Source organism: Cucurbita moschata, unplaced genomic scaffold (assembly GCF_002738365.1).
Source record: "Cucurbita moschata cultivar Rifu unplaced genomic scaffold, Cmos_1.0 Cmo_Scf00045, whole genome shotgun sequence".
Classification (NCBI taxonomy): Eukaryota; Viridiplantae; Streptophyta; class Magnoliopsida; order Cucurbitales; family Cucurbitaceae; genus Cucurbita; species Cucurbita moschata.
In genome coordinates this window covers 1,589,790-1,661,878 of record NW_019268561.1, presented here as the reverse complement: position 1 = coordinate 1,661,878, position 72,089 = coordinate 1,589,790, and the positions used below count along the sequence as shown (strand labels likewise).

The 72,089-nt window shown below is 36.0% G+C and overlaps 2 protein-coding genes, 1 long non-coding RNA gene and 2 other non-coding genes across 5 annotated transcripts; 1 reads left to right on the top strand and 4 right to left on the bottom strand.

Annotated features, from left to right (window-relative positions):
- Positions 1-2,758: 2,758 nt before the first annotated feature.
- On the bottom strand, positions 2,759-2,830 carry TRNAP-CGG. Its single transcript has one exon. It is a non-coding gene; the product is annotated as a tRNA-Pro (tRNA).
- A 13,603-nt stretch (positions 2,831-16,433) lies between these two features.
- Positions 16,434-16,505, bottom strand: TRNAP-UGG. The gene has a single exon. It is a non-coding gene; the product is annotated as a tRNA-Pro (tRNA).
- A 6,526-nt stretch (positions 16,506-23,031) lies between these two features.
- On the bottom strand, positions 23,032-25,437 carry LOC111434488 (abscisic acid 8'-hydroxylase 4-like). The gene is made up of 9 exons (XM_023071899.1): positions 25,119-25,437; positions 24,678-25,002; positions 24,453-24,602; positions 24,087-24,335; positions 23,916-24,005; positions 23,756-23,834; positions 23,546-23,652; positions 23,342-23,460; positions 23,032-23,148 (listed from the first exon to the last, which is right to left on the bottom strand). Exons 1-9 carry the CDS (start codon positions 25,319-25,321, stop codon positions 23,043-23,045), a joined length of 1,428 nt encoding a protein of 475 aa, XP_022927667.1. The 5' UTR covers positions 25,322-25,437; the 3' UTR covers positions 23,032-23,042.
- A 24,113-nt stretch (positions 25,438-49,550) lies between these two features.
- On the bottom strand, positions 49,551-51,159 carry LOC111434476 (caffeoyl-CoA O-methyltransferase). Its single transcript, XM_023071885.1, has 5 exons — positions 50,986-51,159; positions 50,812-50,891; positions 50,576-50,720; positions 50,160-50,291; positions 49,551-49,958 (listed from the first exon to the last, which is right to left on the bottom strand). The coding sequence occupies exons 1-5, from the start codon at positions 51,082-51,084 to the stop codon at positions 49,665-49,667; spliced, it is 750 nt and encodes a 249-aa protein (XP_022927653.1). The 5' UTR covers positions 51,085-51,159; the 3' UTR covers positions 49,551-49,664.
- A 10,854-nt stretch (positions 51,160-62,013) lies between these two features.
- Positions 62,014-63,771, top strand: LOC111434642. The gene is made up of 4 exons (XR_002708980.1): positions 62,014-62,180; positions 62,260-62,488; positions 62,559-62,637; positions 63,590-63,771. It is a non-coding gene; the product is annotated as an uncharacterized LOC111434642 (long non-coding RNA).
- Positions 63,772-72,089: the final 8,318 nt, after the last annotated feature.

Genomic DNA, 72,089 nt, shown 5'->3' with positions numbered 1-72,089 from the left:
TTAAAAATATGATTATTTTTAATTTTTTTTTTTTTAAGTTAAGGGTATTGAAAGACTAAATTAGTAAAAAAGAAATACTTTTAAACTTTCTATTTTAAAATATTCATAAATTTTGGTACGTTTCAATTATACTCTTCATCTAAAAAAATTATAAAATACACTAAAATTAGTTCTCAGTGAAAATCAGTACTATATTTTAAAAATATCCATAAAATTTTAAAAGTGACATTAACACAATTTACCTATCAATATATGTACGAAAACTGTCTATCAAAACCATAAATTATCTACCTATGTTTTAATTTTACTTTTGAAAAGTTCATCATGAACATTTTTTAAACGTATTTTTTATTTTTTTAAAAAAATTTAAAAGTATTTTTGAAGTAAAAAAAAAAATTAATGAATTCTACGAAAAATCGAAGTATTTTTTATTTTTTAAACAAAATATTAACTATTTTTAAATTTTTTTGATAGTTTAAAAATATTTTTAAATATATATTTATTTATTTTTTAAGTTTGAGGTATTATTGAAAGTAAATTTTTTTAAAGATAGAGTATAAAGCTGAAACGTATTTTTATTAATTTATTTAAAAAAAAGTATCTGTTATTTTTAAATTTTTGAAAAACTTTTAATATTATAACCATACTCGGCTCGACTCCAATTAAAGCCGCTAAGATTGGGACCAGCGGCTTTTGTTTAGATATTGGATTAAGTTTAATGATGTATTAATGGAAACCAATTAAGATTTAGAGGGTAATTAAGTCTTTTAGATAAGAAAATTCGGTGACTGTTATTAAATTATCATTTATTAACATATTAAAATGTATGTTAATACCCTAAATTAAAGGGTTTGGCAGAATTTAATGGATATTATATAAATACAATAATATGATCAATAACTTTTTTTAAATGGAAAATATCTTAATTATTAATTTTAATAATTTTTATATTTCTTTATTAAAATATATTTTTGTCTCTAAAATTTCAACTTTTGGATGTTTAAAACTAACGCTTTCGATCGTTGAGAGTTTATTTTGTTTATAATTGAGGTTCGAAAAGCAATATGTTTAATCCTTAGAGTTTGATATTCATTTTTAATTAGTCCATAAAGTTTTTAACTTAGTTTCTAAATGACGCGTGTCTGCCTTTGCACGTGTCAACCAAGTAAGTAGTTTTACTATTGGATTGATTGGATGACTTGGTTGTTGTACAAACAACGTCTGTCTGCTCTTGCACGTGTCATAATTATATGATTGTTCAACTTACCCTATACATGTTTGTGCTATAATGTTAGATATGATATAATACGAGTTGTGCTATGTTAGAAAATATGCAAAGAAATGGACCTAAGATGGAAAATAAGTAACCCACAATGTTATCGATGTTGGATGATGCATGAACCTCCATATGCATGCATGTATACTACATAATACGTTTAACCTATGCATTTGAGACATTAGTAAGCATGTAAGTTAATCGTGGAAGATACGACAAGTATTAAGTTTGCACGTTTCAAAGGAATATTACGCCATGAAAAGAATTGGGCATGACTTGCATCTTAAGTATATGTCACGCATTTTTATGTCACGTGCATCGAGATACTACTCATTTATGAGGAGTATAGATGCATACATTACGATATTTATGTTTTGCCATAATATTATGTGGGTTCCTTTTCCTTCGTGACTCTAGTAGTGGGAGTGTGCACTAGCTGAAGGGCAGACCCAGGAGGAAGTTATACGCTCGCCTGGTGGGTCCATACAAAAATTTCAAGGTGAAGAGAGAGTTTCGATTAAGTTGAAGTTAGATCAACTTCGAGATTAAAACAACAAGAACCAAAGATTGGTGCGAAAATACTATGGGCCTGTCAAAGTCATCCACAAGATTTGAAACACATCATATAAGATCCAATTGCTCCCATGGATGCGGACTTGCCATGTTATCCACATCAGTAACTTGAAATGTTCTATTCGACCAAGAAGACATCAAGCACCAGGAGGTGGTACGACCTCAATCAAAGAAGAAAAATTTCCAAGTCAAGAAAGTAGGAGAGACACTAACAAATAAGACGCAAAAAGTCAACAAGTTGAGAAGTGGTTTTCAGTAGTTCATAGTAGATTGGAAGAGAATCCTCAATACTGAGATCAGTTCGAAGCACGTCGAGAAACCTAAAGTCAACCTCATCCTACAACGCTGAATTTGTGAAGAGTCAGTTGACAGAGACATCAATCAATTGAGTGGGGGAAGATATCATGGTCATGCTTGTCATGGTCGCATGTTAGATGTCTCAACCATGCTTATCCAGGACGTGTTGTTCATGGCCGCATGCCTGCTCCAAACCCATTTTACTTGCTTTCATGTTAGATGGGTTTCACCATTATTTTTGTGTCAACATAGGGGTGTATGACCGGTCACCAAAATCATGTCTACACCCACGGGGACTAAAATGCTCCAAAATATACTCGAGGGGATGTGACTAGTTGCGGTTGTTGTTGCTTGTTCACTTTTAGCTTACAACATTTGTTTCTTTGAAATTGTTTTTCTGTTTCATTGCTCATGTTTTCTAAAATATTTTTCTTAAACGTGATTCGAGAATAACAATCATTGTTCGAGTTCCATGCTAGAGTGGCGTGGCTAGGAGTCTTGGGTGGAAGTGAATGTCACGGACCACATATGGACTTTGGACAGTGAGTTTCAAAAAAAATACATTTGAAATCCCAATATCTTACATGATTCAATTTGACATTGTGTTTTGGGGGGGCATTTCGAGAATCGAACTCGAGACCTCTCGCACCCGAAGCGAGAATCATACCACTAGACCAAATGCCCTTTCTTCAACACCAATTATTTTTAGCTCTTCTCTCGATATATTTTTTCCTCTCAAGTTCGAAATCTATCATTTCTATGAGTTGGGGCTAACAACGTCGAGGGAGAGAGAAAAATGGTAAGTTGTACCATTTAGGTCTCGAGCAAAATGAGAAGTTTTAGAGTGATTAAAGCATTTATTGAATGGAAAGGATAATGACAAAACTTCCAACCTTAACAGGAGTACTCTATCCAAATTAAATACAAGAGGAAGTTTACACGATTTTTATCATCCATTTTGAATGTTCTAATATACTCACAAAGGGAACAATGCTAATAAGCTCATTTTGGCAACTTGTTTTCTAACGGTGGAATTTTACAATTCACTTTCCTCCTTTGGAGGCCCAGCATCGAATGTTTCATTTTCCTTTCCAACTGATGTGGGATCTTACGATTCACTCCCTTCTAGAGGCCCAATGTCTTTGTTGGCATATCGTTCGATGTCTAGCTCTAATTCCATTTGTAATAGCCCAAGCCCACCACTAATAAATATTGTCTGCTTTAACCTGTTATGTATTATCGTCACCCTTATAGTTTTAAAACGCGTTTGTTAGAAGAGGTTTCCACACCTTATAAGAAATGTTTTGTTCTTCTCTCTAACCGATATGGTCTCACATCAAACCAAATAATTGAAATTAAATTTTGATTTAATTTATAAAGACGTGGTCATAGAGGAATTACTTAGTGAAAAATTAATCATTGAACTAAAAAAAAACCTTTAAATATAATTGGTTTATATATATATATATATATATATATATATATACATGAAGATATTCAAGATGGTCGATGTACTGTAAATACTTGGGAAAGCTTAAAACAAGAACTTTGCTCTCAATTCTTACTAAAGAATGTCAAGATAATCGCAAGGAGAAAGTTAAGGGAGTTAAGGCATATCGAAAATGTTGAAGACTATGTCAAGTGATTTTATGGGGTTATGTTAGATATTCATGACATGTTCGAGAAAGACAAGGTCTTTCAGTTTTGTTGAGGAGATGAAGTTGTGGGTGAATGCCAAACTTTATGAACAAAGAGTCCAAAACCTTTCAACAGCCTTTGCTATAGCCGTACGACTAACCTTTGCAACAATCAATCCCAAGACGAAAGACAGAACCAAGCTTCTATAAGTGTGGACAATAAAAATTACCGACCCAACTTTCCTAAGGGTGAGGGAGGTGACAAACTTGAAGACAAGGGAGGGGAAAGCTAGTCCCCAACAGAGACTCAATGGCAAAATCCTCATAGCCAAAATAGTCACCATCAAGGCTCCTTGTCCTGCTGTATGTGCAAGGTGGCCATTGAGAATTCGCATGCCACTGAAGGTGACACTATATACCTTCCAAGATTCCAAGAAAAACTTAGAGTGAACTCAAAAGTTGAGTAGGAGATGGTAGAATATAAATATCATAAATTGAGAATATTGAAACCCTCCCATGGAGGCACTAAAATACTTGTTCACTCTTTAGAAGAGAGTGGAAGAGGTAAAGGAACCAGTGAACGCAATCTTATGTATGTCGAGGCTTGGGTAAACCATAGAGCGGAAAGGAACACCATTGTTGACTCTAGAGCCACTCACAACTTGATGATAAAGATGAAGCAAAATGCTTGAACATCCTTTGGCATCATGACACTGGAAATATGAAGGCCGTCAATTTGGAAGTTCTACCTGTCTTAGGAGTTGCAAAGAGAACTCCGATGAAAATGGGGACTTGAACTAGGCAAACCGACTTTGTGATAGTCAAAATGGATGACTTCGACATCGTGTTAGAGATGGACTTCCTACTAGAACACAAAGTCATTTCCATGCCTCTAGCAAGATTCTACTTTCTCAACCGTAGTGTCGACATCATTTTCACACCTCTTGGTTGATGGGTGTAAGAATCTCACATTGGTTGGGGGAGGAGAACGAAACACCCTTTATAAGGATGTGTAAACCTTTCCCTAGTAGACGCGTTTTAAAGCTTTGAGGGGAAGCCCGAAAGGGAAAGTCCAAAGAGGACAATATCTACTAGCGGTGGGCTTGGGCCCTTACAAAGGGTGTTTGTCTGAATGATCGTCGGGTTAGACCCCATTATTACCCTCGTTAAGGGGAGCTCGAGTGATCCAACCCAAATAGAAACCTCGTGATCACTATAAGAACACAAGATACTCCTCCCTAGGTGCTCCCATGAATCTACTCACGTATCCAACTGAGTAAGCAAGGTCAGAACGTGTGTTTACCAGATAGCACAGGCTCCCGACAATTGTGCGGTAATGGGTGGCGTCAACTGCCGTCGTAGTTCCATTGATTGCCAGCAGATCGTGCCGCCTGAGAGAAAGTAAATCATCCTGCTGGTACTCTTACGATCATCAACGTCACTGGCAATGTCACTATCACTATAGCCGACCAGCTCAAGCTTCTCCTTTCCTTCCCTCTTCCTGCGCAGTATCTCACACCCCGAGCTTCTCCTTTCCTCTCTCTGCGTAATATCTCACACCTCAGCCTCTTGCAGTATCTCACACCCCGAGCTTCTCCTTTCCTCTCCCTGTGCAATATCTCACACCTCAGCCTCTGGGTCCAGCCACAAGATGCTCCTCCCTAAGTGCTTCCATGAATCTACTCACGTATCCAACTGAGTAAGCAAGGCCAGGGCGTGTGTTTACCAGATAGCGCAGGCTCCCGATAATGTTGCGGTAATAAGTGGCGTCGACTACTGTCGTAGTGTAGCAAGCCCAGTTGTGTCCAGCAGCTTCTTTGCGTACGCACTTTGGCAGATGGTGATGTCGGCAGTACTCTGTTGCACTTCGAGCCGAGGTAGTAGCTAAGCATGCCGAGATCGCTCATCTTGAAGTTCTTTGACATCTTCCTCTTGAATCTTCCGAGGACTTCTATGCTTCTTTGCATACGCACTTTGGCAGATGGTGATGTCGACAGTACTCTGTTGCACTTCGATGCCGAGGTAGTAGCTGAGCACACTGAGACCTGTGTGTTGTTAGGTCGACACTCTAACCACTTGAGCTATTCAACTTAACTGTTAATAAAGTTGGCTCCTCCGCAATGATATACGACTGGTGGATTAAGCCAGGCTCTGATACCACTTGTTGACTTCTGGCAATTGAGAGGAAAACGTCGACCGACTAAAAACCGGCAGAAGTTCTTTCGAAGAAAAAAAATAAGCCAAAAGGAAAGGAGAGAGAAACATTTGCTGAAGACGATGGTTATTTGATTCTATTTCACCTATCTAAATAACAAACCTATCCTAAATTTAGAAGTGGCAGGAAGACAAAGTTGGCCTGCAAAAAAAATACGCTCTTCCATTAGAAGTGAGTCTTAATTCATATATTAAAAAAAAAAAAAAAATAAAAAATAAAAAACAACTAATGAAATTTAAGAAAACGTGTGAATATATTTAAATAACAACCCTATCCTAAATTTTTAGCAGCACAGCGGACAAAGTTGGCCAGCAAAAAAGACACTCTTCCATTAAATGGGAGCGTTAATTCATATATTCAAAACTCGAAAACATTTATCTAACAAAACCCATTATCTGACCTTCTGCCTTCGGCCAGCAAAAAAATACGCTCTTCCATTAAACGGGAGTGTTAATTCAGATATTCAAAAGTAAAAAACAACTAAGAAATTTAAGGAAACATATGAATATTCCATTAAACGGGAGCGTTAATTCATATATTCAAAAGTAAAAAACAAAAGTAAAAAACAACTAAGAAATTTAAGGAAACATATGAATATTCCATTAAACGGGAGCGTTAATTCATATATTCAAAAGTAAAAAACAACTCGCTTTTATCTAACAAAAGTCAAAAATAAAAAACAACTAACAAAATTTAAGGAAACATGTGAATAAAACCATAGCTTTTATCTAACAAAACCCATTATCTGACCTTCTGCCTTTGACCAGCAAAAAATACGCTCTTCCATTAAACGGGAACATTAATTCCGATATTCAAAAGTCAAAAACAACTAACGGAATTTAAGGAAACATGTGAATATTTCATTAAACGGGAGCGTTAATTCATATATTCAAAAGTAAAAAACAACTAATGAAATGTAAGGAAACACGTGAATAAAACCATAGCTTTTATCTAACAAAATTCAAAAGTAAAAAACAACTCACTAAATTGAAGGAAACATGGGAATAAAATCATAGCTTTTATCTAACAAAACCCATTATCTGACCTTCTGCCTTTGACCAACAAAAAATATGCTCTTCCATACCAGCGAGACGATTTACTTCCTCTCAGGCGGTGGTCGGCTATAGTGATAGTGACATGGCCAGCGACGTTGATGATCGTAAGAGCACCAGCGAGACGATTTACTTCCTCTCAGGCGGCACGATCTGCTGGCAATCAACAAAACAAAAGATAGTTGCTTTGTCTTCCTGCGAAGCAGAATACATCGCCGCTTTGACAACTGCAACACAGGGGGTCTGGCTTGCGCGATTGATGGAAGAACTCATCGGAAGAGAAAGCAATCCACCAATGCTATATGTGGATAACAAAGCTATGATCTCCCTGATCAAAAATCCAGTTTTGCATGACCGGAGCAAGCACATAGAAATCAGATTCCACTACATTCGAGAATGTGCAGATTGAGGGCTCATCAAGATTGATTTCATTCGAATAGAGAAACAGGTTGAAGACATTTTCACCAAGTCCCTGACGCGAGGTTGGAGTGTGAGATACTGCGCAGGGAGAGAAAAGGAGAAGCTTGAGCTGGTCGGCTATAGTGATAATGACATGGCCGGTGACGTTGATAATCGTAAGAGCACTAGCAGGACGTTTACTTCCTCTCAGGCGGCACGATCTGCTGGCAATCAACAAAACAAAAAGGTAGTTGCTTTGTCTTCCTACGAAGCAGAATACATCGCTGCTTTGACAGCGGTAACACAAGGGGTCTGGCTTGCGCGACTGATGGAAGAGAAAGCAATCCACCAATGCTATATGTGGACAACAAAGCTACGATCTCCTTGATAAAAAATCCAGTTTTGCACGACCGGAGCAAGCACATAGAAATCAGATTCCACTACATCCGAGAATGTGCAGATCGAGGACTCATCAAGATTGATTTCATTCAAATAGAGAAACAGGTTGGAGACATTTTCACCAAGTCCCTGACGCGAGGCTGGGGTGTGAGATACTGCGCAGGGAGAGGAAAGGAGAAGCTTGAGCTGGTCGGCTATAGTGATAGTGACATGACTGGTGACGTTGATGATCGTAAGAGCATCAGCGGGATGATTTACTTCCTCTCAGGCGGCACGATCTGCTGGCAATCAACAAAACAAAAAGGTAGTTGCTTTGTCTTCCTACGAAGCAGAATACATCGCTGCTTTGACAGCGGTAACACAAGGGGTCTGGCTTGCGCGACTGATGGAAGAGAAAGCAATCCACCAATGCTATATGTGGACAACAAAGCTACGATCTCCTTGATAAAAAATCCAGTTTTGCACGACCGGAGCAAGCACATAGAAATCAGATTCCACTACATCCGAGAATGTGCAGATCGAGGACTCATCAAGATTGATTTCATTCAAATAGAGAAACAGGTTGGAGACATTTTCACCAAGTCCCTGACGCGAGGCTGGGGTGTGAGATACTGCGCAGGGAGAGGAAAGGAGAAGCTTGAGCTGGTCGGCTATAGTGATAGTGACATGACTGGTGACGTTGATGATCGTAAGAGCATCAGCGGGATGATTTACTTCCTCTCAGGCGGCACGATCTGCTGGCAATCAACAAAACAAAAGGTAGTTGCTTTGTCTTCCTGCGAAGCAGAATACATCGCCGCTTTGACAGCGGCAACACAGGGGGTCTGGCTTGCGCGACTGATGAAAGAACTCATCGGAAGAGAAAGCAATCCACCAATGCTATATGTGGACAACAAAGCTACGATCTCCCTGATAAAAAATCCAGTTTTGCACGACCGGAGCAAGCACATAGAAATCAGATTCCACTACATCCGAGAATGTGCAGATCGAGGACTCATCAAGATTGATTTCATTCAAATAGAGAAACAGGTTGGAGACATTTTCACCAAGTCCCTGACGCGAGGCTGGGGTGTGAGATACTGCGCAGGGAGAGGAAAGGAGAAGCTTGAGCTGGTCGGCTATAGTGATAGTGACATGACTGGTGACGTTGATGATCGTAAGAGCATCAGCGGGATGATTTACTTCCTCTCAGGCGGCACGATCTGCTGGCAATCAACAAAACAAAAGGTAGTTGCTTTGTCTTCCTGCGAAGCAGAATACATCGCCGCTTTGACAGCGGCAACACAGGGGGTCTGGCTTGCGCGACTGATGAAAGAACTCATCGGAAGAGAAAGCAATCCACCAATGCTATATGTGGACAACAAAGCTACGATCTCCCTGATAAAAAATCCAGTTTTGCACGACCGGAGCAAGCACATAGAAATCAGATTCCACTACATCCGAGAATGTGCAGATCGAGGGCTCATCAAGATTGATTTCATCCGAACAAAGAAACAAGTTGGAGACATTTTCACCAAGTCCCTGGCATGAGTAAAATTTGAAGAACTACGCTAAAAAATCGAAGTTCAAATAATAAGGTAGATATATCACTGCTTTTAGGAGGAGATTGTTAGATAAAAGCTATGGTTTTATTCACACGTTTCCTTAAATTTTGTTAGTTGTTTTTGACTTTTGAATATCTGAATTAACGCTCCCTTCAATGGAATAGCCTATTTTTTGCTGGCCAACTTTGGCAGAAATGTTTGTGCCATTGTTGTTAAATTTAGGATAGGTTTGTTATTTAAATATGTGAAACTCAATCAAATAACCCTCCATCGGATCTTCAACAAATATTTCTCACTCCTTTTCTTTTCTGTTATTTTTTTTCTTCGGTCGGTTTTTTCTCCGTCGACGTTTTCCTCTCAATTGCCAGAAGTCAACAAGTTTATCTCCACCAACCGAGATAAATCCCAAGATTTTTTTATGTTGCACCGAGAGAGCCTGCCACACACGGATGTCATTCGGTTCAACCTTAGCTAATTGAATTCTTCAAACACTAAATTACTTATTGACCGTTAGATTTATTAGACCCATAAAGACTCTTGTTAGTGATCATTCAAATGTTGGGGAGAAGACAGTAAGCCAACACCACCACTAGAGAAGGGAGATAGAAACAAATCTCTGAAGCAACACATGTTTATGCAAAAATAAAACAAACTTCTAAAGCAACACATGTTTATGCAAAAATAAAACAAACCTTTGAAGCAACACATGTTTACACAGAAATATCATCCAGGGATGAAAAGAAGGGCCAATTTAAAAGCATTGATCACAAAAAGTTCAAGGTGAGAAGAGAGTTTCGGTTAAGTTGAGGTCAAATCAACTTCGAGTTTAAAGCAACAAGAACCAAAGATTGAGGTGAAAATACTAAGGACTAGACAAAGTTATCCAAATAGGAACCAATTGCCCCTATGGGTGTAGACTAGCCCTGTTATCCACATCAGTAGCTTGAAATGTTGTTATCCCGACCAAGAAGACATCAAGCACAAAAAGGTGGTATGACCTCATGCAAGAAGAAGAATTTCCAACCAAGGAAGTAGGAGAGACATCAACAGAGAAGACGCAAATCAATTCAGAAGTGGTTTTCAAAAATTCCTAGTAGATTGAAAGAGACTCCTCAATACTGAGATCAGTTGGAAACGCGTCGAGAGACCTAAAGTCAACCTCATTCGAAAACGCTGAGTTGGGAGAGGATGTCACATTCATTCTAGGGTGTATGAACGGAAAATCATGTCTACACTCGCCAGTGTTACAATGACCCAAAATATACTATTGGGGGATGTGACTAGTTGTGAATTCTTGGTACAAGGTTTTAAAAATGCAATTTAATGTGGTATATTAGATGATGCAATTTAATGTAGTTGCAAGGGCATTTCAAGAATTGAACTCAAGACCTCTCACACCCATAACACACTCAAACCACTAGACCAAATGTCCTTGTATGGATATATCATTTTTAGTGGCTAATCCATGTATTTTCTAAGCCTCAAGATCTGAAATTTGTGCTTCAGAACCTATTATTTTGTAATATTGACATAGATCTTGTATAAGAGATGATTAAAACATAGGGGGCATTCCAAGAATTGAACTCGGGACCTCTCACACCCTAAGCAAGAATCATACCACTAGACCAAATGCCCATGTTTTATTCTAAATAAAAATTTGAACCTAACAAGGTTTCGTTTTATTCAAAATGACCACTAGGCTCATGTGGCACCTTGTTTTCTAAGGGTGGCTAGTAATATGAAAGAGACATTCTAAGGATCGAACTCAAGACCACTTGCACCCAAATCAAGAATCATATCACTAGACTAAATACCTTGGTTGTGGACTATATATTCAGTTATTCATTGAATGTATCATTATTATTTCATTTATTTTCTTTGGGCTTCATAGAAATTGTTAATATAATCCACTGTACTTATTGAGCATTAATCATTAAAGAAATAAGACGTTAATGAAATCCATGCAAGGGAAAAGATTAAAAGTGTGTTTATCTTTGGGTAAAAACATGTAAGGATGGGTGAAAATGTTCCTTTTATCTTCACTTTGCATTGTTTTGCAACATGTTTTAAAAAGAAATTAAACCAAATCTATGTTTTTTTCATGCACAAAGATGTTTGTGAGAACAACATTAGTGATAATCCAAGGCGTGTTCGTTTTCTAAAGTTTGGGAGGTGAACAATGTTTTACATTCAAAAGGACACATACGAGAACTTACAACTGAAAGAACTTGCTTTCTAAGGGGTGTTACCTAAACCAAAGTACTTTCTTTTATGTATTTAATTTTTGAAGGAAATTAATTTTTTATTAAAAAAACAAGCTTCAAAGCTACATTCAAATGTGAAGCAAAGCCAAGCCGGTAAGAAGTATATTGACTAAGAACTAAAACTTCATTGAAGACGAGAGAAACTTTAAATTATTAGACGAGAGAAACTCGTGTCATCGATAACAATGGCCTTTAGAGCGTCTTTTTCATACCCCACCAAATTGCTCCTTATTAAAAGTTTTTGGGTGTGCTTGTTGGCCTCATCTTCACCCTTATAACAAACAAAATCTCTCTTTTCGATCTAAAGAATCTATCTTTCTAGGCTACAGTTCTTTACATAAAGGGTATAAGGATCGATTCTCGTCGTGTCTATATTTCTAGAGACGTCATATTTGATGAGAATCTTTTTCCGTTCAAGAGAGTTCTACCCAGTTCTTCCCGAACCTTGCAGCCAACACAAAATGCCCCTAATTTGTGCACCTTGCATTTGGGTAACAATAATAGTAATTTGGAGAATAATCATATACATATATCTGTGCCTACTAACTCTTTGGATGCAGAAAATCTAGTGCCCACATTAGCTTCGGGATTGCCGCCACAATCCTCTACGTCGCTACCGTGCGAATCAGTATCGGTTGTTTCTCCAATGATTGGGGGTCTCGGATCCTCCGCCTGCAGATGATATTGCACAATGCCTGGTCGGATCCTCGACCGCTGGTCGACCGATTACTGTAGCACTGGTTGCTCCCCTCGCAACGGCTGGCACGACTGTCCCCTCAGTTGTGGATTCTCAACATCCTGGTTATCTTTGCAAGCTAGATAAGTCACTTTATGGTCTCAAACAAGCTCTGTGTATCTGGTTTTCTCACCTTAGCTCCAAACTATTACAGCTGGATTTTACACCTTCAAAGGCTGATGTCTCTCTTTTCATTTTTAACAAGACGGGTATTTAGGTGTATATCCTCATCTATGTTGATGACATTATTATCATCGGCTCATCTTCTATGGCTACTGAGAAACTTCATACGCAATTTCAGGATGATTTTGCCATCAAGGATCTAGACACTTTGAGTTATTTTCTTGGGATTGAGGTTCGCCATACTTCCAATGACTTGTTCTGACACAACATAAACACATTCAAGATTTATTGTCCAGAACCAATATGCTCACCTCGAGAGGTGTGCCCACACCTATGCTTTCTAGTGAGAAGTTGTTATTGGATGGTGGTGAAAAGCTCTCGCCTGAGGATACTACTTGCTTTTGGAGTATCATTGGTGCTCTCCAATATTTGTCTCTGACACGTTCTGATATATCATTCTGTCAACAGAGTGTGCCAGTCCCGACTTCTGTACATTGAGCGGCGGTCAAACGAATTTCCCGTTATCTACATGACACTATTGATATCGGCTTGTGTTAGTGTCTTACAAAGTCCAGCACTGATTTGATTAGTACCTTCTCGGATACTGATTGGGTCAGAAATCATGATGACCATCGAAGCACTAGAGGCTATGCAATCTTTTTTGGTGGCAACCTTATCTCCTGGAGTTCAAGGAAACAATCGACAGTTTCTCGTTCTAGTACGCAGGCCGAATACAAGGCGGTTGCTGATGCTACTGCTGACTTAATCTGGATCCAAGTCCTCTTGCATGAACTCGGGATCTCGCAAGCGCGAGCACCTAGCCTGTGGTGTGACAAAATTGGTGTCACCTTTTTGTCCACCAACCCAATCTTTCATCGACGAACGAAGCATGTTGATGTTGATTATCACTTTTTTCGTGAACAAGTATCGACTCGTCAGCTTGATGTGCGGCTCATATCTTTTAAGGATCAACTCGTCGATATCATGACAAAGCCACTGCCAGCTCCTTCTTTTAGCATTTTTCGGCACAATCTAAACTTAGTTGTACATGTCTAGATTGGGGGTGTTAAACCTAGAATAGATCATATCTATACGTAGTAGGATAATCTATTGATTTCCTAGTTTGTTACCATCGAACAAGGAGAATCTAGTGATTTACTGGTTTTTTACCATGAATCAAGGCCCACCACCTAGTTTCATTTATTTTAGAACTATTTTGATTTATTTTGGTTATTAACTCTCACTTAGTCCATAACTCTTTTGATTAATATTCTTGTTTATTTGGTTCATGTATGAAAATTAGTATTGTTATTCTAGCATTGTTCCGAGATGTGGAGTCATCATTGTTATTTTGTATTTACGTAGAGACAATGGGAGGAACTTTTGTTGAGATTTTGTAGTGTGAGAGTGTGAGATATACTTTGTAAACACTTTGGTTATAGTGATTGGCTACCACCCGCTGGATGTATGAAAATTTCTTCTCTCCAAACCACGTAAATCTTTGTGTCTCTCTGCTTTCACTTTGTAAACACTTTGGTTAAAGTGATTGGCTACCACCCATGGATGTATGGAAATTTCTTCTCTCCAAACTATGTAAACATTTATGTCTCCTTGTTTAATTTATGTTTCGGAGTGTGTGAATGCAATCGATCTTGCTTTTGCTTCAACTATAACAATTGAGCATCATAACATTTTTGGTTGTGGCATTCGGGTACAACAATTGCTATCATAGTATTTAGGTTGTGACATTACGGCACAACAAGTGGTATTAGAGTGCCAAGTTTGAGGTATTTGGGGTATTCTGAATACTTAACATCATTGACCACAAAACGTGCTCACACTCACCATCAATTATTGAAAATAAGCTTCTCATTGCAAACTTCCTTGGTTGTTCTTGGAAATCATATTTTCAAGATTTGTGATAATCTCCCTCCATTCGAATTTTGCTGGCTTTGGTTGCTTGCACAACTTGGTATGAAGAATTGTTTTCGTGTTTGGTGATTTGGAAGAAGAAATATATATAACACAGCCAGTTGGTTTTCAAGTAGTTGGATAACAACATTTGATATGTAGATTGAAGAAATCTTTGTATAATGTAGGTATGTCCTTAACTGAGATTTCTTAATTTGATTTTCCTTGGTGTTTTGGATGCAAATAGTTATCGTATCACTTTGGAAGGAGGAAATTTGAAAGTAGCTTGTGGAGCTTTGGTGGTAATTAGACAGTCTAGAAGAGGTAGCATATACTACTTCAATGGAACCATGATAATGGGGCATGCTGCTGTGGAAAGTTCGAAAGAACAAGATATATCGAAACTATGACACATGTGACTCGGGTATGCTGGTGATTTGGGTAATCGCTGATCCACTACTAGGTTATCCGACACAATAACTGGTGAACAAGATTTGTTTTATGTCGTAGCCGAGTTCACCTGCCCCAAATGGATGTCATACGACTCAACCTTAGCTAGTTGAATTCTACTAACAACTAAATTACTTGATGACAGTTGGGTTTATTAGACCCACAAAGATTCTTTTAGAGAAGAGCTGGTTGGAAGCGTCAGCCACAAAAGTTTTAAGATGAAGAGAAACATTCGATTAAGTCGATGAAGAGACACCTACATTGAAGACACAAAAATTTAATGAACTGTCCATGACTTGTTGCCTATGGCCACATGCCTGCTCCATACCCATTTTACTTGCTTTCATGTTAGATGGGCCTTTACCATTATTGTTGTGTCAGGTGTATGACTTGTCACCAAAATCAAGTCTATACCCGTCAAGGCTAAAGTGCCCCAAAATACACTATAGGGAATGCCGACTGGTTGTGAATTCTTCATACTCGCGTTATATGTTAACAAAGTCATTGTCGTTGCTTAAACATTGCTATCTTTAAATTTACTTCTTCAACAATACACAGTCCCCCCCTCCCCCCCCCGAGGCTCGGGGCTATTGTATTTTTTCTCGGCTGACTGAATAGCATTGGGAGAGGACATGCGGGCAGCACGTTGAAATACTAATATCTCACAGCTTCATTGATATTATAATTGTTGTGGGAGGGCCATTTCAAGAATCGAACTCGAGACCTCTCGCACCCAAAGCGAGAATCATACTACTAAACCAAATACCTTGTAGTAGAACTAGGATTGTGTTCCTTACCTGACTTGCATCTTCCCACATAGGATTGTGTCCTATGTAAAACTAGCATTGCAAATTGCAAAGATAATGACAAGGCTTTACCTACTTGACGGTCATCGCCATCAACATGTTGATGGTATTGGGAGAGAGAAGACACCCGTATATGAAATTCTAATATCTTGCAGCTTCATTGATATAGTTGTGGGGGCATTCGAAAATCGAACTCGAGACCTCTCGCACCCGAAGCGAGAATCATATCACTAGATCAAATGCCCTTGTAGTACAACTAAGATTGTGTTCCTTACCTGACTTGCATCTTCCCACATAGGATTGTGACCTATGTAAAACTAGGATTGCAAAGATAACAGTGATGACAAGGCTTTACCTACTCGACGGTCATCGCCATCAACATGTTGATGGTATTGGGAGAGAGAAGACACCCGTATATGAAATTCTAATATCTTGCAGCTTCATTGATATAGTTATGGGGGCATTCGAAAATCGAACTCGAGACCTCTCGCACCCGAAGCGAGAATCATATCACTAGATCAAATGCCCTTGTAGTACAACTAGGATTGTGTTCCTTACCTGACTTGCATCTTCCCACATAGGATTGTGACCTATGTAAAACTAGGATTGCAAAGATATCAGTGATGACAAGGCTTTACCTACTCGACGATCATCGCCATCAGAGCAAAAAACGTTGATGGTATATTGGGAGAGAGGACCACCCGTATACAAAATTCTATTATCTTGCAACTTCATTGATATTAGTTGTAGGGGGGCATTTCAAGAATTGAACTCGAGACCTCTCACACCCAAAGCGAGAATCATACCACTAGACCAAATGCCCTTGTATAAGAACTATCATTTTTTAGTCACTAGTCCATGTATTTTCTGAGCCTTAAGATTTAAACATACTATTATGATTTTCAATGTGTAAGATACATTTTGAGCACATCTGACACTCTTGAGATTATTAAAATATAGAGGTATTCCAAGAATTGAATTTGGGACCTCTTGCACCCTAAGCAAGAATCATACCACTAGACCAAATGCCCTTGTAGTAGACCTATCATTTTTAGTGGCTAGTCCATGTATTTTCTGAGTCTTAAGATTTGAACCTACTATTATGATTTTCAATGTGTAAGATACATTTTGAGCACATCTGACACTCTTCAGTCAGAGATTATTAAAACATAGGGGCACTCCGAGAATTGAACTCAAGATCTCTCGCACCTGAAACAAGAACCATATCACTAGACATAATGCCCTTGCATCAACCCTTATCATTTTTAGCTCCTACTCGATATGTTTTTTTCTAGGGGGCTAAAAACGCTTTATTCAGCTTTTAGATCATGAACTACTTTGAAGGATAATGGTAAATTTATTTCCTTACGAGGCATTGTGTTACAAAATATTAAAAATTAAAAATAAAAATTTGAACCTAACACAAAGGAAACAATGCTAGGCTCATTTGGCACCTTGTTTTCTAATGGTGGCTAGTAACATGTTACTTCCAAGTTTCATAAAAAGGGGCATTCCAAGAATGAAACTCGAGACTTCTTGCACAGTAGATCAAATATCCTAGATGTGGATTGTATATTCAGTTATTCATTGAATTGGGTCTAGTAGTATGATTCTTGCTTCAGGTGCAAGAGATCTCGAGTTCAATTCTCAAAATGCCCCTATGTTTTAATAATCTCTAACTGTCACGACCCGATTTTCGAGGTTTCGAAAAATCGAATAGTTTCGAGAAACCGAATCGTGACTAAAAAGACGAAAGTAAAAACAAATGAAATTAAAAAGAAGATAAAATACGAGATGAAAATTTGATAAAATTTAAAACAAGAAAAAGAGACCAAAATTAATACAAAATTAAAATCAAATATTTCAAAATACAAAAGACTCTCAAGGACAGACAATTTCAAACTCGAAAAACAATTATGAAAAAAATACAAAAGACTCTAGGGAAATACAAAAGACTCTAAAGGACCGACAATTTCAAACGGGAAATACAATTATGAAGAAAAATACAAAAGACTCTAAAGGACCGACAAGGGACTGACGCTCTGGAACGACCCCCTCTGTGACCGCACAGCTCTCGAACGCTCCTCCACCTCGACGGTACCTGAAAAAAAGAGTAGAAAGGAATGAGTATAAAAATTTCAGTAAGCCACCTACTTGTAGGCTCTCATCGCATCCTAAGTTTAAAAGATTTCCACGGACTTCTCTTTGGCTCTAGGACATCTGGTTCTGGTCTTAGTCCCTTGGAGCTTGCCCCTTGGGTTTCACCGGTTCATCATCCTTTCATTAGACGCCTAAAGGTTCCTTACACCAAGCTAATATGGTCGGTATCTCTCTATGAGGTGCTACCTTTACATGGCTATCTGGGACTACATGGTATCTAGCCAGCGGTGTGCTGAATACCCCTACGCCCATATAGTCCCCTATGGGGGGCGCGACCCAACCCGTTCCCATGCAGCTAATGGGTTGTACGACATGAAGACACATTTCCCATGTGAAATGGCTAAGAGCAGTAAGGACTGATCAGGGACCTTTGGTCCTCCCATGAAACTATAGATACCGTTCTCACGCTAGCAATCTATGAACACTCCTGAGGTACCTTGTTGCCGTGGTAAACCGCTAAGTTCCTAGGAGAAAATTAAGTCTGGCTAGAGCGACATATCGCTCCTAACAGTAATCCTCTAAGCTTATCATAGAAATGGGCCCTAGCAATTAACAGAGTGTACATGCAACCATCTTCTAACATCATAATATATAATTCATGCAAACTAGGCATACCGGCTAAACGGGGCGATGACCTCCATCAAGCACCCAGAACACGAAGTTTGCACTCAATGAGGCGAATTCATCCATCAAGCACCCGGAATACACAATACAAACATAAATTAAACGCATGCATACATATGGCAGAAGCTTAAAGCATACAACAACACTCATATAATTCACCCAATACAATCATAACAATTAGTCTGACTAATAATTTACATGGAGAGCTAATCTGAAGCAAAATTACTACCATGCATGCAATCCAAGCGAATCCTACGAGTATTTCTTTCTAAATACCAGGCAGTGACTTACTTGGTTGACGCGTGCCTTTTAGCAAGCGTTTCTTTGCCCGTGAGGTGTCCAAAAATACTGATTTCTTTATATTAGGTCCCTATACACGTAAAAACAGTATTAAAACTGAAATCAGGAAAAAAATTGGGCAAACAGAGGGCAACCGGGCCAAAACGGTCGTTTCACGCATGCTCACGCGCCAGCAAAGTGCTAACCACACGCGTGGACGTGCGCCAGTCGCAGGCCGCACAGCGCCTACCATGTGTGGTAGCCCCTACGCAGTCACGGGTTGGCCGGTTTGGTTTGGCTCGCGTTTGCAGTTCGGCTCGACTTTGCAGGTGACACGTGTCGTCACCTCACTAAAGCTGTGTTGCTCCAGCCGACGGTCGACGCGTGTCCGGCGCCTGTCACGCCACCCTCCGCCGGTCACAGCCGACCTCTTTTTTTTTTTTTCTTTTTCTTCTCTGTCCTCTAAAATCCGTAACACAGTCCCCTTTCTCGATTTTCATATCTTTCGATCCGTAGATCGGATCGATATAATTTTTTCAGCAAAGTTCCAGATCGTATTACGGGCTACGTCTTAGTATTTTTTTTTTTTTGTAATTTTTGCTTGACTACCGAACGAGTTAAGAGCATCGGAAATTCGCTCACCGTTCTTGGATGATTCTCGGGTTTCTGCCTTCGAATCGAGGTTTTAGCCAAACTTCTTCAAAGATACTGTAGAGAGTTGTTCCTAAATGAATATATCAAGATTTCAAATCTTGATTCACAAAGGAAAATCGTAGATCTGAGAAAACGTTCAACATCTTACCTCACGAATTTTTCTGATTTCTTGATGGATAATGGGACTCTGGCCGCCCACATTCTCTTTTCCCTTCCAAGAAAGGCTCCTTGCATCATGATCTTGACCGGAGTAGACTCCAATGGTAGTTTTCGGTGAGTCTTACGTTCATTCTTCCTCCTCTCTCTAGGTTCTCTCTAACCCCTTTCTCTCACTATTTTTCTTTTGCAGGACTCTTGATAGGGTTTCATTTGGACCCCTTTAGCGGTTGGAGGGGCAAACTTACCTATTTGCCCCTCTCTCGACTTTTCCTTTTTTTTTTCTTTTTCTATTTCTATTTCTCTTTCTTCAGGTATTACACTAACTAAAGAGTGTCAGATGTGCTCAAAATGTATCTTACACATTGAAAATCATAATAGTAGGTTCAAACCTTAAGACTCAAAAAATACACGGACTAAGCACTAAAAATGATAGGTCTACTACAAAGGGCATTTGGTCCAGTGGTATGATTCTTGCTTCGGGGAGTTCAATTCTCGAAATGTCCCTATATTTTAATAATCTCTAATTGAAGAGTGTCAAATGTGCTCAAAATGTATTTTACATATTAGGTTCAAATCTTAAGGCTCAAAAAATACATGGACTAGTATTAGGTTCAAATCTTAAGGCTCAAAAAATACATGGAGTAGCCACTAAAAATGATATGTCTACTACAAGAGAATTTGGTCTAGTGGTATGATTCTTGCTTAGGGTGCAAGAGTTCCCGAGTTCAATTCTTGGAATGTTCTTATGTTTTAATAATCTCAAGAAAATCATAATAGTATGTTCAAATCTTAAGGCTCAGAAAATACATGGACTAGCCACTAATAATGGTATGATTCTTGCTTTGGGTGCGAAAGGTCTCAAGTTCAATTCTCAAAATGCCCCCAACAACTATATCAATGAAGCTGCAAGATATTAGAATTTCATATATAGGTGCCTTCTCTCCCAATACCACCAACGTGTTGTGTTGATTTTTGCTCTGAAGGCGATGATCGTTGAGTAAGTAAAGCCTTGTCATCTCTGTTATCTTTGCACTTTGCTTTCACCGACCCCAATAGTAGAGTCACTTAATGAGTATTTCTTAAAATACTCAAGTCTTGTGTTATTCTTATATTTCAGGTAAAGACAAGATACGTATACGTATGATTGACAACGGCATCGTGTTGAAGACTATGGAACATGTGTTAGGGTAGTTGCATTTTATTTTCGTAGATCTTATTAGAATAGGGTACCGTTTTCAATCTTTTCTTTGATTTATTTATATTTCACATTGGTTATATTTAGTTGCTTTGTTTTACAAGTTTTAATGTAAATGTATAAGTCCTTGATACCATTTCGTAAATTATTTTAAATGAATGTTTCCACATAAAAAGATCACGTCATGCATCTAGTAGCAACTCTATTTCAATATAAAATTAAGATAAAACTCTATTAAATGTTTTCATAGCATGGTATATAAGCTATATTATTTATATTCTATTATAATGATTTCACGTGTCTTTAAGTAATCGATATTTATGAAATCGAGATAGAACATGGTATTACTAGACAATCACACGAGAGCTAATCAAAATCAAACCAAGAAGTTGTGTAACCCAACTAGAAGTCGGCCCAAACATGACTCTCGAGCAAAAATAGAGAACACGGGCTTAATATGAATCGATAAAATGACTCTTGAGCTAAGAGAGACACGCTCATGAGTTATCGGTGAAACATGATAGCCAAATGAATACAAACTAGCTCAATAGGTCCAATACGACATAAGACTAGCTAGATCACATTAGTCAATCATCCATTAATCGACTTATGTCAATATGTGAACTTGACAACAAATGCGACAATGCTGGATTTGTCTAGCCAAACTAGACGTCGGTTAATCTATTTGAACTATCGGTTAATCTATTTGAACTAGTTAGTATATAGAGGACCTACACCGATAATATCTTGACTTGAAAGTACATTTTATGTCTAGAAACCATATCCTAACACATTAAAACTCTCATACTTCTTGACATAATATATTGGGTATGATACATCTAGAGATGTCTATTTTAGCCGTAAGGACCTACCTAAAACGGGAAGAGGATTCTCGATTTAGATGGGGAATGAGGGAGGGAATGGAGAACATTTCTCCATTAGATAAATGGGGTCGGGGATGAGATTATATTACCCGTCCTAATCCTCACCCTGTTTAAATTGATATATTTTTATAAAAAACTAAATTAGTTAATTTTGAGACTTAATATTTAAATTATATTTTAGATTTTTTTTAATTATTAAAATCCATGTCATAATATTAAAATTTGATTTTTTAAAAAATATTGGTATTGCTTATATGAAATATATTGTTTTCTTTTTTCTTTTTTACAATTTTTTAAATAAAGATTATATTAAAAACTTTAAAATAACTATTTTTTAAAAAATAATAATAAACGGAGAAAATTATCCGAACATGATCATGTGGGAATGTCTACTTCAATTCAAATTAAACTAAATGGAAAATCTCACAGGGATGAAAAATGAAATAGGTGACATGGATGGAGACGAAAAAGCCTTCTTCGTCCTGTCCCACCCCATAGACATCTCTAGATACACCGAGACCAAAGTAATTAATAATTTTGTGTATGATAAACTAAGTTACCCAACGGCCGTAAATTTTTATATAAATAAGGGAAGTAAATTATCAAATAGTGTACTTACACGTGGCAGTTTCAGGACCATAAGCAGTGGACCCCATGCGAAGATATCCACAGACAGCGATCCACGTCAGAAAAGGATGTCCTTTATTTTGCCTAAATGGAAATGGGTGGTAAGTCGGCTTTTAGAGTCCATTTCCCAATAATTTATTTCGAAAAATATCTCTTTAAAAAATGAAATAATTTTAATTTATATTCCAAAATACTCGAACTCATACTCTTTCGATTCAAACCTTAAAATGATGTTACATATTATGCGCTTATGGTCGTATTCCTAGTAATCTTTTCCTCGAAGGAAAGATCACTAAATCTCCCTTAAAATAGTCATCTGTTCGTGTTTACATTTGAGCAATTACTTTTAACCAGACTGATACTGTCGATCCGATTAACTCAACCATAGATTACTGTGACCGTCTTCAAAGCAAACAAATTATAATTAAAACCCTAATTAGACCATAATTTAAGTAATTGAATTATGTTCATATGGATTTACGAGGAAATTGAAAATTTATTTCTTGGGAAGAGAAATAAAATTCATTATTCGAGATTCATTGTCTCGTTCGATGCATCTTACATTCATAATAATATAATTCATACCATTCTTAGGAACAAGAGACAACAAATACAAACCGCTTCTTTTTCAATACTCGAAATAAAATTAATACGAGCATTGATCGGAGAAGAGCATTAATTTCGTAATCTAAAAATATATATCAGAAGATTTAAAATAAAATTAAAATATATATATATATATATATATATATATATATATTGAAAGAGAAATGAGAGGCTATTGGTTGGTTGTCGTTTGTTTGAAAAATCTGGCCGGTAGCCCGTTGACAGGCATTGGGAATGGCCCATATTGAACCCCGCTTTGTGATCCCACAACTTCCCACCTGCAAACGTAACACACCCTTTTATTTTCTCATTTACTTATTATTTCCGCTCATAATTATCAATTTGAACATAGCTCAATTAACTAAACTAAAAACAATATAATCAATTTTTTTATTTTTTATTTATTATCGTAAAACAACGGCTCGAGACTCGGAATTCCATTTTAACATTAATCGAACGGATGGGATTTACCTAAACTTGGTAATGAGGTGATGAAGTAAGACGAGGATCTCCAGCTTGGCAAGTTCGTTCCCAGGGCAAGAGTGTACTCCATTGCCAAATGGCATGAATGTATTGGGCCTCGGAGCCACCTGGATAATCCGCAATAAAAAAATGCTTTAATATTATTTTTTAGAATTAAAATAAAAGAGAAAAATATGAATATTCAAAGCATACCTCAAATCTGGAGGGATCAAAGATTTGAGGGTTCGGGAAGTAGTCAGGATTGTGATGAATATTCCTGAACAAAGGCATCACCTTCCAACCCTTTGGTATTAGGAACCCTAAATTATTTAATATTTAATATTTATTAGTTATTTATTTTAATTTAATTTTAAAAAATAAATAAAAATGATGTGAAATGACCAAAAAGCCCTTGGAATATACCTTTATATTCCACATCCACCACTGCCTCCCTAAAAGTGAAGGATATGATACTAGCCATCCTCAAGCTTTCTAATACAACCTGAAAATAAACCACATGCATGAGATCGAAAGTTCAAATCTTCGTAAAAATTGAACCGGGACGGCTCGAAAACAAACATACCCTATGAGTTAAGGGCATATCCTTAATCTGTGCCCAAGACAGAGGCATCTTCCCATCACCATTTCTTCTATAAATCTCCATCTGCTCTGCCTATTAGAAAACGACGGCGTTTTGCTTCAAAATTCCAATTAAATGGATAATTGAGTAACTAATATTTGTATAATTCCTTACCCGAACAGCCTCAAAGAGCTTCAAATTATCATGGAGGTATTTAAGGATCCACGTCAGCACACTGGCGGTGGTGTCCTGCGCCGCAAACAGAACTCCGATGATGTTGTCGGCGATCTGATCCTCACTTAAAATTCCACCATTTTCATCTCTGAAGCTCAAGAGATGACCCACCAAATCTCTCTCTGTTACCCTTTTTTCTCTCCGCTCCATTATTATCTCGCCCAGAATCTCTCTCAGTTTCTTCCTTGCCTGTAAAATTCAATGAAATATGTCAAAAGAACATTCTGGGTATCTCCGAAATTTAGAAAGTTCGTGCCTTTTTTGGAAAAGATTGGATTTTTTTAAACTTTTTTTCATTGTTCTTACTGATAATGCTTTGGAATATGCTGTTCCTGGTAATCTGGTTGGAAAAGAGTTGTAGCCTTTGTCTAATATGCAATAGTTTTCTTTGAGTTTCTCACTGTAATCACTTTCTAGCTTCCCAAACACTGCTAGAATTCCCACATCGAAAGAAAACTGTTTTAACAGAAAAAACAGAGATTAGATAAAATTATGAATAATTTCGTGTTTATTTTGAGAAATGTTACGGACCTTTTTCATTTCGAGGAAGGTGTTGATGACGTGGCCGGCGGCAGCCCATGATTCGGCGGCGGAAATGGCGGCGGTTTCAATATGAGGAACAAGGTTTCTGAGGCTTCCGAGACAGAGAGAATTTTGAACAAGTTTCCGAATGTTAGAATGGTAATTTCCCTGGTGGAAGAAAAGCGCCGCCGGACCGATCATTGTCTCTTTGCTTTTGGGGTAAGTCGGTCGGAATAAATGAGCATTAGTTACCAAAACGAACCGGGCTGCGGCGGCGCTGGCCAACATGACACAAGGACATCCCAAAATGTTGGTTTTAAAAATTTCTCCATATCTGCCACAAAAAAACATGAAAAGAAACAAAACCCAATTAAAATCTCGAGTTTTTTCACTTGTTTAGTCGATAAAATTCATTAAAAAAAAAACATTTTTTTGGTGTTTTTTCTTTACCTTCTCTGTTTTTCGGAGAAAAATATGTTGGGATCTTGAGAATAAAGCTGCAAAGTTTCTCCAATCCATGGCAATCCCATGGAACCAGGAGGAAGCCTAAGAGATTTTCTGGGTTTTGGGGTTTCATTTCTCTTGAAATAAAGCAAAAAAGCAGAAGAAATGAAGAATATTATTAAATACAGAGTGAAAGAGAGAATCTCCATTAACAAAAATGAAGCAATCTCTCTGTGTTTCCCTCTTGAAATTGAGGGTTTTTTCTTGGAACAAAGGGAAAAAAACGAAAGATTGAGAGAGCAAGTGATGGTTTTAGTTGCAAAGTTGAGAGCTTTTTTTGTGAGGGAAATTAGTTTGAGGGCTAAGGGTTTATATAGAACAAAATAAGAGAGTGTGGAAGAAGAAGAAGATATGGGAATTAGAAAAAGACAATTTTTTTAAATTTTTTGTTTTTTTTAAGACAAAATCTACCCAAATGCCTCCGTGCATTTTGCACGAACATTAAGTCAACTCAGGGTCGGAGGTATTTGAATACTATGAGTATATAAGTAAGAAACACTAAAATTTTGAATGTTTATGTAATTGTAGAAGAATAGATACCATGTTAGACAAACACAACTCTCCACAATGGTATGATATTGTCCACTTTGAACATAAGCTCTCGTAGTTTTGCTTTGGGCTCCCCAAAAAGATCTCAGTCGAATGGAGTTAATATTTCTCACTTATAAACCCATGCTCATTTCCTAAATTAGTCGATGTGGAACTTTTATCATCCAACAAGAGACACTAAAATTTCGAGCGTTTATGTAACTGTAGAAGAATATGTGACACGTGATCGGAGAAGGGTCTATTTTTTTTTTAAATATTTTAATAATGGATTGATTTAAGAGGGAAGAAAATAGTTCCCACATTAAATGATATACAAATAATCTAGAAAAATCAAGAAAAATAATAGGTTGAAGTTTTGAAAAAGGTTGAAAAAAGGGAGATATTTTTTCGAGAAAATTCTGTAAAATATAAAGTGGGTCCAAGTTAAATAAAATAATAAATATGAGAATACTAAAATATAAAGAATATATATTGTGTAGTAAATAAGAGCACTTATAAATATATATAATAATAATAATAATAATAAAAGACAAAAATGGATGAATGTAGATGATCCAAGAGAAACATGAATGGTGTCCAACCATTGAGAATCCAATTCCCAAATTAAAAGGGGATGTCCACAGCACTTTTCCCAAGGGATTTGGGTGTTTCCTCCCCCATCAGCCATAATCCTTACCAATCACATTTTTACCATTTTATTTTATTTTTGGGAAGTTTTCGACCATCGACACGTTTGTAATCAAAAACTCTTATTGAGATCTTTCTTTTAGCTTTTCGCACTCTATCTAAATGAAAAGGATTTGATTTTGATTCTTGGGATGAGTGTACACGATAAGCTGCTTCCTAGACTTAGTTGAGGTTAAGATGATTCGGGGTTCAAGCACATTAAGCGAGCTCAAACGCTTTCCCTCCGTGAGACACGGATCTCGATCTGCCTCCATGAGAAGAAGTAGAAGTTCTCGTTTATTTAGGAAGCTTTTGGAACCGATGTGGATGTGTACGGGGAAATGGATCCAGTCAGCATTAGGGCGAAGGGTCGCTCAAAAAGCGTTAGGATGGGTGAGGAATGTTGGATGATGGAAGTCCCACATCGACTAATTTAGGGTGTGATCATGGGTTTATAAGTGAAGAATACTAACTCTATTGGTATGAGGCCTTTTGGGGGAGCCCAAAGCAAAGCCATGAGAGCTTATGCTCAAAGTGGACAATATCATACTATTGTGGAGAGTCGTGTTCCTCTAACAAGGAAGTCCTTGAAGAAAAAGTCCATTCACTAAATCTAATAATTTGTGATGGTTAAATTGGAAAGAAAGTCAATTTAAACATAACTCAACAAATCAAAACATATATCATTGAGTAACATAAACTTAATTTCTTGATAGCCTGCTCGGTTATAAATTTCAGAAATATCAGTGTTACCCGAAATTTAAGAGAAGGATAAATGACATTAAGGGGTATTAGAATATATTTTATATAGCGGTAATCAGTTAAGATTTTATATTTGATATATTTTTATCTTATCTTCATAATGTATTCTATTTAAACTTTGTGAGCATTTATGACGTTAAATCTCACTGGGACTTTTGATCGCACCTATATTTCTCGTACTTTCAATTTCACTTCTATTCTCATTCTTCATGACATCGTAGCATCATTTTTAACATGGTATCAGAACTTGTTTCCGTTAGTATACACTCTACATTTGAATGTTTGTATTTCAAATTTTATTACTCCAACTCATCCATTCATCTCTATAATAATTAAAATATGTAAATTTAATTTTGTAATTTGAAAAAGAAATTTGAGGGAAGGATACTAAACTCGTTCGAAGATCAATTAATTAAAATTTTATCCAATTTAAGTTGCAAATTATTATTTCATAAAATATTCTAAGAATAAGAACACAAATTTATAGAAAAGTTGATTTTTGATTTTGCACCTAAGAATAAATTAAAAAGTGACTTTATATAAATGAACAAATCATCCGTTTTACCCCAAGCTGACCATAATCATCGACTGATGACACCCGAGTAAAAAAGACATACATAAATTAATCGAAATCATATTCAAATGAGAGTAATTATGAAGATAAGTCAAAAAATGTTTAAAGAAAATGAAAATTACTACTCATACCAACAAGGTACACCTTTATTTTCGTTGGCTCAATCATGAACATGTGAATGAGGAAAAAGTATTTTGGGCGGACTCATGTTGATTTATAAGGATAGTTTTCAAGAAACGAAAAGTAAATAACATGATCATGTCGTAGGCGAATGCCAGGGCCATCAGGTGCTAAATCTTGATCCAAATCCTGAAAATGGATGGTTACATTTGTCGGAAGGGTCACCTTCTACCCCAAATCGACCCTAATTAAGGGCTTGTTAGACAATATTTATGTAAAAAATGTAAACTTTTTTATTTTTTATTTTTTATTTTATTTTTTTTTTGGGAAAGAAGAGACAATTATTCGTATTTCATTCGTAATCCCTATTTATAAATCTATTTCGAAATGTATGCAAATTCATTGCATGCAAATATATTTTAACTCTTTTCAAGCTTAGCGGTCAAATTTATTCCTAAAATAATTTTTTTACTTCAAATTTTTACGTTATTAATCTAAGGTTACAAATTTAAATCTGAATCTCGACATAAAAGAAAGATGCAAAATGTTCATAATTTCCTATAGAAATTAGATATAGGTTTTGCATGAAAAAAAAATACAATTTTTTTTATCTCAATAGTAACAGTTACATGAAAGTGACAATAGAGAGATGGTAAATTTAACGGATATGAGAGCGACAGAAAAATTGAGAAAAAGAAAGTTCATAACGTTGAGAAGTCTCTCGAACATCTGTCAGATATAAGAGTAAGATAGCTTTGTATCAGATATAAAAATGTTATCTAGCGGTTGTCGAGAGTGGTCGAGAGAGAGAAAAGAGAGTAATATGCACATGGAAAAATGGAAAAGAATGGATGAGCAAAATGGGACCTTTTTCATGTCCTTTGCCCAAAGGAGGGAGGAAATGGAATATAAGAAGACAACCTATAGCATACCCTCCTTGCATTTATTGCCCAAAAGCTTAGGTTGGTTGCTACATCATTTTCATCTTTTAACCTAAATGTTATTTTGTTTCCTCGTCATTTTTACGGTTTCTTTATTTGGATAATTTCGTTTTCTTTCGTAAATTCTAGAACGACCTAATTTTTATCGAGAAAAATCACACATCTAAATTAGAGTTAATATGGAGTATATATATAAAGTTAATTGTTCTCTTACGTGTTCTTGTTCCACCTTAAAGTTTAACTCGAACTTTAGTGCTATCTAACTCACTGCTAATCCGTTTGTTTTAGTTGTCACTTTCTTGAGACATTTTTATTGATTTTATGATAATCTCTTCTACACAGATCAAAATCAATTCGTTAAGAACTTCATGAGTTTGATGGTAGGTGGAAGCCTCTGCTCTGAGTTCGTGTAAAGTCATGTCCCTAGTATTGTATTGTAGGCTGACGTATAGTCTACAATTGAGAAGTAACCATTTTTTTTTTTTATTATTCTCTATAAAGATGATTGGAAGTTCTATGTAGTCTTTCAACAGCTTCTTAACTTTAAATGTTGTCACAAATAAAACAATTGTGGAATCAAGCTTCTCGGGGTATAATTGTTCGCTTTTTGCTTGATTCTCCCTGGCTTAACTCCCAAATATGGTCGTGTTCTCACATGGAGATTCACGCTCTAGTCGGTCTCTGCTCCCTAGATTTTTGTGTCTAGTGTATTCTTTAGATATCCTTAATAAATCACGACTTTGATCTCAATTAATGAAAGTCTGTAGTTGCGTGGTCGTGGCTTCTATGAAAGAGACCATACTTGTTCTTGTCATTTTTATATTTATTTTTTGAGGAGTCCTAATGGTAAGGATTACAATGTTCTACATGTTTCAATTGGATCTATTATATGATCCAAGGCGAAGAAATTTCAAAAAACATTCATTCTTAGTCTATTAACTTCGATAGACTCAATTTAGCCTCCATTTCATGTGTTACAAATTGGCTCGGGTGAGGAAGGATCATTTGAAACTTTGGAAGCCAACATTTACAAGGCTGAAGTAGAGTACGAGTTTGAAATAAATAGCACTTGATTGATAATTTCTTTGAAGACTTTATTTATTGTTTTAATTTCATAACTTATAGCCGAGGGAATCTGAAGTATAGTGTGGAGTTTGGTGGGGGAGTTACTTGCCAATCATGGAATAACATCTTGTAGTGGACATTTGAAAGGTAGCGGAAAATTATCAAACGTGTCAATCATGATCATAACTTCTTTTAGTGGGCATTTAAAGGATCGAAGGTTTGAGAAATGCTATAAATACTCATAAAATTGATATGTAAAAATCAGATTTTAAATGAATGACTCAAGTTGGGAGACTTTTTGACGTTCAGAAATTTGAATATTATCTTTGAGATTTCTAAGATTTTAAGCAATTTTTGTAGTAGATTGCATCCAAGTGGGTCAATAAAGTCTTGATCAAGTTTAATTAAGTGATTCCATTTAGACAAATGTTTCAAATCTTGTTTCTAGATATTTAATTTTAAGAGATAATCTAATCGTAGTATTATCTTAATTTTGTTTAAGAATGTATTAATTTCTTTGATTTAAGAATTTTTTATTCAACAAAAGTTTGGATTATTGGCAGGAGAATTAGAATTCGACCATTCTTCTCCTCAGCTCTCCTTATTTGTTTAAGGTTGCTAATACTAATGTATTTTGGTGTCCTATAAATGAGTTCAATGTCTGAAGTTATTCTTTGAGTTCAATGTCAGAGGTTGATTCTTTCTTACCTTTTAAATGAAGGAGTCTCTTATCGTACAGTCTAGCGAGTATTACCATTATGTAGAACTTCTTTGTTGGAATGTAAAACATATTCTAGAAAAGTTTCTTTTGGCCTCTATTCGATTATCAACACGTGAACGTGAGGTTTCTATTAGTCTTTTCCTTCTAAGAGTTGAATCACAAAGGCACGTACTAGTTCTTTGAAACAGCTAATCGACCTTTGTTCTATCTCTCTAAAATCATTTTTCAAATGAACCCATCAATGAATAAATGAATGCTCTATTTTGAGCTGCATCTGAACCTTTATGGAGTTCCATCCACGATTTGTAGGTGTTTAGGTGTGCCACTAGATCCATCTTCCAACTTATCCAATCCTTCAACATCACTGGTCGGCTTGATTAGGTTGGTTTTCTACAAAGGGCTTCTTACCTAATCCCCCTCATCGGCCATGGCTTGTTGCTTCCACTTTTTCAGTATCAGAATTTGCAAGTCTGATCTTATCGCTTTGTGTATTCGAGACATTGTCATTACAAGGTCAGCCTCGACTAGAACTGCTGAGCACTATTTGTACGACATAATTGACTTTATCGATTCTCGAGCGAGTGGTTCCACCTCTTTGGATTTCCAAGAGAGTGGCTTGATAGGATGAGAAATGGAATAATTTATTAATAAATGTATTAAACGAACCTACAAAATTGGTGGAAAAGATTAGTTGGTAATTTAGTGGGAGGGGCAATGCGTCACGTGGAATGGGACCCAAAAATAAAACGGCGGTGCATTAGGGCTCACAAGGTTGTCATCATGGACGTCCCGTTGTGATCTCCTGATATTACAGATCCCATGGTGAAGCCAACGTCACCCCTCCATTGTGGGTCCAGTCGGTGCCCCAACTTACGGAGAAACCACCACGTGGAATCCCCTACAAGCTGGCACCCAATTTCCTTTACTTTTTAGATTTTTTATCGTTCGTGCCTGGTTCTGCCACGTGTCAATATCTGGATGGTTGGCGAAGGGGCTGGTACTCTGTGGGTCCGCACTAGTAAACCCATCCAACCGTCACCATCTGATAAACATTTTGTGGGGCCCATCCCATATGTTTGTGTACTTCATTGTGTATAAAATAAAACAAAATAAGTTAATTAATTAATTAACTAAAAAAAAGAAAACAGATTTTCCATCTCCTTAAAGTATTTAAAAACACCCATTAACGATCTCCCCGTTGAGGTTAGACATGCATACATTCATATCAAATCAAGGAACTAGTTTCTTTTTTAAAACGAGGCCAACCATTCATGACTTAACATGGATTAAGATCATCTAGCTTGACTCTAAAGGTGTGATCGGTTATAAGAAACCCATGAACAATTTGTTATGGCTTAAAGTAATGGTTTGATTTTATGTGCCGACCAAGTACTAATTCACATGTGTGTCCCTCACCTCCTCCTAGTACGGGTTTACAATCCAAAAGTTCTATCTAGGGGACCCATGGCCATTTCCACAAGGTGATGACACCTAGTCACCTCGACGCACTGCCATAACTCGGTCTAAACCTATTGGATTCAACCTAGGTAACTGGATAACGCTATTGGGGTACTGAAATGGAAAGCGTGGTGGAAAATCTGATAATATCATTCACACTACTAACACCCTGTAGAGCTACCCTAGGCATTCATGAGCGTCGTGGAGGTCTACTAAGTTCTTAGGGTATTTAAGCGGCTTAAAACGTTAACTTTCTACTCGATAACTCTCTATACTAACTCCTTGAGTTTTCTTGGTCTTGGAGTATTAGGGTCTAGGCCGCTGATCATCTTGGAGTATTGGAGCACTAGTGTCTAAACCCTTGATCGTGGCTCATGAACCTAAGGTGTTCGATCTACTAGAGGCATCCTGATTTAGGTTATAGTTTAACCAGCCGAACTCTAGCGTCGTATTCTTAACACAATGCATAAAACCATGCTCTACAGGGAGAATACTAAATCTATCACCTGAAGCTATCCTACATTTTCATGCATGCTTGGTTAAGGAGATAATTGTATCAATCACCTAAAACACAGAATACATGATCATCCTCCTTCTAGCACAAAAGACAACATTAAAATATTATGCATCATGTAAGTCACACCCTAAGGGCATTATCATAATTTCACATAACGTACCAAACACTCTCATCCAAAATTGCTCCCTAAGTTCCTAATCATACATATTCTATACATATAAGGGAAATTATGCTTGCATGCCAGTATATACTAGTGATGATTCTTACCAGTATTACTTGATAAAGTCCAAATGACTACTTACATGGGTGAAGCATGTCTTACTGAGCTTGATTTATCGCTTGTTATGAGTTCTGAATTTTTTGAAAAATTCTTTGGAAGGTCCTAATTCAACTGAAGGAGAGAAAGCTGGCGAACATCAGTCAAACAGGTAAAAAAAAAAAAAAAAAAAAAACAACAACAGTATTCACGATCTTCACATGTGCCGACATGCCCTATAAGTGCCCTCACGCAAGCTCATGTGCACGTGTCACACTCTCTACAAATTGGTAGTCGAGCTAGCAAGTCGATTTTGGGTCGGGTCGGTGGCTTCAGGGCAGGTCTTCGGGTTGGCTATATCCAATTCTCCTTCGAACTTGGGATGACACGACATGACTCGAATTATCTTCTATTTTCTGCCACCGACATGTGGCCCAACCAATGCCAAACATTTGTCCTTTGGGTCGGCTATATCCAATACTCCTAGTCTTTGTTGCATCGCTTGCATACATGGGGTAACCCATACTTTTTTTAAATAGAGAGAGGGAGGGGCAAAAAAGACTTTGCCCATCCATGTTGACTTTGACCACTTTTTTCTACTTTTTTAATAATATTTATTTCCTCTTCTACCCATCTTAAAATTAAGTAGACTTTGCATGTTTATTAAAAGATGTTTAAAAAATAAATTAAAATAGATCTAAATAAAATAATATTGACACACTCTATACTAAGTATATGCTACGAAATTAAATACAACTATCTTATGCATGTGTCATGGTCTTTTAAGTTGCAATGCTACTGTCAGCAGTATAGGAAAACCTTGGCTTTACTTGGAAAATAGGAGTAGCACGTGACTTGAGTATTTTAAAAAATACTCAGTAAGTGATCCCACTATTGAGGTTAGACAAATACAATCATGAGCGAGACCTATCATTTAAATTCATATTCTCTTAGTGACTATCCTAAGCGAGTAATTGGATGTGTATTTACTATGCTACACACGGTCCACACGTGCGAGTATGGACCCACTAGTCGGTTCGCACACTTCCTAAGCCCCTTTCCTAGTCGGGCTAGCATTCTGTAGTGCTATTGCCAGACAGCTAGTAGGAATAGTGATCGTCACAACATTATGATAATCATAATGATCGTTTTCATGTTTCATAATGTACATATTCTTACCATCGTAAAAGGAAAAATTCCCTGATGCATATAACATACAATAATGCATGAGTTCCCGAACATTTTCATTCATTCATGTAAAACAACCCCTTTCATCTTCCTTCGTATCATATCATTTTTATCATAGCTTTCAATACATGTATTAGAGTTGTGCATCATGTCGAAACATCTTATTGTATGACATTTATATCCTACTTCATGCCACATTGTATCATATTATACACGTGTCATATCATAAAATATATCATGTCAAAACATGTATCATATCCCAAAACATATCATATCATTTCATAAACGTATCATATCATAAATGTATCATATTATAGGCATAACACATTATAATCACATCACACATAATAGATATATGACATGTGCGTAGCCATTGGGCATGTGTCATCATACATAATACAACTTCTAACCACGCCGATAGTAATAACACTTACTTGGTTGGCCTTAGTCAAAGTTCTATTTAGCTCCAAATTTGCTTACTTTTATCTTTCGAATTTATTCTCACTTATGTCGAGGCTTCACCTAAGTTCGAATGTTTTCGTTGTTTTTAAATTCGGTTCAGTAATGAAACTTAAATTAAAAATTATTTGAATATTATTTCATGCAATGATCGAGAGGACAAAGCGTCCAAAGGCAAGTTGGGGAAGTGTGGAAACGCTGCAGATTCTAAGAACCCAAACAAGTACAAATACACAAATACATACATTCATTTTTTGTGGCTTTGTGGGCTTAATCTGCCTTGAAAACGGCGTCGCATACAAACAACCACCCCCCTTCCTCTTTTTTATCATACCCACAAAAACAAAAACAAAAACAAAACCCTCTTTTCATTATTTCTTCTTAAATTAATCAAATTATTCCAAAATTCTATACTTTTTATCTAAGAAATAATAATAATAATAATAAAAAATAAAAAATCTTTAAACCTTTTTAAAAGTTTAAAAATTGTCAATTTTTTTAATAATATTTACAAAATACCCTTAAATTTTAAAATTTCGTTAATATCCTTTTAACTTTTTAAAAAATATTAAAAAATACTTATAAAGTTGTAAAAGTAGCATTAATATCCTTAACTTTTATTAAAAAATATTTTACCATCAATATATAGACCAAAACTGTCTATTGATACATCATAGATCATCTTCAAACATTTTAACGTTATTTTTTAAAGTTCATAAAAAAAGAATATTTTTTAAACCTATTTTTATGGTAAATTTATTTTTAATTTTTTTTTTAAAAGTTAGATATTATTAACCCTTTTAAAAATTTAAATGTACTTTTAAGAATATTTGAAATTATTTTTGAAAGGAAACTTGCAATTTTTAAAATTTAAATTATATGTTCTTAAATCAGACTTTCAATTAAGTTCTTGGAAGTACCACCAACTTCATATTTTGAATATATACCGATTTAAAATTTAAAATTTTAAAGGGAAAATTTATAATCAACATTTAAAAATAATATATATATATATATATATATATATATATATAAAAAGATGAAAATTTAATAATAGGATATAATGTAAAAAAAGAAAAAGAAAAAACAAAAAAAGTGTTGAAATGGTAAAATAGAGATAGAAAACCCAAAAAGGTCGGCGTGAGCCCATTCCCTAAAGAAGAAAGAGAAGTAAGCTTGTTAGGGCACTCTGCCCATCATTGGAGGGTTTGAACAATCTTTACTTTAATGCCCAACTCACACATTACTCCAATAACTTTGAACATTTCCTTTGATTCTACATATCTTTCTACATTATTATGCCCTTTTCTTATGCTAATATACTTCTTTCTTTCAAATTTGTTATTGGTATTGTGGCACTCCGGCAAGGAAATGGTATATGAATGAATTCAGTTACCATCTATATCAACAAGGTGTTTCCTCCTTTTTGGTAGATCAATCATAGAAATTTCATAGTTAAGCATGTTTTGTTTAGAACAATTCTATGTCAGTTGGATGACTTCTTGGTAAGTTCTCTAACATGCATGTGAATGAGACAAAACAGGTTGGAAGAACTCGTTTTGTTAGTCTATGGAGATAATTTTTACTCTTAGAAACGAGCAGTAAATAACGTTACCATGTCGTAGGGTATGTAGGGTAAATTTTAAATTTTGATATGAATCTTGAGCATGAGTCGCTACAATTACTGTTGACTATGAACAAGGTGGACTCCACCTCAAATATGACAAGATTTTGATGTCGGTATGAAAATAGGAGCTATTGCAATTCTCGTTCTCTTTTCTATTCAAGATAGCAATGAGGGCAAAAGCGCAAAAAGTAGCTGTAGAGGAGCGGCTATAAAACGACGATTACCTCCTCTCGGCCAATGAAAAGTGAAAAAAAATAATAAAGGAAAGTCAAAAAAATTTATCATGAACATGTGTGACTAAAATCAAGGGACAATATTTTTTAGATGAGACATGAAATCTAGCAAAATAAACCACTTAGAAATTATGAGCTTTTATGTGTAGAAAATCTATTTACGAAAGTCTTTTGGAGTTTCTATGGCATTCTTTAGGCTCTCTTTTCAGCTTCCTCTCAAAACTTTAAAACACATCGGCTACGGGAAGGTTTCCACACCCTTATAAAGTGTATTTTGTTCTCCTCTCTAACTAACGTGGGACATCACAATCCACCCTCCTTCGGGATCCAGTGTCCTCGCTTGCACTCGTTCCTTTTTCCAATCGATGTGGGACCGCCACCAAATCCACCCCCTTTGGGGCCAAGCGTCCTTACTGGCACACCGCCTCGTGTCTACCCCCTTTGGGGAACAGTAAGAAGGCTGACACATTGTCCGGTGTCTGGCTCTGAGACGTGTTTTAAAGCCTTGAGGGGAAGCCCAAAGAGGACAATATCTACTCGCGGTGGACTTGGATCGTTACATTCTATGATTAAACAATCGAAAAGAAACATGCCTCTTGTTGGTATAAGTAGCAATTTTCAATTCTTTTAAGTCTTTGTAGCTATTTTATTCTAAGGATCGCTCTCATTCAGATGTAATTTCACATCTTGTTACAGGTGTCATACGATCTCTACATACAAAAAGAATAAAAAATGAAATCCATTCAAGCAATCATTACTGCATAGATGAATAAGACTTTGAGTTGATCCCCACATTCTATATTTGAGGACAATAGATTCTAATGTTGTTAGCTTTTTAAGTAATATTCCATTTGAAGTTTGTGTGTTAGATCCTCTTGTGATCTTCAAAATCCCTTTAGAAAATTACAAGTGATATGATAGTGCCTCATTCTTTATCTCCAAAACCCTATTTTTAAAATTTTATGCATATCCTCTTCTCATTATTATTATTCCATTGTTCTAAGTGGGCATTGAACATGTTTGAAAGCAACATGTTTGTTTTGAAGGAAGGGGAAAAGAGAAAACCAATTTGCTTTCAACTTTCATTTTGTTTCATGGGAAATGGATATTCTTATTTCGTGCACTTATTAGAACTTGTGCCTTTACAATCTTACCCTAAATTTGTGTTTGCCACAACGTGGCTAAAGAATAGAGTGATATAATAAGACAAACCAAACAAAAAGAGTTCTTATTCTCCATTATAATCATTAGCTAATCTATAATAATGACCTAATCTAGGGGAGGATGTTTCCCTTTTACTTTTCTTTTTTTAATTAGTTCAAACTAAATAAATGACAAGAACCCTATTTGTATGCACGATGAATGATATGATGGAAGAAAAATAGCGTTATTGTCAAAATTTAGATAAGTAACACACCTAACTTTCATACAAGACTCTGATGTTGAGTCTGGTCGACCTCATCCAACAGGTGTTGTCTTGTAGTTGTAGGAATAATGGAGGAGCTTGGCCCACCCTAACTATTGGTACCAATAGGTGTTGTCTTGTAGGTACCAATAACAAGTACTTTTAGTTGGAGCGTACCAATAATTGTTGTCTTGCAACCAATAAGTAATGATCTCAATCGTTCTCGTGGAGAGTGTTCTTCTAGTTGGAGTTGTGTTGTAGCTATAATATGCCTGGTCGACCTCAATCAGTAGGTATTGGTCGACCTCATTTTGGTTTTTGACGTTTGCTCTTTTGTTCAAATTGTTTTGGTCTATATTATGATCGTTATTTTCAAGATTTTTACTCATCTTTGAATATCATCTATGTGCTTCATAAGCAAACTTTTTCTTCCTCACAAACGACACGAATTATTTGTAATAATCTAAAAATACATTTTTTTTTAATATCCCACTTGAACGGTTCGAAACTAGTAGAAAATATGTTTTTTGAAAACTCTAGGCCAACATTTTGGCTGATCCGACTTGGGTTTGATACGCTCGAGTTCTTTATAATTGTATGTTGAATGATGACACATGCCCGTGGCTTCGTACGTGTTGTATACTCGTATATGCAAACTGTTATGAAATGATGTGTATGAGATGATACGTGAATATAATGTTGTATTTGATGAATTGATGTGTTTATGATATGATATGTTAAGGTCTGATATGTTTGAAGACATACTCGGATTATGTTATGTGACTATTATGATATATGATATATACATGATACGAATTGATACAATTGAAGACATCATAAGTTTATGATATGACATATGTGCATTATGAATGATATATGATATGATTGACAAGCAAATGACCAATTGGCATAGTATACAACCTCGATATACGCATGGAAAACTATGATAAAAGTGTTATGATTTGAAGGAAAACGCTAGAAGAGTTGTAATACATGATAATGAAAAAGAAAAAATGTAGCAACCCTAAATTTCCACATACTCAAAGTCGCTACTAATGTCTCATGCTCATCTATAATGCAGAAATATAACTCTTACATGAACATAGTTGATAACGTAAATTTTAAATAAACGTTTAAAACAACTTCTCTGGAAAACACAGCCATGGGCTTACGTGTTTAAATATGAAATATTGAAATTTAGAAAAAACAAAAACAAATACAAAATAATTTACAACAATGAAATGCAAAACAACCTATTCTAACTTAAGACTAGAAATTTAAATATGAGTCTACCCTATGCACGTGCCACAGTCTCTGCTCGCGATGCCGCCGTCCTCCGTACAAGTGCGCCTTGCCTTTACCTGAAAAATGATGTGGCACACGGCCTGAGTATTTCAAAGAATACTCAGTAAGTGGCCCCACTATAGGGGGCCATGCAAATGCAAACACATGCAATCATGATTTAGGGACCTATCTCTAATCATCTTAGGGGTGGCCTCCAGTCTTGGATAAATTGGATGTGTAGTACTTCCCTACACACGACTCACACGTGCGAGTGTGAATCTCCAGGGCGCTCGCACACCCCCTAGACCCTCTGGTCAAGCTAATCTATAGCGACGTCCGGAGGTCAGCGGAACCCCATAGTGTCATGCGCCCCATGAACACCCTCATCTGTGTGCATTTGCACCTATGCGCATTCGCGCTTATCATATAATGCGCGTCCGCACTCATCATCTCTAGGGGAAGTAGCCCTATGCCTATGAACATACAATATGCATGAGGTCCTTCTAAATCCATCATAATGTCTCTTCTGACACAACCTTCTAGTCTCATCTCTTTGTTACTCTAGGTAACACATACTCGTGGATATTTATATTAATATCATTTTCACGCTCTTAGGGTTGTGTCCTATGTCGATCTAACGACATGATGCAATATGACACTCATTATCATATAGCATGCTCAATATGGAAACATCATCATATTAAGGTAAACATCACGCAATCATCATACTCATCATATTGCCACAAAGTGCATCAAACATATCAAGTACGACATTCATCAAAAAATATATATATATATATATATACATACTGAGCACATCATCAGGTATCATAACCCACCCATCATCATAACTCATACATCATACATCATCATAACTCATATACCGCATCGTACGACATAGTTCATACATCATCATAACTCATACAATTTTTAGTCTATCCTATAGTAAGGCCACTTACCTGATTAGCTTATACGGTTGTCACCAATTTATCTTTAACGAAAGTTCGATTTTTCCCTTTGTATCCAAGCCAACCTATATGAATCCATGGCATCAATTTCATGTTAAATTCTCTAACTCTTGGTTCATGTGCTAAACTTCATGCGAGCATTAAAGACTTTGCATAGATAAAGTCTTGGAACGATTCTATTTATATTAAGATTTCATTTTTTATTTTTTATTTCGATTGACTTCTCTCTTGTCTTTTGATATTCTTTCTTTACTCTGCTTTTTCTCTCAATTTTTTGTTCAAGACATATTCTTGACTAATTTTTTTAATCGATTCTTACTTAATCATATTGTTGGTCGATTCCTATTCATTCTTACTCCCAACTCTTCCCTTTTGTTTTTCTCTTCCTCTGTATTTTTTTTCTTTTGATTTTCTATTCTGGCCTTTGTATTTTCTTCTCTGCCTTTTCTATTTTTTTTTTACTCTATATGCCTTCTCTGTATTTTTTTCTTTAACTTCTCTCTATTTTTTTTTTTCTCTGTATGCCTCTGTATTTTCTCTTTTACTCCTTTCCTACTCTCTGTATTTTCTCTTTTACTTCTTTCTGCTCTCTGTATTTTCTCCTTACTTCCTGCTCTTTATTTATTTATTCTTTTCTCTGCATTTCTACTTCTCTCTTTCCTTTTTTTATTTTGCTTACAGTATTTGGCCTCCTATCTATATATATATATATATTTTGTCTTTTCTTTTGATTTTGTTAACAGTATTTGGCCTCTCTACGGTTATCTCATTTTTTTTTTTTTGTGTTTTAATTAATTCTTCTTTCCAAATCTTTCCTTTTATCTTATATGTATTTTATTTTTTTTTCCCTTTAATTTTGTTAAAATCTAAAATTCACAGATAAATTTTCATTTCAAATTTTCCTTTCTTCTTTCCTCTTTCCTTTCTTATTTACCTGTTAATTTTTTGTTTCGATTCTTCTCTTTTACTCTCTATTTTGTATTTATTTTTCTATCTGTTCTGTATTTTCCTTTATTCTATTGACAAATATTTGCCTCATTTGTTCTAGTTATTTTTCTATGACCTGACATCAAATCTAAATAACTGGTCAAGAGAACCAGTGATCTAATTCTGAATAATTAGACAAACCAAATCTTATCTGGATAAATGAAGAAGAAATCAGAGATCTGAAACATGACTTACAGTAATAACGACAAGATCTCTCTCCACAAATTAAATCTCCAGCTCTCCTGGTAAATCAATCTTGTTGTTTGTATTTTTTTTTCTTCATTGTAGGAACCACTAATGATCCAGTATTCTGATTTGGGATATTGACCGATGAGTTGGTTGAGGAGAGATAGTGGGGAGAGGAAGGAGGGGTTAGTGGAGAGTAGTTTACTGAAAATTATTATTTTAATTATTTTAATTATTTTAATTTTTTTCTTTGGGTCGTTACAAAAAATGTTGGGACCTCCTACATTATTGTGTGCTCATGCATCGAGAATACCCCTTCTCCCTTTATGATAGTACAGACGCGTACGCTACAAAGCAAGGAAACGATCATTATGTTTACAATAATGTTGCTATGATGGCCGCTATTCTTGACGGGTGTCCGACATCAACAGCTATTAGAGAATGCTCGTCTGGCCAGAAAGCGGTCCATGAGGTGTGCGAACCGACTGGTGAGTTTATACTCGCACGTGTGGACCGTATGTAGAAAAGTAAATACACATCCAATTGCCCGCTTAAGATAGCCGCCGTAGGAAAATAGAGTGATATGATAGATCTCAGTCATAATTTGTATGTGCTTGCATTTAACTCCAATAGGAGGTCGCTTATCGAGTATTTCTTAAAATACTCAAGTCATGTGCTACTCTTATTTTAACCCAAGATACCCTTGTATTGTTGACAGTGACATCACAACCTAGGAGACTATGTGTTTCTGAGCACATAAGTCCGAAGTTTATGATTTAAGATGAAGTTTAAATACACAAAAATGATTATATTATGATCGACTGTATCGACTTTACGTAAGTAGAAATCTAAGACCATTACATTATTGTTATCAAAACCTATAGAAAGTAGTGTCTATTATTTCAATATTTACTATTTTTTATTGTTCGGGTTAGTTTGGATTATAAATTTCATTTTGGTTACTCTTCAATTGGACTTCGGGGTCGTGAATTTAGGTATCAACCGTAATTCGACAAAAAGTTTCTATACTTTCAACTCCATTCTATTTTAGTAGTTATACTTTCATATACCTAAATTTAATCTTTGTACTATCAATAATACTTAAATTTGGTCCTTATCATTAATTTATTATTAACTTTTCTAGAACAAACTTATGTTTGTATTGCATGGTTTTATAACATTAACATTATGAATCAACTTGAAAGCACATCAATCAAAATGAAATTTTAAACATAAAATAACTATAATCGAAGTTAAAACGATTCCTACTCATTATTACAAGAACGCTCTCCTTGACATGTATAATACGAGTAATTTGTTGAAAAGAATTAAAACAATTTCTACTCATTATTACAAGAACACTCTACTCGACACGTATAGTATGAGTAATTTGTTGAAAAGAATTAAAACAACTTCTACTCATTATTACAAGAACACTCTCTTTGACACGTATAGTATGAGTAAGGTTTTTGAAAAAGATTAAAACAGTTCCTACTCATTATTACCAGAACACTCTCTTCGACACGTATAGTACGAGTAATTTTTAAAAAAAGATTAAAACGATTCCTACTCATCATTACAAGAACGCTCTCTTCGACACGTATAGTACGAGTAATTTGTTGAAAAGGATTAAAACGATTTCTACTCATTATTACAAGAACGCTCTCCTCGACACGTATAGTACGAGAAATTTATTGAAAAGGATTAAAACGATTTCTACTCATTATTACAAGAACGCTCTCCTCGACACGTATAGTACGAGAATTTGTTGAAAAGGATTAAAACAATTTCTACTCATTATTACAAGAACGCTCTCCTCGACACGTATAGTACGAGTAATTTGTTGATTTCTACTCATTATTACAAGAACGCTCTCCTCGACACGTATAATACGAGGAATTTGTTGAAAAGAATTAAAACGATTTCTACTCATTATTACAAGAACGCTCTCTTCGACACGTATAGTACGAGTAATTTGTTGAAAAGAATTAAAATAATTTCTACTCATTATTACAACAATGTTGTCCTCGACGTATAGTACGAGTAATTTGTAGAAAAGGAAGCAATAGGCACAGAATGGTTGGACATGAATGATTGGTACGAACATTGTGAAAAAGAAAGAAGTATGGGTATGAACAAGCAAATCGATATCCACCAAAATGGAATCAGATAGAAGAAGAGATAGCAAATTTTGGTATCTGAGTAGGAGGATGTGACTAAAGAGTGGAGCAAATGAAAGAAAAAAGTGGGTGCGGGAATCAAAATCCACACCCACCCACCAAATCCCCAGCCTGGAATTTTCCCACTTGGAATTTTCCCAGGAAACAAACACAAACAAAATCATGAAGTTTTCCCCTTTGAATTTCTTTGCCATTTTTGGAATATACGGCGGTAAACACAGTTATTCAAACCCAATGAGTTGAGTTGCTTCATGTTATCCAAACAACTTCTATCCTTTTCTCTTTGTCAATGGACTTGTTTTCAAAGTACATTTGGGAGAGGGAGATTTGAATACGGAATGAGATCTTTTAGATAAAGATGAAGTGATGGCATTGTAATGTTTGTGGAAGTCGTCTTCGTTTGTTTAGAATCTTGTCGATGAGCTTGTTTTGGTAGTTATAAGATTGTTCGGGTTTGATTCAAAATTTGATCTTTTATAGATTGAATTGATCATATATGTTCGACATTATTGATCATATACATTTCGACATTTTTCGAGTTGAATTAGAAAGTTAGTATGTCAACTCAAACCCACTAGTAGCAAATATTGTCTTCTTTTAGCTCTTCCTTTAGGAATTTCCCTCTAGATTATTAAAACACATCGGTTAAGGAGAGATTTCCACACCATTATAAAAATAAATGTTTCGTACCCCTCTTCAACGAACGTGAGATCTCACAATTCACCTCTTTCAAGGCCCAATGCCTTCACTGACACTCATTCCTCTCTCTCTCTCTCATTGTTGTGAGATCTCACAATCCACTCCCCTTTAGGTCTAAATGTCTTAGCTGGCACACCGCCCAGTGTCCACCCCCTTTGGGGCTCAGCGTCCTCCCTGGCACACTGCCCAGTGTCTCCCTCTTTGAAGCTCAGCGTTCTCGCTGGCACACCGTTCCATGTCTGGCTTTGATACCTAATTTGTAATATCTGACATATGATTGTTACATAGTCTTTATGGTTTGGAGAACGTTAGAATTTAGTCCATGTGATTTTAGAAATAGTCCATGTATGAGAGTTTTTTCAAATCATAAAAACTATTCACCCGAGTTTATTCAACTATAAGACTTGAAATTCTAATTTTTACAATTATAGAGACTAATTTCCAGTCTCATAAAATCTAAATTTGTAATTTAATATTTTTATAATATTAGATATGGTTGGTAAAAGATTATACATCTCAATCTTATTAATTCCAATCACCATACATAATCAATTTTCTACGCTACACCATATTATCAAGAATGATGCTCTGATACCATGTTAAAAACGAAAAATAAAAGTGGGATTGAAAATAATATTCTTTAATATTCACAAAGTTAAATAGGATAAAGCTATCAATTAAATTTAGAAATAAGAAAAAATATACTAATAACCAAATCTAGAAAATACCTTCCCAAACATCATACATTAATGACATTAATGTTCATTATGCAGGTTTGAATAACGTCAACATACATAATCAATTTTCTACATCATACCCTCTACAAACACCAACCCAAAACCCACCGATCACCCCAATTAAGAGAAAGTCATTGAAGACAAAACCTAAATAACTCGGACCTATAAACGTAGTAGTTCAAGCCAGTTGAGAGTACAGTTCAATCTTTAAAATTTGAAATAATTCAAAACTTAAAATCTAAAAATGCATTTTTCTTTAAAATTTAAATTTATTTTAAAAATATAATAATTTCTAAATTTATTTTAAAAATATTTGTAATTTTAAATAGAAAAAAAAAATGAGGTCGACATTATCACGAGTAATGATGCAAAAAAATGTTTCAATTTTGGTTGGCACAATGGCTACACCTAAAGAGACTACTAATATTTATGGACAAAATTTTTATGTAAATATCAATAACGACTCTAGATTTCTGTTAATTTAAAGTTGCTATTATCATCGTAACATATTCTCTTATGTGAAAATAAGCATTTAAAACATCTTCGTAAAATACTACCATGGACTTACATGTTCGATAACATTTTTAAAACAATGTAATAAAATACTAAATAAAAAAAATAAACATTAGAAGTAAAGCACCTTGCACTAGCCTTAAAGTCTAAGAAATGAAATACCACTATCCTATACATGAGTCATGGTCTTTATTTGCGATGTCGTCGTTAGCGGTGTCTTGCCTTTACCTGAAATAAAAATAGCACACGACTTGAGTATTTTAAGAAATACTCAGAAAGTGATCCCACTATTGGAGTTAGAGAATGCAAACACATGCACTCATGATTAGAGACCTATCATTAAAACCATCATAGGTAGGAGTAGCCTCCCGTCTGGACAAAATTGGATGTGTAGTACTTCCCTATACACACAACCTACACATGCGAGCGTGAGCCTTCAGACGGTTCGCACCCCAGACCTATCATAATTTTACAAGATTGTAGAAAAAAGTAAAATAATTAAACTCAATAACCATTCTCCCAAATCTTTAAATACATATCTCAATATAGTTTAATAATACTTTACCGATTCGGGTGAATCCAAAATTTTTTCTAACGAACTCGAAATTCGAACCAAACTTATTCAGATCTAAAAAATTGACCTAACTCAACCCAGGCCTTATAATTTAAGTTGAGTAGATTCAAACTATCGAGTTCAGTCTACACCCTACAAATCTCTCCCCACTTTCAAACTTTCCACTTCAAAGGTCCTTTAAGGACCCTCTGACCCCTAGGATAAATAGACCTATTGAGTAGATGAAAACTTCCAACATTGCATAAATAAATAACAAAATGCCCAACTTATCTCCACTCTCTTTGATCCATCATAAGGCCCATATTACCACAATTTTTTTAATTTTTTTTTACTTCGAGTCCAACAACATCTATTGGGATTTGGACTCGTGATTGAAAGTACACGTTATGTATCAATTTATCATTGAACTAAGTTCACATTCGTAGCAACAAAAAATAGATATTTGGTGTACAAATTATAAAGTTAGTTTATATTTATAATTCAAATGGAATGTGTTATATTTTCATAGATATACTTGCTTATATTCATTTTCTTAAATAGATTTTAATGTCCAAAATAAATATCGAATAACCACATACAACAACACATTAGTTTGCTCGAAAAGAAAAAAGAAAAAAAAACAAAACAAAACGTTAGTTGGACCCATAGGTATTAGTCACTCACAAGCACACAGACCTAAAACGATCTAGGACCATTCAAATTATAAAAAGAATACTTCCATTGTCAATTTTAGTGGATAAAAATGGTGAGAAGCACTCGCATTTTTTCTTAACACCAATCGAGAAGAGATTACCAACTGAGAAGAGATTACAAGACACTTTGTGGAAACTACTGCTTCACTTGGTGCTTTGTATTTATTAGGATGAAAATCTAAGAAGGGTATTATTTATAGTAGACAGTATATTGGGCTAGTAAAGATATTTTAATATAATAAAATTATGTTCTTCTACTTGGTATCTAAGATGGATTCTTATATATTATCCTATGAAGTTCTTAAGATGAATTATATCTAACTACGTGAAGTATTAGTATATAAACTTCTAGCCACCATGGAGATTTCCATCTCAGTGCTAGTGCTAAACTATTTGTGTCTTCTCTCTTATGTTCTTTATGTTATTCATCTAAATTGAGTGAGAGAATTGTGCGATCCTAACAGACTTTATTTCACCTAATAAAAATTGACACTCAATCAATAGAGTCGAACTTCACCTGTCATAGCACTTCATGATAATAGATGAATAATTGCCACGGCAGTTATCATGAAATTACATGTCATTCATATTCAAACATGAGGTCCCATAATTGATATTTAAAAGAAAATATCAAATGCATGCAAAGATACCACAATCATTATACACATTTATCTTATCGTACAACCCAATTCATATGTATACAACGGAGCCCTAATATCGTCCATTAAGTGAGCTACTTACCTTAAAAGAGACCACAAAACAAACTTAACTTTTACAATACAGTCTTGCTCAACCTAGACAAGTTGTTCATTCAAGAAGATCAATAACCAAGGACCGGTCAATCATGAAGATGAACGGGTCAATGATCGTTCATCGAAGAAGATTGACAATAAAAGGACCAATCATCTAAGTAGATCAGCAAGCCAAGGGTCAATCATCAAAAAGAGATCCACAAGTCAAACACTATTTTGCAAGAAGATCCACAAGCCAATAAACGATCATTTAAGAAAATCAACAAAACAATGACCGATCATCCAAGAAGACCAACAAGTCAAGGGTTGTTCTTGAAAGAAGATTAACAAGATAATGGACAATCTAAATAGATCAACAAGCCGAGGAATGATCCAACAAGATCAACAAAGCCAAAAGCTTATTTAAGCATATCAAAACAGCCTAAAGGTCGATTCAAGTAAATCAACAAGCCAATAACCAATCCAAGTAGGAAAAAAAGCCAAAAGATTTACCTAAGAATATCAACAAGCCCTAGGATGAAAGTTTACACTCACGAGAAAAAGAAAAATACAAGAGGATAAATAAAGATGTTACAATCCACCGCTTATACAAAATAAAAATAAAAAATTAAGTACATTTCCCTAATTTTTTTAAAACCTCATGTGAACACCGAAGTAGAAAAACTGTTAGCAAACTATTAGTTGCTAACCGCCTAAATCCACCCCTAGCATATATTGTCTTCTTTGGGCTTCCTCTCAAGACTTTAAAACGCGTCTGCTATGGGAAGGTTTCCACACCTGGGCTTTCCCTCAAGGCTTTAAAATGCGTCTGCTAGGGGAAGGTTTCCACACCCTTCCTCTTTGGGCTTTAAAAAAAGCGTCTGTTAGGGGAAAGTTTCCACACCCTTATAAAGTGGTTTGTTCTCCTCCCAACTAATGTGGGACATCAAAATCCATCCCCCTTCGGGGCCCAGCATCCTCACTAGCACTCTTTCCTTCCTCCAATCGATGTGGGACCACCCCTTGGGGCCCAACGTCCTTACTGGCACTCCTCCTCGTGTCTACCCCTCTTTGGGGGGAAGGTTTCCACACCCTTATAAATGGTAGTTTGTTCTCCTCCCCAACCAATATGGGACATCACAATCCACCCCCCTTCGAGGTCCATCGTCCTCGCTAGCACTCTTTCCTTCCTCCAATCGATGTGGGACCGCCCCCAAATCCACCGCCCTTTGGGGCCCAGCATCCTTACTGGCACACCGCCTCGTGTCTACCCCCCTTTGGGGAACAGCGAGAAGGCTAACACATCGTCAAGTGTCTGGCTCTGATACCATTTGTAACGGCCCAAATCCACCGTTAACAGATATTGTTCTCTTTGGGCTTCCCTTCAAGGCTTTAAAACGGTCTACTAGGGGAAGGTTTCCACACCCTTATAAATGGTAGTTTGTTCTCCTTTCCAACGGGACATCACAATCCACCCTCCTTCGGGGCCAATGTGGATCCTAATCCCTATGATAATTTTTTTTATAACTTAGGCGAGCAATAATTAAACTTATTAAATGATATTATAAGTATATATATTTCACTTCCAATCTTGGTTTGGTGTGGTGGGTTAGGTGGTCGGATCTATCCCTCATTCCATCAATCCACCCAACCAAAACTTAAAATTTCTATTTGGTCCCACAAATTTTTGAAATTAGTAATTTTAACGTTATTGCTAAACTTCCCTCATTTTCTCTATCATTTAAGTCAAAACTTTGACTTTCAGCATTTAAAGTTTTCTTGTAAGATATTCTTCTACTTGATATATATATATATATATATATATATATATATATATATATAATATGTTTGATTTGTCTTTTTCGAACTACAAAATTATTCATGAATTTTAATGATAATCATCCAAATTAGGTCATTTTTAATGAATCATGGTAAGAAATGACCTATAATTATAATTAATTGTAAATTAATGGTAAATGAAATTTAAAATTAACGGGTATTGGAAATTTAGATTTTGCTTCTATTTGTTCATTCTTTATAGACTATTTAAAATAAAATTTAAATCTCAAAAACCTAACTAAATATTAAGTAACGAGAAGAGTTAATCAAGATTAAATAAAATTTAAATTTAAATTTAGTGTACTAAAAACTCTATTTTACCTAAATATTTTATAAATCAAATCCCATAAATTATTATAAATTTTTAATGGTAAACTCTCAAAGGTAATATTATTCATTAAAATTTTTCATATGAATTACATACCATAGAAAATTGAGATTAAAAAAGATAATATCAAATAGACATTAAAAAATCGAGTAAATTCAAGGAAAACATTCCTTTCCAACAACCAAAGTAATGTTTTAGATAGTGATGCAACAAATGTTAAAATGTTCAAATGTTCAGTTGATCCGACGGCAGATAGTAATTCCATCACCAACTGGGAGCATACAGATCTCAATCCTAGGGTCAGCAGCAAGAGCCTTATTGAGCTCCAGCACAAAGTCCCTATAATACCTAACGTACTTGCGCATTGGTGCATCAGGTGGGGCCACAACAGACCCGTTCCATAGAGTGTTGTCGTACCCAATTACTCCTCCAACTTTAACCAAATCGATCAACCTCTTATGGTAATTGATGTAGTTATCCTTATCAGCGTCCACAAAAATGAAGTCGTAACTTCCATGATTCTTCTTCTGTGAATTAATGCACACAATCACACCCCAAACAATATTATTTTTTGCTTTAAATTTTTAAATATTATATTTCAATAACAAATCCTATGTTAGCTCAAGAATATCTTTACAAATATATAGAGATAAGCTTAATATCCAAATAAATCCAATTATATAACTAGAAAATAAAAAAAATTAACAAAAAAAAAAAAAAGTTCTTACATCCGCTACCATCTCGTCAAGAACAGGGAGAGCAGGGCCTTCCTTAAAGTCGATCTTGTGAGCAACGCCCGCTTTCTCAATAACCGGCAAACCGAGCTCATAATTTTCTTTGTTAATATCCATAGCCAAAATCTACGACATCATTTTTGTTATATTTTAGAGAACTCACGTGAGAATATGGGCTAAAACAACACAAATGATGTAAAAGTTTTTTATTTATAATCATTTAGACAATAAATTACAAGGAAACAAAAGAGCAAATGGATATCAACAAAAGAGTAATAAATGGATATAAGATATTTACCTGTAATAAAAAAAACAAATATGATAGATATGGTAAACGGTAACAAATGGATACATATCTAAATATTTGCTTATGATTATAATTCAGCACTAAATATCTTTGACTTACGTACCTGTCCATCTTCAGGAAGAGCTAGAGCTGTAGCTAGAAGAGAATAGCCAGTGTAAACTCCAATCTCCATTGTCTTCTTCGCATTAATTAGCTTCAAAAGCATGTTTAAGAACTGTCCTTCGTCGGCCGATGTCGTCATGATGTTCCTATTGCCGAATCGATTTCCATTTCGGATCAATTTTAATAGCAAATCGAAAAACAGAAAAATTAAATCGAGATCGTATCTGAAGAACTAACCATGGATGTTTGGCAGTCAATTCTCTTAATTCCTTCATCGGTTCTGGCTCTCTCGGATAAACGCTCGTCTCGAGAATGTACTGCGAGAATGGGAGAGGAGAAGTTTCCAGTGATGGGAAGAATTGAAATAGGAATTTAAATTTGTGAGAATTTGATGGCGAGGGAGACGGTTACCTGATACAGAGCATCGCTCTGTAAGAGGCTCTTGTGACCGACTTCCTGGTGCCTTCCGGCTTGGTTCTGATCTTCTTGTGCGACGGTAGTGGAAGCCATTGCCGGAGATTATCGAACTTTCTTCTGGTTTTTTCCCCCTTTTTTTCTTTTGAAATTCCGATGAGCTCCGGTGAGAAGTGGGGGAAATGGAGGGTTGTTATATACAGGGATGACGGCCCGGTTTGAACCGGAACGGGTCGGGGATTGGTGGAAGGCTGAACCTATTGCTATTGGTGAGAACGTGGACCCCACCTTGGAACCTTTTTTTCTTTTTTGGTCATTGGTTGAATTAATAATACTGAGATAATAATAATAATAAATAATAATAAAAAAAAAACTTTTATTTCTTATGAATTATTGATATTTTTAGCAGGTACAAATTAATGGGGAAGTATTGCTCACTTTGAAGAAATTTAGCTGGTGAAGTATGATTTTGTATTAAGTCTGATCCCACCTGATGTGGTCCTTGAGATTAGGCAAGTTATACTTGTTTGAATTTGCTTATGAGGTGGTTCAACTAATCGAGTTTGTTTGATTTAAGTCCGGTAAGGTTGGCCACACAAATCCTAAATTGGGCTTTGCAAAATGTTAAGTCTGTTTGATTCAAAATGCTTGACTTATATCTGCTCAGCTCGACCTGCTTGACTCAACTTGGCGACCTAGTATGTCTTTCTCCTATTTGACTGCTCATATTAGTCTGTTTACCTTGACTTGTTAAGCTTAGTGATGTCTTAGTTTTATTATGATTTCTTTTCTCATGGATGTGTTGGAGTTAAGTTGTTGCTTCTAAGTTCCTTCTGTGACTAGCTACACTCAATGAAGGCTTAAGCATGTCAAACAACTCTTTTACCAAAAGTCCCTTCAATCGTTCTAACCTATTAAGTTGTGCTCAATCGTGGCTCATGCTCATCCAATGTACATTTTGTATTCGACTGATGTGTGCACTAACTATGTATGTGTTGAAAGCATAAAATGATTGTACAATGTCAGGTTGCCTTTATGGTAAGAGTGTATGATGCATGTTTGGCCTATATTAATGTTATAGTGGGTGATTGGGTTTGATATGGGCGTTTGAGTAGCGTTGGCCTATGGCATGGTTGGACATGATCATGGCAAGATCGACATGGCTTAGAGGGTCAGGACTTGATTGGCTACGATGGCCTAAAATTATGGCCTCAATTTTAAATGCCACCATGACAGATGCCAGTGACACTATTTTGCTCGAGCACCTACTCTCGTAGTGCCTTTCTTTTGGAACGGTAGTGGGTGGGGTTGTAGTTAGTTTGGGCTCCTCTACCTTTACCTACAACGTATCATGTTGTCTTTAGTGCGGGTGCTATAATCTATCACGAGTCAACAAACTTGGAATACAAATCATTCATGATTGTCAATGAACATCAAATTATCTCATAACTTATTAAGGTAATCCAAGACGTACATCTCAAATTGATAAAAGCTTTTATGTTTCCTTAAGTTAAGGGGATAGAAAACTCTTTGACTCACTATATAAAAAAAAGTCGACAAAACTTATCAACTTGCAAACAAATAAATATTTGACTATCTAATATTTAAAAAATAAGAATTAAAATTAAAGCAATTAATTAAAAAGGGTTGAATAATTTAAAGTGATGATAAATCCTATAGAAGTAGGTTAGAAGGGTCGGTGAGATGGGGATGCCAAATAATTTTCTTTAAGTCCAAGCAATACACAACGCCCAACAACAACCAAACAATAACATATATATCTATATCTATATATATATATATATATATATATATATTTGTCCATCAAAGTCCACCAACAAGAATACATTAAAAAAGGGAGTAAACCAGCAAGAAAGTGTCTTGTCTTGAACTCGAGCTCAAGTAATAAGCTATAACCAGTTATCGGGGTATCTAATTCCATCATTCTTCTAGCTTTCGTCTTTTACTATCTGTGTTGGCCCAATATAGTATTTGCATTATTTGAGACAGTTACCTGATGATTATTTGTTGGTCTTTGTTGAATTGGAAGTGAATTACGAATAATTTCAAAAGCAGTTAATGTAGTTTGAGAAGAGCTTGTTAAAAAAATTTGGTAGCATATCATTGGTTGTGAAAGTGTTTAGAGGAATGGAGAAATTAGGCAAGAATTATGAAGGATCGCGATCGACTTTGAAAAATCGAATGAGAATCACATTATAGGAAGCACATATTTTATCCACAATCAAAATAGTGTGGACCATCTACCATCTTTCTAATTGAAACAATATTTTACCTATTGTTCAAATTTTCCATATGACTTTCTATTCTATAAGGAAGATGGTAATCTATTCTATAAAGAAGTACATAGGCTCGGTGAAATATACATGTCTGTGAAGATGCAGACTACTGTTGCAATGAAAATGTAATCTTTGATGATCACATTAACATCTACCGGTATGTTTTAAATATTCATTCATTGGTAATAAATAAATTTCTAAATTATTTAATCGATAAAATGAAGTATTGAGATAGTTATGACATTAATAGGTTATATTTTAAGCTCATTGTGCATATAGGACTCCTAATGTAACGATTCTAAATTTCTACTTATTTAGAGTCGCTGCTAACTTCTCATGCACAGCTAATATGGAGAATATAACTCTTAAAGAAATATCATTTCTAGCATAAATGTCGAAAACATTTATACAATTTAATCTCTAGAAAACATTGTCATGGTCTCATGTGATTCATACGAAATACTGAAATTTAAAAATAAAAACAAATACAAAATAATTTAAAACAATGAAATGCAAGACAACCAATTCTAACCTAAGACTAGGAATTTAAATATGCATTTACCCTATGCATGTGTCATAGTCTCTACTCGCGATGCCGACGTCATTCGTACATAGGCGTCTTGCCTTTACCTAAAAAATGATGTGGCACATGGTCCGAGTATTTTGGAGAATACTCAGTAATGACCCCACTCTAGCAGTCAAGCTAATGCAATACATGCAATCATACTCTAGGGACCTATCTCTATCTTTTTCTCATACTAGGGGTAGCCTCCAGGCTGGACTACTATGCATGTGTAGTACTTTCCTACACATGACCCACACGTGCGAGTGTGAATCCCTAGGCGGTTCGCACATCCCCTGGACCCTTTCTGATCAAGCTAGCTGTCTGTAGCGACGTTCGAAGGTCAACAGACCCCTAGTGTCATGCTCACCATGATCACCCTCATCATCATATTGTGTGCGTCTACACTCATCGTCTCAAAGGAAAATATCCGTATGTTTATATACACAACATGCATGAGATCTCTCTAATTCTCATCTTAACATCTCTTCTAACACAACCCTAGTCTCATCTCTCTGTTACGCTTAGTAACACATGCTCGTTAGATATTTATATTAATATCGTTTTTCATGCTCTTAGGTTGTGTCCTAGGTCAATCTTTCTACACGATACAATATGACAATCATCCTCATACAATATGCAAAATATGGGAAGACATCATCATATTAAGGTACATATCTTGCAAACATCATAATCATCATATTGGGATTAAATGCATCAAGTACGTCATACATCATCATAAAATCTGCATACATCATCATGCATCATAGCTCATACAACAAAGCTCATACATCATCATATAACTAGCATACGACATTATATAATACAACTCATACATCATAAATCATAAATATCATATGCATCATCGTACGTCATCGCGAACAATCATATATTATAGCTCATACAATTTCTAACCTATCCTATAGTAAGGCCACTCACTTAGTTGGTCTTAGTCGGCGTACTCCCTAATTATAACGTTAGCTCTTGCTCTTCGAGAGCTGCTCCAAATATCATCGAGGTTCGCTCTATCATGTCGTTTGGCACCTTTCATTAGTATTTCATAATTTAATTAATAATCTAACTAATAAATGTGAAATACGACTATAAAATGACCTCAATTACCTTAATCGAGGCCAAAAATAGGTTCGAGAGGGTCGAAATGGTAGAAACAAATTTAAAACTCGAGCCAAGTAAGCCAAAGAGTCGTTAGAAAGACAAGCTAAGTCGTCTAAGCCGACCAAGCCAAAGGGCTGCTTGCGTCGCGGGTGGACACATGGCAGGCTAGGAGCCAGCCACGTCGCGTGCAGGCGTCTCGGGTCGAGGCGAGGTTTGGGTTAGCTTGCAGATCACGTCGGGTATTGGGCTTCAGACTGGGTTTCGGTTCGTAGGCTGGGCCTCAGGTTACTGATTTGAGTCCAACTTGGATCCATCGGATCCTTTCTTCTTTGTTTGACTCGCAGCGCAATTTTTTGGTGAACTTTCTCTCTCTTTCTTGTGACGTTTTTTACGCCGATTTCCGTCCTTTTCTTCCTTTGCCTCTCCTCTTCTCTTCCTCGAAGTTTTTTTGCTTTGGAAATACCTAAAACCACAAATCCATAAGCGTTTAGGAAAGCCAAAACCCAACTCCGTTTACTGATGAAAACTTGGATGAAAAGGGCATGAAACGTTCCTTAAGTGAATGTATAGATCGTGAATCCTTCTTGTGGCGAGGTTGGGTGGTTTCGACGTTGAATCTGGCAGTTTAGGGTGTTAGATAAAAGCTTGTGGTTTTCTTTAGTTTTTTTTTCATTTTTCCCTTAAATTAGATAGTTGAATCTCTGTACACACGTGAATAGCTTATTTTTAGCTAGACATTTGGGCAATCTTTACGCACCAGATTTGTTGGTCACTTGGGTCATTTTTAGAATTTAGTTTGTTTTAAACCGCCTAATTAAATGAGAAACATTTTCACAGTGTTTTTTCAGCAAAGACAAATCTCAAGCTTTCGTTCTCTTTTATTTTCTTACACTTTTTGTTTTCATTTCTTTCAACAAATCAATTCACGGTGTAGTACCTCATCACCGAGCTGGGAGAAGAAGGAGCACAGCATCGGGCACTATCATCGCCACCAGCAGCTGCACTAGGCACGCCTACACCAACACCTATCACAACTTCTGCTACGCCCCCTGAACCAGTGGAGTTCGCAACACCACATACTACGAACTCAACGCTGGATGCCGATCACGATGATGGTCTGACGGCCAGATACCGGAGGATTGAAGACCTACTGGGAGGAGGTAAACCATTGGGACTAGCGGTGTGCAAGCTCGAAGAAGAAGTGGCTGAACTACATGCCATTAGCGCAATGAACTGAACTCTTCGCCGCAGCATAAAGGAACCAATGCTGACTGAAGGCAATGCAGAAAGAGATGGCGTCCATCATTGAGAACAAGACGTGGAGTCTGGAGGATATGTCATCAAGACACTGAGTCATAGGGCTCAAATGGGTATTCAAACTAAAGCGGAACGAAGAGGGAGAAGTTGTGAAGCACAAGGCCCGTCTGGTGGCGAAGGGCTACGTCCAGAAGCAAGGAGTGGACTTCGAAGAGGTATTCGCGCCGGTGGCAAGGTTGGAATCCGTCTGCCTGTTGCTGACAATCGTGGCACATTTCTCTTGGGAGGTCCACCACATGGACGTGAAGTCTGCTTTATTCAACGGAGAGCTAAAGAAGACCGTCTACGTCCAATAACCAACTGGTTTCCTAGACAACGATAACCCCGTCAAGGTACTGTGCCTACACAAGGCACTCTACGGGCTTCGACAAGCACCACGAGCCTGGAACGCGAAGCTCAACAGTACCCTAATGTCGATGAAGTTCAAGCACTATGCCTCTGAGCATGGCATGTACACGCATGGCCACGACGAGTAGTGGCTAATTGTGGGAGTGTATGTCGACAACCATATAATCACTAGAGGAAACATGGAAGTTCTTGGAAGATTCAAGAGGGAGATGTCAAAGAACTTCAAGATGAGCGATCTCGACGTGTCCAGCTACTATCTCGGCATTGAAGTGCAACAGAGTACTGCCAGCATCACGATCTGCCAAAGTGCATATGCGAAGAAGCTACTGGACATAGTTGGGCTAGCAAATAGTAACCCTACAAGGACGCCAATGGAGGCCCGGCTCCATCTAAGGAAGCCGGCACTACGACGGCAGTCGATGCCACCAGTTACCGCAACATTGTCAGGAGCCTGCGTTATCTGGTAAACACGCACCCTGACCTCGCTTATTCTGTTGGATACGTGAGTAGGTTTATGGAAGCACTTAAGGAGAAGCATCTTGTGGCTGTCAAGCGCATCCTGCGCTATGTGGCTGGAACTAGAGGCTAGGGTGTGAAATACTTTGCAGGGAGAGGAAAGAAAAAGCTTGAGTTGGTCAGCTACAGTGATAGTGACATAGCCGGTGACGTTGATGGTCGTAAGAGCACCAGCGGGATGATTTACTTCCTCTCAGGCGGCGCGATCTGCTGGCGATCAACTAAACAAAAGGAAGTTGTTTTGTCTTCTTGCGAAGTAGAGTATATCGTCGCTTTGACAACGAAAACACAGGGGATCTGGCTTATGCGGTTAATGAAAGAACTCATTGGAAGAGAAGGCGATCCACCAATACTTTACGTGGACAACAAAGTTACGATCTCCTTGATCAAAAATCCAGTTTTGCATGATTGGAACAAACACATAGAGATTAGGTTCCATTACATCCGAGAGTGTGCACATCAAGGGATTGTCAAGATTGACTTCATCCGAACAGAGGAACAACATGGAGACATCTTCACCAAGTCTCTAGCGCGGGTAAAATTTGAGAAGCATTCGTACGGTGTTTTTCAATAAAGTCAAATTCCAAGCTTTCGTTCTCTCTGTTATTTTCTTAAACTTCCTGTTTTCATTCTTCTTCCAACAAATTTTCTTCAGCTGTTTTTCCTCCGTCAACGATTTTCTATCACCAACGTTGATTTCCTCTGTCAAAAGACATCATGTAGGTGAATGTTTACCTAGTGGAATTTTTGTTGAAAGTTTGTTTGAGTTTTATCTACTCTATTGTGTAAGATGTGAAACTTTACAAATACTAGAGCAGTTTCCAAACTTAAAGTTCTCGACTTTTGTTGGAGTTCTAGATACGAAAGAAAAGATTGTAATGACATTGATTTGAATGTGTTGGAAGGGCTTCAATCACACAAAAACTTTAAAGCCTTGAGAATTGAAAACATTATAGGTGACCTCTACCTAGTGGTATTTTTGTTGAAAACTTGTTTGAGTTTTATCTACATTATTACAGAAGATGTGAAAATTTACCAATGCTGGGACAGTTCTCCAAACTAAAGGTTCTTGACATTTGTTGCCTCTAATGTATGTTTTAAATGGAGTTCTAAATCTAAAATAAAAGATTATAATAACAATAATGTGAATGTGTTGTAAGGACTTTAACAACACAAATTTTCGAGCCTTAACGATTGAAAAATTTTGATTGACAACTTGTTTGATTTTATCTACACTATGGCGGAAGATATGAAACTTTACCAATGTCTGGATAGTTCTTCAAACTAAAGGTTCTTGAAATTTGTTGCCTCTAATGTATGTTTTAAATGGAATTGTAGATCTAAAAGAAAAGATTGTAATGACAATAATTTGAATGTATTGTTGGGACTTTAATAACACAAATTTTCGAGCCTTAACGATTGAAATCTTTGTATGTGAACTTCTACATAGTGATATTTTTGTTGACCACTTGTTTGAGTTTTTATCTATACTATTGAGATGTGAAACTTTACAAATGGTGGACAATTATCCAAACTAAATGTTCTCGATATTCGTTGTCTCTGATGAATGTTTTCAATGGAGTTTTAGATACGAAAGAAAAGATTGTAATGACAATAATTTGAATGTGTCGGAAGGGCTTCAACCACAAAAACTTTCGAGCCTTAAGGATCGAAAGCTTTATAAGTGAACTTATACCTAGTAGTATTTTTGTTGAATTTTATCTACATTATTGTGGAAGTTGTGCAAGTATACCAATGCTTGGACAGATCTCCAAACTCAAGGTTCTTCACATTTCTTGCCTCTGATGCATGTTTTCATTAGAGTTCGTGATATGAAAGAAAATATTGTAATGTTAAGCACAACTCTTTATTGGAAATACTCGCACTTTTTGTTAACATCCTCTATAGAATACTACTACACTTTGCTCTACTTGAGGGAGGATTTCATGAGATGAAAACCTTCGTAGGGTGGAGGGTTGTTAATAAGCGTGACTAGACAATATATTACTCGAATACCTAAATAATTTTACTAAAATATCTAGGTAATATTATTTCTAAAATACCTAAACCATTTTTCTAAACATCTAAATATATTTATTCCTAAAATATCTAAATCATTTTCCTAAAATATATAGACAAATGAGCTTATACAATTTTTGAGTTTGACTCTATGCGCTAGTGATGATATTTTAACACTTCTCCCATCACTAGTATTGACTCTTTTAACTTCATCTTCTATACTATGAGCGCTCATAATCGATATGCTCTCTCATCATCACCATGAGCGCTAGCTCATCTTCTTCTATGACACATAGTATCTCTACATCTCATTCATCCTCCATCTCTTTTTCGGAGGTTGCCACATTGCTTTCAATAGACTTTTTCCTCGACCAATAATACCTGGACGTGTGACCCTTCTTCCTGCAATTGTAGCAAATACCTTCAAATCTCTTCCCTTGAAAACTCTTTTGGTTGTTCTTCTAAGCTTTCCAAGGTTGTGTAGTTTCTTAGTGGTTTCTTCCTTTGTCACCATTTTTTGTATTCATGTGGCTTATTGTTGTTCCCACTTTTAGTTGAGTAGAGTGTTTCTTCTTCAATCTTCAACGTGATGCCTTCCATTTGCTTAGCCATGACTTCTTGGCTGCCTAAACAATTTTCAAACTCTACAAATGATGGTTGAGCAGACTATCCTTGTACAGCAATAGCGAAGCATCTATACTCTAGTCGCAATCCGTGGATATTTATCCTCTTCATTCGAGCGTCTCCAATGATGAACTTCAGGTCTAGTTCAGTAATATCCAAACATATCGACTTGACCCTATGGAAGTACTAAACAATCGTCATGTCACGTTGTGAAATTGATAATAGCTCGTTCTCAAAAGTTGTAGTCTCGTATCATTCTTTTTTGAGAAAAACATCACGAACGTGTCTCATGCTTCTTTTGATGTCTTGTCATCCCAAATGTGTTCTAAGATCTCTTCTTCGATTGTGGTTTTCAAGATAAATATTGTTTTGCCTACTTTGATTCTCCCTTTGCGCAAGGCGCCATTAGAATCCTCCTCTGACGGCGTAGTTTCACTCTTGCCAACGACTTCCCAAAGGTCATGTTCTTATAAATAAGACATCATGCATGTTGCCCCCGTGTTGTAGTTTTTGAGTTTCTTGATTCCTCCAACGATTTTGAAATCACTCATCGTTTTAGTTATACCTCAGTAATACCAAACGAGCTTTTTTCAACATAAAACTTACAGAGTCACGGACTACTCATGACACAAAGAAACTCAAACACTAATAATCTCAAGAAATTGTGTTCGATGTAGAAGATTAGACATAACTGCAACCACAGAGCATACTAAAAATTCTAAGAGATCAGACAACCCACACAAACCTCGCTCTCATACTGGATTGATGAACATAACTCTTTGTGGGAAACATTCACACTATTTATTAACACCAATCAAGAAGATATTACAAGACACTCTTGAGAAGAGCTTACAAGGTATTCTATAGAATACTACTTCACTTGGCTCTACTTGAGACTGTCTGTGATTTTTTGGGATGAAAACCTTGGTCAGGTGGAGGGGTGTTTATAGGAGAGGCTAGATAATTTATTCCTAAAATATCTAATCATTTATTTCTAAAATACGTAAATCATTTTCCTAAAATGAGTAGACAATGGACTTATACGAGTTTGACCTTATCGAGCTAATCATGATATTTTAACATGTAATGACAATCTTTCAAGCTCTGAGGATCGAAAACTTTATAGTTGAACTTCTACTTAGTGGTATGTTGAAAACTTGTTTGAGTTTTATCTACCCTAGTGGAAGATGTGAAACTTTACCAATGCTTGGACAATTATGTTGGCTTTGCCTTTGATCTCACTTTAACTAATTTCAATAAATTAATTGATTGATGTTTTGATGATAACAAATCTACTTCTAATTATTAACTATTTTCAGTATTTTGAACTATCCACAATATAAGGTCGGGAATAACGATTACAACGACTTTTCAATTACTCAAATCAAAGCTAAAACGAAGAAATTAGAGTCGAGGCAATATACCCGACGTGATGATGTGGCAGCAAAATCAAAATGATGGACAAATCAAAATATATCAAATTTATAATGTTGGAAGAGTAACCAATGGTGGAGTTTTTCTTATTTCTAAATAAAATTATTTTTACAAAATATAAATTTGAATCTAACAGTTACTTACACCGATTTTTATTATTACTATATTATATTATTATATTTTAAAATTTTGGTAGTTACTCACATCGTTTTTATTATTATTATATTATTATATTTATAATAAATTTTGAATTTTCGTTTGATCGTTACTCACATAAATTTTTATTATTATTATATTAAAAATTTTAAATAAATGAATTTCAAAAATTTTCTTATTTATTTACTTTTGATCTCCACCTTCCATTATTCCTAACACCATCCAATCCAATGGTCAATATTAATTCGTACATTTTGCCACTTTTCTCCTTTATATAATCTCATCTTCCCCCACTTTTTAAAATACACTACTTACATACATTCTCCAATCCTCATTTGTTCAAAGTTTCCATTGTTTGTTGCTCTCTCCAAGCTTACAATTTATTTCTCTTCATCTTATTCTTGAGAGTGATTATTATTGTACTGTGAGAAAATAGTTGTGAGTGTCCTTGTAAATTACTCTTTGAGAGAGTTGTGGTGTGTTATTATCAACTAAAGAGGTCCAAATGGGTAATTTTGTGTGTTATTATCAACTAAAGGGGTCCAAATGGGTAATTTTGCCCCTCTAGCCACTAAAGGGGTCCAAATGGAACCCTAGCAATTGTGTGACAAAAGAGGAAAAGAGAGGAAGAGAGTTTTGAGAGAAAACCTAGAGAGAAGAAAGAAAGAACCATCAGAAAACTCATCGGACCACAGCTGAAAGTTGCCAGCCACGATCTAATGACAAGGACTTCTTGGAAGGAAGAAGAAGATGTTGGTATTCGGAGTCCCGTTTTCCATCACGAGATCGAGAAAATCGGCAAGGTAAGATCTTGATCATTTTTCTCAAATCTAGAACTCTCTGTTGTGAATCAAGGTCTGAAATTTTGACATGCTCATCTAGAGGGAATTCTCCACAAGATTCATGAAGGAAACCAGCTCTGGTCCGAAGGTGAAGATTCGAGCCGATTTCCAAAAACGGAGGAGAGAGAAAAATTTTCGACAAGTCACGTGTCAAACCGCCCTAGTGAAGTACGATTGCAGAATCCAACCCGCACGTGACACTTGCGACTAGACTTCGTTTGGGTTCATGGTGGCGGCGTGTGAGGACGCGTGGCAACACGTGGGAGCGTGTGAGTTTCTGTTTTCCGTCCGTCAAACTTTTGTTTGCCCGATTTCTGCCCGATGTTTTTATGCGAATAGGGACCTAATTGGGGAAAATCAATATTTTTAGACACTTTACGGGCATGGAAACGCTAGCGAAGGGGCACACATCAACAAAGTAAGTCACCACCCGGTATTTAGGAAGAAATACTTGTAGGATTCGCTTGGAATTCATGCATACTAGTACATTTGCATTAGATTAGTTTTCCATGAATGAGATTAGGCAGATTAATTTTTTTTATGAGCGTATTGGGTAAATTATCTGGGTGTTGCTTGTCTGCTTTAATCTTCCGTTATATGTATGCATATGTTTAATTCATGTTGAAATAGTAAACTCAACGTTTCGGGCACTTGAGGAATAACCTTGCCCTGTTGAGCGCAAACTCCGCTTTCCGGGTGTATGATGGATGCCATCACTCCATGGAGTATGCACATCTAATTTGCATGAATTATATATGATAATATTAGACGACGATTGCATGCACACTCTGTTATTTTCCATAACCCATTACTATGTTAAGCCCAGGGAATTGTAGTTAGGAGTGACAAGTCACTAAGTCTAGATACAACCTTCTTCTAGGAACCTAACAAATTACCACAACGAAGAAGTACCTTATGAGTGTTCTTAGACTGCTAGTTGTCTGATCTATGTCTGTAGTTTAGTGGGAGGACTAGAGGTCCTAATCAGTTCTTATTGCTCCTAGTCGTTTCGCATGGGAAATGTGTCCCCACATAGTATAGTCCATTAGCTATATGGGAACGGATTGGGTTGCGCCCCCCAGGGGGACTATTACAGGCTTATGAGGTATTCAGCAAACCCCTAGGCAAGATACCATGTAGTCTCAATTAGCCATGTAAGGGTAGCACCTCGTAGAGAGATACCGGTTAGTCCAGCTTAGCATAAGCAACTCTTAGGTATCAAATGAAAGGACAGAGATCCAGTGAAGCTCCAAAGAGCAAGTCCCAAGGGGCGAGCCCCAAATGAACTAAGATTAGAACCAGACGTCAAGTAGGTAGCTTACTTAGTATAATTTTTATACTCATCCCATTTTTCCTATTTTTTTTTTCAGGTGTTCGTAGACTGTCGGTCGAGGTAAAGAAGCATTCGAGAGCTGTACAGCCACAGGGGGGGTTGTTCTAGAGGGTCATTCTCTTTTCGATTTTTTTTAGTCTTTTGTAAATTTTCCTCTGAATTTGTATTTTCTCTTATTTTGTAAATTTGAATCCTCTTTTCAAACATTTGAAACTTACACTTCTCCTTCTATTTTGATTTTATTAGATTTTCGTTTTTAATCTTTTACTCTTCTTTTCTCTTTCTTTTTGTTTGTTTTTGATTTTGTCTTTTGGGTCCTGGTCCGAGTTTCGAAGCCTAAAAAATCGGGTCGTGACGAGAACCATGGACAAAATTGCTACTCTATCAAATTGTAAAACGTTTCCTCATTTCAAAAGCTTAACCTTCCTTTTTGTTGGAAACTAACGAATATTCTAAACCTTTTTTCCCCCAAAGCTTCAATCTCCTACATAAAAACCCTACAACAAACTCCACAAGCAAAAGCACGAAAACCTCGAAAAGCTCCAAAACAACAATCTAGCTGTGAGCTACAAGGTTGTTCATTATGACCCTCAACAATAGCACAACAATCTAGTTCAACCACCACAACCGAGGCTTTCTTGGCCAACCAAGCTTCCTCCTCCAACGACTTGTCCTCCACTCTTCTTCCACCACCACCATCGCCTTCCTTCTCTGGTATTACTACGGCGTTTCAGACTTGGACTTCCTCCAACCTCGAATTAAAGGTCTGTGGCGGCAACACCCATTTCTGCATCTGCTCCGGCAAGAAGCCTGGTTTGTTCACCGCCGTTTGTTATGTTCTTGATAAGCATCAGATTGAGGTTGTTTCGGCTCATATCTCCTCGGATTTCCATCGCATGTTCTTTATGATTCAAGCCCATGTAAGTGCGACCTCTCTATGTATCTTTGTTTTTCATTTTTTTCCTTTACAAGGTTTGAATTTTAGTGTAAGATCTCACGCTTGTTGGAGAGGAGAACGAAACATTCCTTATAAGTGTATGAAAATCTCTTCCTATTAGATGCATTTTAAAACCTTGAGGGGAAGCTCGAAAGGAAAAACCAAAATTCTTTCTTGATTTGATCAAAGATTTTGTTCTTCGAATATTTTGTATATTTTTGTATTCTTTAACAAAAATGGAAACTTAAAGAACAAAAACAAGAAATGAGAAACGAAAACAAACTCTAATGAAATCTTATCGAGTTAATTTTTGAGAGTTGTTATTTAAAATGAGTTCTTTTGACGATGCATGCGTATGGAAGTTGCGATGGATTCGGGGCGCAATGGTGGCAGAAGAAATGTTCAAGCAAGTTGCGTAGGAGATCATCTTCTGATTGTCTTCTTGATTGGAGACTCCAACATTCTCTCCACCATGAAATCTTTTGCATGAACTTTACTGCTGCAGAATTTTCTGCGGTATGCATGAACCCACCTATGGGTTTGTAATTAATTTTGGATCCGAAAATAAAGAGAACCTTTAGACGAAGGTTGAGGGAGAAAAAGAAAATGACATAACAAAATATATAGCAAATAGAACTTTGAGCATGTGATGGCTAATCAAGAGAGAATTACTGCTATAGTCATTCATTTAGCAGATGATTGAGAAAGAGCAATTCGAGCATATGCACACCCGCTGTGGAAGAGCTAAATTTGTGCATTATAAGACCAAAAATGCAAGCAACCACTTTTGAAATAAAGCCCATGATGTTTCAAATGTGGCAAACCATTGAGCAATTCCCTTATTCTTTGAGGGATGGTGCTAAATCATGGTTGAATATTTTAGCACCGATAACAATTGATTCTTGGAATAGTCTAACAGAAAAAATTTTGCTCAAGTATTTTCCACCCACTAGAAACGCAACCACTTTTGAGATAAAGCCCGTGATGTTTCAAATGTTGCAAACCATTGAGCAATTCCCTTATTCTTTGAGGGACCGTGCTAAATCATGGTTGAATATTTTAGCAACGAGAACAATTGATTCTTGGAATAGTCTAAAAGAAAAAAAATTTGCTCAAGTATTTTTCACCCGCTAGAAACGCACGGTTTAGAAATGAGATTGTTGCTTTTCAACCTTTTGAAGATGAGACATTAAGTGAATCTTGGGAAATATTTAAGCAAATGCTTAGAAAGTGTCCTCCGCATGAATTACATACAAATGGAGACTTTCTACAATGGATTAAATATTGTCACCAAACAAGTAGTTGATGTTTCCGCCCATGGAACTATTTTGTCAAAGACATACAATGAAGCATATGAGATTTTAAAGAGAATAGCATCTAACAATTGTCAATAGGCCGATGTGAGAAGTAATTCAGGAAAGAAGACCCAAGGAGTACTTGAAGTTGATACTTTGTCCTCTATCAACGCTCAACTAGCTTCGGTGCCTAATATTTTACAAAATCTAGCATTCGGACAAGGCTCAATGACCAAAGCACAAGTCCATACAACTGCTGTAATGACCCAGTCAACAGCTGAATTTTGTGTATATTGTGGAGAGGAACACACTTTTCATCAATGTCCAAGCAATCTGGTCTCAATTTTTTTTGTGGGGAATCAAGCTAGTCAAGGCAACCCAAAAAATAATCCCTTCTCAAATACTTATAATCCAGGGTGAAGAAATCATCCAAACTTCTCATAGAATGGACAAGGCTCATACAACCAACAAATGTCACCTAAAAAGATTTATCCTCTAGGTCTTGGATTACAAAATCAATTGACATATAGTCCTCAACAAGTCAACACCCAAGGGAAAGGAACTAGTCAAGCTCAACACATACCGGGAACATTGCTTGAGAGCCTAATAAAGAAATATATGGCTAAAAATGATATTGTGATATAAAGTCAGCAAGCATCCTTGAGAAATTTGGAAGTTCAAGTAGGTCAATTAGCAAATGAGTTACAAAATAGACCTCTTGGTAAGCTGTCAACAGACACCGAAATGCCAAAAAGAAAGGGCATGGAGCAATGTCAAGCAATAGAATTAAGAAGTAGGAAAGAAGTACCCAGCAGAGGAGAAAAACTTAAAGAACACAATGATAGTCACTCTAAAGAAGTTGCTGATACACAGCAGAAAAAGGAGGAAGCTGCTGTGTAGGAAGAGCACATCAAAAATTATGCAGAAGCTGTCGTACATAAAAGACACAACAAAAATTATGCAGAAACTATGAAGCCTCCTAAAACGCAAACAGCAGTCAGCAGTGAACAAGAAAACAGAACATACATCTTTTTCACAAAGAATAAAAAGTAACAATGAAGAAGTCCACTTTGAGAAGTTCATGGATATATTTAAAGAAATTCATAGGTAGTACCATTGAATGAAGAGTGTAGTGCAATACTGAAAAACAAGATTCCGGCTCATTTACAATTCCAATATCAATAGAAGGGAAGAAGTTATGTCAAGCATTTTGTGATTTGGGATCAAGCATTAATCTAATGTTGCTATCTATTCACAAAAAGTTGGGTATGGGTTAAGCTACACCAACTACAGTCACTCTTCAACTAGCAGACCGATCTTTCACTTATCCAGAAGGTAAAATTATAGACATCCTAATTCAAGTGGACAAGTTAATTTTTCAGTAGATTTTATCATTTTGGATTATGAAGCGGACCATGATGTATCAATTATCTTGGGGAGACCATTTTTGAAAACCAAAAAAATATTGGTAGACGTCCACAAGGGAACTATAATGTTGAGAATGAATGATCAACAATTAGAATTTAATATAAAAAACAACATGAAATATCCGCAGTAGTAGAGGAATGCTCACACAATTTATAAATTGACAGAGAATTCAACCGCTGATAGTTGAAACAGCAACAAGAAGAAGACAACAACTACAATAATTGCGCTACACAGCAAGCAGAATTGGAGAACTCGTAAGAGTTCTTGAATCACTGGAATTAGAGAAAAGAATAAATTCATCACTAAAGTTATCTATTGATTACACACCCTTGAACTACATCTTAGAAGAATAACTATTTGATATATGGGAGATAGACTTCACAAAATTATTCCCACCCACTAAAGGATTGAGAGATTCAAAGGGGCATCATTTATTGGACAATAGATAGCTAAAAAAAATAAAAAGAGGAGGGAGTTAGTCACAATTTGCAAACAAATATATGAATATCTAAGTAAACCAAGTTAGTTTTTCTTCCCTATTTTATTTATGCACTTACATAGTTATCTTCACTTTCCTTGTAATAATAGTTTTTTAGATTTTTTTTTTTCTTTTTTTTGAATGACTTGCATGCCCCAAGGAAGTTAGCTAATTTTTGTACATGAATTAGGGAGATTTAGATGTCGTTAGAAATGTTAATTTAAGCGTATACAGGAGACTAATTACACTTAGTGCATGCTAGGATGTGATTGATGAGAAATATTATTCTCTTGTAGTGCACGTGGCCACATAGTTGTCTTGTTCATTTTTATTTGCATGTGATTTTATTTTATTTAAATGTTGTACACTTTCTCATCCAACTACATGTCAAGGCGACACCATCGAAGAAATTGTTTAAGACATCCTAAAAGATTTTCTAATCCCTCTGAGGAAAGAAATTCGTATGGAAAAGAGAAATAAAAAGAAAATAATCCTTATGCATTCTCGGGTAAGCTTGAAATGGTAAGAAAAGGGTTGCTAAACATCATAATTCACATGTTGCAGCAGACTTGAAGCAGCAGCACCAACAGCTAGATTGATATCAGATTTACAATAACAGTATTTTCAAGTTGCCCCAAAAAAAATTCATGATGTCTAAAGACAAGGGAATTCTCTGAACACACCCTTTACAATCTTATTATCTTATTTAGAACCATGCATTCATATTTTGTTGTTTGTTTATTGTTTTTGTTTTGTTGATTGCATATAATTTTGAATGATGTCCATGCATGCACCCTAGAAACATGAGTTTTATTAGACAGGGTAATATATCATGCATTTTCGAATATGCAGTAGAGTTGTTTTATACAAAACTAGGGATCCATTGTGAAATGTTTCAATAGGACAATAAAACATAGGTGAGGGATGTGTTTCTCTAAAAAAATCATAACTCGAAGAAAAAATGGAGGGTTAAGAAAATTAAAGCTCAAATCGAAAGGAGTATTCATTAAAGTTAAGGTGAGGATTCAATCTATTATAATTCATCTTAATCAACAAGAATTTCCATAATTCACCAAACCTTAGACCATTTTCCCAACAAAAATAATAAACAAGAGCTCTTTCACACCTCAATCTACTTCTAAGAATGATTTCACACCCACACTAATGCTCACTGAGGACACTGACTAGTTTAAGTTTGAGGGTATTAAAGCAATTCTACAAAAAAAAAATTGTCTTAATTGCTCGTTGTAAGACAATCTGCATCACCAATTGAGGTGTCTAAATCAAATGTAATGGAGATGTAAAAAAAAAAAATTATCCTTATTGTTTTGGTAAGTTGCATCACAAATGTGGTCATACTGAAAACTTCAGGATGCTAGCAAGAGAGTCGAGCTAAGGGAGAATGAGTGTTAGTCTATATAGTCATCTCTTGAAAACTTGGGTGATTTGCTGCACAAGTGAAGACACCTAGAGAATAGGGGATGACATAAAGGATTCATGTGACAAAAAAAATTATGATAACAAAAAATTAATGAACTAAATTATGAAGTCAAATCACAAAAGCAAAGATAAAAGAAATGGTAATCATTCCACAAAAGTATTTTGGGGTATACTGTAGAAGTTAGGAAATGTGTTATTTTTCTTGTAAGATGGTGAATTGGGGAGAAAAACCTGAGTTGGGGAGGAATATAAGTAATATGATCTAAATCATGCTTATTTGAATACTCTACAAACATAAATATATATAGAAAAAAATTGTTAATGAGAAAAAAAAAATGAAAAGGGGAGAGAATGATGGCAAGTTTGGGGTGTAATAACTCTAAAAAAAAAAATAATAAGTTATATCAAACCTTTTTAGAGTTAACTTTGCACTGGTATTCACCATTTTCTCATTAATTGCTCTATTTATTCTAATTAGTATACATGAGATAGCCCATTGTTGTTTAATATGAAAAGAATATCAATTTTCATAAATTGAGCTTAATTATATACTTAATTAAGTTATTTGGTAAAATTCCAAAACATTGAACTATGGTACCGTAGGAAATTTGTAAATAACATTTCTTGCAAATCTGGAAATAAATTGCTGATCCTGATGCTGAAGCAATTTGAAAAGCAAATTTTCGAGGATGACATGGAAATTTTAATCCACATCAGCAATCCACATTGACTACCAAATTAGAAACATCCTAGGTGGACGATTTTATCATTTCTCAGCCCTAAATGAGAAGAATCAAACATTATAAAAGGAAAATGATACCTAAGAAGGGGGAGAGCTGCATCTTGAGAAGAAAATTGGATTAGATAACAGAGTCTCTACTGCTGTGAACTACTGTGAAACTAGAGAAGAAGAAAAACCCTAATTCGACAGCTGTTGATAGCAAAAGGAAAAGAAAACTAAGAATGATAGATTAGGGCAAAGAAGTGGACGTGAGAGCTCAAAGAACGAGAACTTCTATTGAAAAATAGCAACAAAACTAGATAAATCTCTTATTCCATACTCTATTTTCTTATTCTATCAATTTAATATGATTGAGACGTGAGTTCCTCTGTTTAATTCAGCTTGTATGGAGAGCTAACTTTATATGGAGGCAAGAGAGTTTTTTTTATAGTTTAAGTATGTTGATGGTATGATTTTAGTTTATTAAAGAGTTGTTGTTAATGATTTACATGTGTGTTTAATTAGTTAATTTACATACATAGTTGTTTTGTTATTCGGGAGAAGAGAGGGAGTAATGAAATCCTCTTTTATACTCTGGTTCCATTGCAAGGACTTGAAGGTAATAGAACGGTTAGGAATAATTCTTCTCCTAGATCCTTGTTAATAGAAAAAAAAGGATTGTGGAAGTAATCACTATGCATGACCCTCCGAAGTGAGCTTGATAATCTATTAAAATGAACTAAAATCTACCATAAAATTCGAACTTATTTATTTAATCTCTCTTAGCTGAACCCTCATTATAGTTGATTTTCTATCATTTTCTATTGTTCGACAACAGTGGCACTCTGCATTAGTTTTGTTTAACTAGTTAAAATCACCAACACTCATTTGAATGTTACCCAAAAACTCACTTAATTTCCAGCGATAAAATTAACCAAAAAGATAGGTTCTCTGGGGAATCGATAATTTACTTATTACTTGTTACTTATGATAGTGTATACTTGCATTGATTCTTGTGAATTTTATATCATTTTATTATATATATCCACAAGGGATCAAGCTGATAGTGAAAGCTCTCATGTTTGCCAATATTCAGCCCTTTTGTAAATAAGTTTGTCACTTGGTCATTTGTCTTGATCTGTTGCATCTCGATTTCTTTCTTTAGAACTTTCTCTCTAATGAAATGGTAGTGCACCTCCACATGCTTTGTTTTAGCATGAAACACCAAATTTTCTGCTAGGCGAGTCACAGATTTGTCACAATGAAGTGGTATTGGATAGTCAATTTTATGGTGTCAGTCTTCCATTAAGAGTTTTAGACGTGTACTTTCCTGAGCTATTCCAGCTGCTGCTTTGTACTCTGCTTCTCTAATTAACAATGATACTGTTGATTGTCTTTTGCTACACCAAGTATTCTCAAACCAAGTTTGAACACATACCCAGTGCTTGATCTTCAGGTATCTTGATATCATGCATAGTCAGCATCAAGGTATTTGACTAGCTTGTGGTCTTCGCGTCTTTTGTACAAACGATCATAATTGATTGTACCTTTGACATATCTCAAGTCCCATCGAGCCGCATTCAAATGGGGCTTCTTCAGACTTCGCATATACTGACTAATGACTCCAACTTTATTTTTGAATTTCTTCAGTTAGTCCATGTAGAACTCTCTATTTAACTCTCTATTCAGGAAATCATTCTTCGTATCCATCTGTCATAATTTCCAATCTTTATTTACCATAAGTATTGGAGGAACTTGTACAATAGTGATCTTCGCCACTGGACTAAACGTTTCGTCATAGTTTAGTCTATATTGTTGAGAGAACCCTAGATCTACAGTTTGAGTTTTGTATCTCACGATTGATCCGTTCGGGATACACTTTATTTTGTAAATCCACTTGCAAAAGATAGATTTAACATCTCCTAAAATTAGCACTAGTTCCAAAGTCTGATTTTGCTACAAGGCTATAATTTCTTCCTCCATTGCCTGTTGCCAAGCATTATTTTGTGATGTTTCTTCATACGTCTCTAGCCCTTTAACTTCGTCTTTTATAATAACTGTATTGACATTCTTTGAATTTAGCTTTTGGATTCTTTCTGATCATCTGAGTTGTTGAGGTGTCCTTTGTTTTTTACTACGATTACTTGGTTGAGTCACTTCATGCTTACCAACACCAGTGTCACTTGGATCTTCGGGCACATCAACACTTAAACAAATGTGTACAGTTTGCTCCCCATT

Coding starts and splice junctions, on each gene's coding strand:
- LOC111434488 (XM_023071899.1), bottom strand. CDS start 25,321: ATGGAGATTCTCTCTTTCACTCTGTATTTAATAATATTCTTCATTTCT. Junction 24,336..24,452: donor CATATTCCAAAGCATTATCA/GTAAGAACAATG, acceptor TGAATTTTACAG/GCAAGGAAGAAACTGAGAGA. Junction 23,653..23,755: donor GGTGGATGTGGAATATAAAG/GTATATTCCAAG, acceptor TAAATAATTTAG/GGTTCCTAATACCAAAGGGT.
- LOC111434476 (XM_023071885.1), bottom strand. CDS start 51,084: ATGGCTTCCACTACCGTCGCACAAGAAGATCAGAACCAAGCCGGAAGG. Junction 50,892..50,985: donor AGAGCGATGCTCTGTATCAG/GTAACCGTCTCC, acceptor CCATTCTCGCAG/TACATTCTCGAGACGAGCGT. Junction 49,959..50,159: donor TTGACGAGATGGTAGCGGAT/GTAAGAACTTTT, acceptor ATTAATTCACAG/AAGAAGAATCATGGAAGTTA.